Raw genomic sequence first — 72,089 nt, forward strand, 5'->3', positions numbered from 1 at the left:
TTGATCACATATGAAATGACGTGCAATGCACGTGAAGAACTTGAGAACCACCTTCCAAAGAACAGGAAGGATTTGGGACATAGAACATTTGAAGACTACTCGAGCATAAGCTCAAGTGATGGTGAACTTAAACTACAAATGAAACAAAAATTAAAAAGTAAAAAGAACGGAACTACTTGCTTTGAACGCAAGAAGAAGAACAAAAACTGGGATGAATCGAGCTCCTCCGAAGACGAGGAGAAAATCAACAAAGGCGAGGTGGCAAACTATGCCTTTACGCCTTTCGACGCTGAGGTAATAAAAATGCCTTTAATTTACTTTGAAATTACATGATGCTTAAAGCATTTTTCTTTTTTATTTAATTTTCTTAAAAATTACATGGTTAATAATTTTATAATGAAAATACAAACAATTAGGAATCATGCTTATCATTCTAGTAATTTTGAAAATAATCATGAAAATTGTATGTTTATGATAAACAAAATGATTGTGATTAAAAATACCTTATGAAATCATGCTATATGTGGTTGAGAAATAATAATGTGTATCATGTTGATTTCCTTTGTTATTTCTCGATTTTGAGTATATGAAATCATGCTTAATTTGAAGTTATGATTAATGAGTATATATTTTTTATGTATGATGATTCTTGATTATCGATTTTCATGATAATAACAGTGGCTTTAAAAAATTGATGTATGCTTTCATAAATGAAAAGGCATGCTAACATGAAATTGACCACTTAAAATTAAACACTTAAAAAGGGGGAAAATATATTATCAATGAAATCATGAATCTATTTATGTTATAAATTTTGTGAGCCATAAAAATGATTTTGATGATTTAAATTTGAAATGAGTTTTATCAAAATCATGATCTTGATTTTTCTCTTGAATGATTGTGACTTGTATTCCTTGTATTCATGATATGATTTTTATGCAATTCTTTGTATTCATGAAATATTTATCTCATCACCCAATTATTTCTTTTTCAATATTCCTCAAGTGATGATATGAATGCATGAGATATTCATGAATTTATTTTGATGTATGCAAATGAGAAGTTTCGATTATACATGGTAGGATGCAATGTGACAAATTAATACCATGATGATTTGAAATATTTATGATTTGGAATGATGCATATGCTTTTTATTATGATAATGTATGATATATTATGAATGCTTAAAAAAAATTAAAAAAAATAAATGTTTATATCATGTTAGATGGTTTTACATATTATGCATGATAAGCTATAGTGATGAGTGAAACAATGATTGAAATAATATAAATGATGATTTGGAATCATTCATATAATAATGAGTTTATATGTTTTGAAAATGTGCATGTTTTAATTTGAAAATATAATGATGCACAAATGAGATTGATACTAACCTTTGTCATGATTTAAAAATTGATGTAAAGGGTTTTTCCCTTCTTTTTGACAATGACAAAAGGGGAGATAGCTAGCTTGCACAATTCAAGAAGAAAGCAAATTGCACTTCTCAAAAGAGAAGAAATTGCTATCTTGAACATCACCAAGAAGTGCTATCTTGCAAATCTCAAGACACACAAATGCAATCATGCAAAATTTGTAATTTTGCACATCATTAAAATTTATGATGCTTTGGTGATTATGCATGTTCTAAAATGTTATAAAATTCACTAGCTTGCATGATGTAGAACTTAGCTATATTGAACATCACCAAGGAATGCTATCTTGCCTATCTCAAGAAGCAAAAAGTTAACTTGCACATCTAGCAAAACTTATATTTCAAGAAGCAAGAGTTGCTTTCTTGAACATCTCAAAATTGCTAGCTTGCGGGCCTTAAAATGTAGAAATTTTTTGCTAGCTTGTATTTGGTAAACTTGCTATCATACTACCATGATGATGAGCATGCCTTATCTTCATGATTATATTTGAAAAACTATGGCAAAAATATGTCCGAATGATTAAACGAGTTAAAATTATTTTTCGGACCTTTTTGATTGAATGATCAAATCACTTGATTGCAATAATGATTTTACACAATTACTTGCCATGATTACATGTTGGAAATTATGTGCTTGAATACAAAAATTTCCATGATAATAAGCATGTTTTACCTTCATGATTGTAATTGAATATCTCTAGTAAAACCCTGTCCGAATGTATGAAAGTGTCAAATTTCATTTTCGGATTTTCTTGATCCTAACAATTGGATTTTCTTGATACATTATCCTCTTCCGAACTTAACAAGCATATGTCATATCAAGTTTAATTCACATCATTGATTTTTGACATATGGAATCATCTAGCAAATGCACTTATCATGTGAAAAATATTTTTCGAGAAACATATTTGATGATTCCCTTTTATAAAAGGAAGATATACAAGGATTTGACTCACTTACATATCTTAATCCTTGCAAAAATGAAGTGTGCTTTAACATCTTATCGATTTGAACTTCACATATGGCTTTCCTCCTTCATGTAAAAAGATAACAAATAAAAAGGAAGAAGCAATAAAAGCTATCTCTATGTCATGTTTTCCTCGAAATGTTTGCATAATTGGTATCCTATCACTCACTATTGGAAAATGACATGAACCAACTTATGGCATCACACTTATATTTAAAATTTGCTTATATCGTTCTCCTTGTTGTTGATGACAAAGGGGGAGAAATATATAAATTGATACTAAGAGTGTCATATTTAAAGAATATGAATAGATGTCATGAATGCCATATTATGATGAGATATCAAAAGCAGCATTCATATGAATAGGTGCTATGAATGTCATATCATGTTAAGATATCAAGAACTTGAATCGCAATTTTACATATTAATATCTTACCATTTAATAATAGCAAACTTGCATGATGGTAACAATAGATATTATGTTTTTCATGCAATGAGTTAAACTTACATCACAAACACTTGATTGTGGTACTTCGCCTTTTTGTTGATGACAAAGGGGGAGAAGTATGTTGATGACATGACATGTTGCTTGGATTTTTGAATCCAAGAGTTTCTATCAATATGGCATATTGATAGGGGGAGGTTGTTTAAACTCTGGGAGTTAAGGTTAACTCCGTTTATGATGACATGTTGCTTTGATTTTTGAATCTAAGAGTTTCTATCAATATGGCATATTGATAGGGGGAGTTTGTTTAAACTCCGGGAGTTAAGTTTAACTCCGACATCAAGTGGTTGCCATCATCAAAAAGGGGGAGATTGTTGAATCTCGTATTTTGATGATGAAACTACTTGATATATGTTTATAATTTAATCTGCGTTTTGAGTGACGCTGGATGCCTCGATCAGGATGAGACAATTAAAGCAGCAACATCATGTTGTGCCGGAGGAACATGTCAGAAGATTGGACGTCAGGCCGGTGGATCGGTCGACGTATCGACAGAAGGCTTCGGGCCGTGGACTTGGGCATCGGGCCAAGAAGAGCGGGTATTGTGCCAAGGATATCGGAGTTGCGGAGCCAACTGGCCGATTGGGCAATAGGCCGCAGGAAAGGACGATGCGCCGAAGAATCGGACGAAGCATCGAGGGACCAATGACATGCCGGACAACTTGGTTAATCGCTTAGGATTAATTGTCTCGATCGAAGTTTTGTTTTGAGTGTGCAGGATTAACTACAATGGAAGAAAGACATGCAGCAGGAGTTGCGTCGGAGTCATGACAATGATCACGTTGGGAGTTCGAGAGCTCGACGGAAGTTCGGACAGTCGTCGGAGGTTCTGCGGGAACAAATCTGAAAAGTCCAGAAGCTTGCCAAAGGAGCTCGTCGGAACTTGCCAAGTGGATTGTTGCAGTCCAGGAGTTTGTCGGAAGTCCGCAGGGGTATCACCGAGTGTTCATCGGATGATCGACGGAAGTTCACCGGAAACTCGCCGGAAGAAGCGAGTGACGCACCGAAGCAAGCTGCAGAATATGTCTTAGGAAATAATCGTAGTTAGCACTTTGATTAAGTTAGAAATGGGAGGTGATCCCATTAGCTTAATCCTGGGGCAATTGGGCCCCTGAAGAACTCAAATTGGGTCGAATGGTTCAACCCATTCGGACCCAGGTTGCTGTGGGAGGTGCAACCGCCCAGGCAGGGAGGTAGCACCGCCCAGGCTATGTCTCCCAACGAGACTGGGTGGTGCAACCACCCCAGCCAAGAGGTGCAACCGCCCAGGGCTCAGTCTCTGAGCGAGACTGGGCGGTGCAACCTCCTCTGTTAGGAGGTAGCACCGCAAAAGCTCAAGTTTCGAGCTCTGCCAGGCGGTGCAACCTCTCCAGTCAGGCGGTGCAACCGCCTGAGCTCGGTCTTCGAGCTCTGGCAGAGAGGTGCAACTGCCCCTGACAGAGGTGGCACCGCCCAGAGGCTCAGTCTTCGAGCTCTGCCAAGCGGTGCAACCGCTCCAGTCAGGAGGTGCAATCGCCTGATCCCGGAATTTCGGGATTTGATCGTTTTGAGCTCCAAATTTGAACTGGGTTGGGGCCTATAAATACCCCACCCATTCAGCACTGAAAGCACAGAACACACACTCAAAATCTTGCTGTCTTTCTGTGTTTCTTAGAGCTCAAAACTGCTAGTTCTCCTCTTTCTATTCTTCAAGTTTGAGTTGTAAAGAGAGGAGAGAAAACTTCTGTAAGGGTTGTCTCCTAAGCCCATCAAAAGGAGTGAATCTGTAAGAGGGTAGTTGGCCTTCGCCTATTGAAGGAAGGCTTCTAGTTGACGTCGGTGACCTCGTCGGTGGAGGAAGCCAAAAGTGGAGTAGGTCAAGACTGACCGAACCACTCTAAATCTCTGGTTTGCTTTTATTTTGAGCACTTTATCATTACTGCAAACCTCCTACATAGCTACTACTCTCTGCGCTTTTACGAACAAGTTTCTAAGTTCTGATCTTTTCGAATATGCATTCAGACGTAAATCGGTGTTTTCGTACGATCCTTACATTGCAGTTTACATTTACGTTTTGATTCTATTTATAACTGCAAACTGTCATCTACGCTTTTACGAACGAGTTTCTTTGCAGTTTACGTTTACGTTTTGATTCCATTTATAACTGCAAACTGCCTTCTGCGCTTAGACGCAATCTGCGCTTAAACGCAAACTAAGCTTAGACGCAAACTGCGCTTAGACGCAATCTGAGTTTAGACGTAAACTATGCTTAGACGCAAACTGCGCTTAAACGCAATCTGAGCTTAGACGCAAACTGCGCTTAGATGCAGACTGCGCTTAGACGCAATCTGCATTTAGACGCAAACTGCAAACTGCGTAAATTGCGCTTAGACGCAAACTGTGTTTAGACATAAACTGCACTTAATCATAAGTAATCTTAGAATTGGCTTTTGCATCAAAATAGTTTTTATCGAACGAACACAGCTTTCACTTTTAATCGCTGAAAGATTTCCGTTGCACTAATTCACCCCCCCCCCCCTCTTAGTGCTCGCAATCCTAACAGCGGTTGCACCGCCTGACTGAGGCGGTTGCACCGCCTGGTAGAGCTCGAAGACTGAGCCTCTAGGCAGTGCCACCTCCTGTCAGAGCTCGAAGATCGAGCCCAGGCGGTGCCACCTCCTGGTTGGGGCAGTTGCACCGCCTAGTCTCGCTCGGAGACTGAGCCCAGGCGATGCCACCACTTGGGCGGTTCAACCGCCTGGCAGAAATCAGGGTCTGAATGGGTTGATCCATTCTGCCCAATTTGGGTTTTTCAGGGGCCCAATTGCCCCAAGATTAAGTTAATGGGATCACCTCCCATTTCCAACTTAATCATTGTGCTAACTAAGATATTTCCTAAGATATTTACTGCAACTTGGTCCGGTGCGTCAATCGCTTCTTTTGGCGAGCTTCCGGCGAACTTCCGTCGATCATCCGAGGAACCCTCGGTGATGCTCCTGCGGACTTCCGGCAAACTCCTGGACTTGCGACGATCCACTTGGCGAGTTCCGACGAGCTTCTTTTGCAAGCTCATGGACTTCTCGGATTTGTTCCCGTAGAACCTCCGATGTCTGTCCGAACTTCCGCCGAACTCTCGAACTCCCAACGTGATCATTGTCTTGACTCCGGCGCAACTCCTGCTGCATATCTTATTTTCATCGTAGTTAATCCGGCACACTTATCTCAACATATAGATTAGATAACAAATGATAATTGACTTCATCATTAAAATCTAAGATTCAACACAAGCAAGCTCCTAGACTTTATGATGATCTTCTTGGTGAGTTCGAATGAGCTTCTTTGGCAAGCTCCTGGACTTCTCGGTCAGTTCCGGTAGAACTTTCGACTTATGTCCAAACTTCCGACGAACTGTCGAACTCCCAACGAAGTCTCAATCTTGACTCCAGCACAATATTTGCTTTATGTCTTACCACTATCGTAGGTAATCCTGCACACTTTTTTCAACATATAGATTAGATCAAATAATTTATAATTGATTTCATCATCAAAATCCAAGATTCAACACATTATAGGTAGGGACCAATTCCCGACGTAGGTTGAGTTGGTCGAGTCCCTTTGTTGAATCTCGTATTTTGATGATGAAACCAATTGATAAGTGTTTATGTTTTAATATGCATTTTGAGTGACGCAGGATGCTTCGATTAGGATAAGATAATTAAAGCAGGAAGAATCATGTTATGCCAAAGAAAAATATGTCAGAAGATTGGACGTCGGGTCGAAGGATCGGTCGACATATCGACAGAAGGCTTTTGGGCCATAGATTCGGGCATCGGGCCAAGAAGAGCGAATATTGCACCAAGGATATCGGAATTACGGAGTTAACTGGCTGATTGGGCAATAGGCCACAAGAGAGAACTATGCGTTGAAGAATCGGACGAAGCATCGAGAGACCAATGACATGCCGAATAACATGATTAATGCATAGTATTACATGTCTAGATCGAAGTGTATTTTTACATGTATAGGATTAACTACGATAGTAAGGCATGAAGCAAAATGAAGTCTTGGAGTCAAGGACGCGATTTCATTGGGAGTTCAAGAGTTCGTCGGAAGTCCGGACGTTCATCGTAAGTTCTGGCGGAACCAACCAAGAAGTCTCAGAGTCTGCCAGAGAAGCTCGTTGGAACTCGCCAAGAAGATCGTTGTGAAGTCCAGGAGCTTGCCGGGAGTTCGCTGGAACATTGCCGAGAGATCGTCGGAAGTTCGCCAGAAGATCATCGGAAGCTCACCAAAAGAAACCAAGACATAGAGACCTATTTAGCTTAGCAAATGTCTTAGGAATCGTAGTTAGTACGTAATTGGGTTTGGATTTGGGCCAACCCAATTAGGGGCCAATTAGGCCTATGTAAAGACTATGTTGGGTATAATAAGAGGCCCAAACAGTGCCCAAAGAAGTCTCATCGTTGTGGCACAGTCTTCAAGACTATGTCAGGCAATGGTACCGCTAGTCTGGGTGATTGTACCACCACTAGCAGGGTGCCAGGCGGTGGTACCGCCAGTTTGGGAAGTGGTACTATAAGTTTGGGCAGTGGTACTGCCCAGCACTACCCCCCAGGTGGTGGTACCGCTAAATTGGGCGGTGGTACCTCCCAGGGTAGTGTTAGTGTCAAACTAACACTAGGCGGTGGTACCGCCCAACGTAGGCGGTGGTACCACCCGTGCTCGGGAAACCCGAGATGGGAAAGTTTTTGGCTCCAAGTTTGAATCAACTTGAAGCCTATAAATACCCCTCTTATCCCAGGTTAAAGCACACAAGCACAGAGTATTCAAAAGTGAGAAAATGCTACTGCAATCTTTTTAGAAATTCCCTCCTCTACTCCAAGTTTAAAATTCTGTAAGAGGAGTGTGAGTGCTTGGAAGGGTTGTCTCCTAAACCCATGAAAAGGAGAAGAGGGGTGTAAAAGGTTGTTGGTCTTCACCTATTGAAGGAAGACCTCTAGTGGATGCCGGTGACCTCGTCTGAGGAGGAAGTCGAAAGTGGATGTAGGTCACATTGACTGAACCACTATAAAATTGGCTTGTTCTCTGGTTTACATTTACTTCCTTCCATTTACTTACTATAAACCTCTTTAATTGCTTACTGCCTTCAATTCATTTATGAACGTGTTTCAAGTTAAGTTTCCGAAGAATCCGTTTTCAACGTACGAAGGTTTTTGAAGACGTGATTTTACCACTGCACTAATTCACCCCCTCTTAGTGCCGACCTCTTGATCATAACAATTGGTATCAAAGCCTTGTGATTTCTCATTTGGTTTAACACCCAAGAGAAATGACTTTTTTTAGCTTTCAAGAGAGTCACTCTCTCATTCGTCCTCCCTTTTTTAATGAGACGAACTACACTTATTGAAAAACTCGAATGAGAGTTTTCTTGCTTTCTTTGGATTTGAACTTATGGAACATTGTCGAATCCGGTTTTAAAAGGTCTTCTCTTCCAATGAAAGGTTGGAATGATTTGGGGAAGAAGACGGTTTCTTTAAATACTAGAGTTATGAATGCTCTATTTTATGCCTTAAATAAAAATGAATTCAATCGGGTTTCATTGTGCGAAACGGCTTTCGATATTTGGCACATTCTTGAAACTACACACAAGGCACAAGTAGTGTTAAAGATTCAAAAATTAACTTTTTGATGCATGATTTTAAACTTTTTCAAATGAAACTAAGTGAGACTTTTGGAGACATGTACACCCGTTTTACGGATGTCGTTAATAGTCTAAAAGGACTTGGTAAAAGTTTCTCGGATTTTAAACTGTAAGATTTTAAGATCCCTTCCAAAGAGTTGAGATCCAAAAGTAATGGTAATACAAGAGACTAAAAACCTAAACAACCTACAACTTGAAGAACTAATTGGGTCTTTGATGACCTATGAAATGACTAATGTGGTATATAATGAACATGATGAATAAAATCACTTTTCAAAGAATAGGAAGGATTTGGTACTTAGAACATTTGAAGACCACTCGAGCATAAGCTCAAGTGATGGTGAACATGAACTTGAACTCACAAAGAAATTTAAAAAGTTAATGAAACAAAAATTAAATAACAAAAAGAACGCAACTACTTGCTTTGATTGCAAGAAGAAGAACACAAATTGGGATGAATCGAACTCCTCCGAAGACGAGGAGAAAATCAACAAAGGCGAGGTGGCAAACTACGCCTTAACGGCTTTCAACGATGAGGTAATCGAAACTCCCTTAATTTATTTTGAAATTACATGATGCTTTTCATGATGTATTTCCTTTTTTTTATTTAGTTTTAAAAAAATTATTTTTCTTGAAAATTGCATGTTTAATAATGTTATGAAAACGCAAAAAATTAGGAATCATGTTTATCATGCTAGTAATTTCGAAAAGAATCATGAAAAGTACATATGATAAAGGAACAAAATGTGAGACTTAAATCATGCTAGATGTTTTAATGATGTGATAAAGTGATAATGTGTATCTTGATAATCTTCGTATTTAATTGAAAATACTTTATGAAATCATGCTTGATGAAATAATGTAATGAGATCATGCTTAATGAGTTTATATTTTGAAATTATGCATGATGATTCTTGTGATTTATGGATTATCGATTTTTACCGTAATGAAAGTTGCTTTTTTGGTTTTGAAAATAATGCATGGCTTTTGTATGGAAACTAAGCATGAAAAGTTATATTCACCTAAAAAGAAAAATGCGTGATTACAACAAATAAAATGAACTTGATTGAAAATGCTTTATGTTTGATGAAATCATTTTCAATGATGTATAATGATGTAATTATGTAATGAAAATTTAAAAATTTTTGGTACCATACTTAGTGATTTTATACTATGCATGAGATTTAAAAATAATGCATGATGATTTTTGTGATTTATGCCTTATTGATCTTTGTCATAATAAATCTTGCACTTTCGGTTTTAAACATGATACATGTTTTTATTTGGCATAAATGAAATAAAATCATATGAATTAAAACAACTAAAGAGAGGAAAACATTTTTCTTGAAAATTATTTTTCTCCATCTTATTGATTTTGATGAATCCATTTGTATCATTTTTGCAAATCTTTTGGACTTTGAAAATGATTTTGATAATTTAAATTTGAATAAATTTTTATCCAAATCATGATCTTGATTCCTTGATATTTACAAATTAAGATTTATTATGAATCAAGATTTTTCATTAATTGTTCTCCTACAAGATTGAATGAATTCTATCTATATCATGATCTTCTAAAAATTCTTTTTGTTATTTATTTAAGAGGAGATTTGTTAAACTAAATCACGCTTTATCTTGAATTCTCAGAATTTTAACTTGAAAATTCTTTTTATTAATCAAGATTGTCTACTATGATTCTTTCTTTTCACTATTTTGAGGTATTAAAAAAGAATCATAATATGTCTATTGATACTCATGATTTATCTTCATGATCTTTGATATTTTATCTCTCATGATATGATTTTTATGTATAATTCCTTGTATTCATGAAATATTTATCTCATCAGCCAGTTAATTCTTCTTGATATTCTTTATGTGATGATATGAATGCATGAAATATTCATGAATTTATTTTGATACATACAAATGATAAAAGAGGGAAAAGTTATGATCATGCATGGTAGGATGAAATTTGACAAATTGATACCATCATGATATGAAATATTTATGATTTGGAATGATGCATGCAATACTTATGCTTTTTATTATAATGATGTATGTAATGTATTGTATATAATGTGTATTATGAATGCTCTAAATGATGAATGTTTGGTATCATGATCAAAATATTGATAAATGCTCAAAAATTTTAATGTTTTAGTATCATGTATGATATGCTCATAATGATGATTGATTTATATTTCGATATCGTACATGAAAAATGAAATGTAAAGTTTTAAAATTATGCATGTTGTAAATTGAAACTATAATGATGCACAAACATATTGAAATAAGGTTGATACTTAACCCTTGTCATGATTTGAAGATTATAGTAAAGGGAAATGGATTACACTATTGTATTGTTATTCCCTTCTTTTTGACAACGACAAAGGGGGAGCAAAACTTGCTAGAAAGCAAATTTGCTAGCTTGCATCTTTCAAGAAGAAGCAAAATGCTTGCTCATCAAAAAAATATGCAAAAAATCTTGCCAACTTTCATGTGTAAAATTTGCTAGCTCACAAATTGCAAGGAGAAAAACTTTCTAGGAAGCAAAGTTGCTAGCTTATTCAAAAATGATGCATTGAATACTTATGAGTTTATTATGATAATGTATTTGATGCATTGCATATCATGTATGAGAATCATGATTAAAATTACATTGACTTGAATTAAATTTAAATTCAAGATTTATCTTAATTATGACATATTGCAATAAGAATGATACTTTATTTTTATCGTAATTATGAAAAAATTTCTAGCATACACATCACGAAAAGAGGCAAACTTGCTAGCTTGCAATCTCAAGTAGCAAAAAGTTGCTATCTCAACAAAAGCAAGAAATGCTATCTTACGATCTCAAGCAAAAGTGCTATCTTGCCTATCTCAAGAAGCAAAACATGCTAACTTGCACATCTAGCAAAATTGATAAATTTGCATATTTCAAGAAGCAAGAGTTGCTTTCTTGAACATCTCAAAACTGCTAGCTTGCATGTTCTAAAATGTTATAAAATTTGCTAGCTTGTATATTGTAGAACTTGCTATCTTACTACCTTACATATCTATGATGATAGCAAGATTGCATGATGATAAAACTGGAGATTATATTTATCAGGCAATGAGTTGAACTTGTATTTCCGAACATTTGATAGTTGGTACTTCTCCTTTTTGTTGATGACAAAGGGGGAGAAGTATGATCATGTTATGCATGATTACGTATTGCAAATATTCAAGATGAAATTTGCAATGACTTGAATTCAGCTTGAATTCAAGGTTCTATCAATATGGCATATTGATATGGGGAGTTTGTTTAAACTCCAGGAGTTAAGGTTAACTCCGTCGTCGATTAGTTGTCATAATAAAAAAATGGGGAGATTGTTGAATCTCATACTTTGATGATGAAACCAATTGATAAGTGTTTATGTTTTCATATGTGTTTTGAGTGATGCAGGATGCTTCGATCAGGATGAGATAATTAAAGCAGGAAGAATCATATTGTGCTCGAGGAAAACATGTCAGAAGATTGGATGTCGGGCTGGAGGATCGGTCGATGTATCAACAGAAGGCTTCGGGCCATGGATTCGGGCATCGGGCCAAGAAGAGTGGATATTGTGCCAAGGATATCAGAGTTGCAGAGTCAACTGGCCGATTGGGCAATAGGCCACAAGAGAGGATGATGCACCAAATAATCGAACGAAGCGTCGAGGGACCAATGACATATCGGACAACATGATTATTGCTTCGTATTAATTGTCTAGATTGAAGTGTGATTTTACATATGCAGGATTAACTACAATAGCAAGGCATGAAGCAAAATGAAGTCCTAGAGTCAAGGACGTGATTTCGTTAGGAGTTCGAGAGATCGTCGGAAGTCCGGACGTTCTGTCACGAACGGTCGTCGTGCACCCGCAACAACTCCGTTCAACGAACCGTTCGTCACTCTCATCTATATGTACAGAAGCTTGTAAAAATGTAAGTTCGAATAAGTTGCAGCGCTACAAAGTGATCGCTCACCGAACCAAGCAAAACAGCCACAAAACAGCCCAAAACAGCTCCGATTTCGTGTGCCACGAGCTGTTTTCTGTAGTCCGCTTCCGCTCACCAAAACGTCAACCATCATAGACCCTTGGAACCCCCCAGGTGGCACAAGGCTGGATGGGGCTTCGGTATATTTCGGGCGTTGAACAACCTTTCACAAGTTCGCATGTTACCTTGAAGGGAACTTGTTGTCGCGCCCGACACCCGGTGAGCAGCTGTTTGTAGACTTGCAGCTATTCATTCAACCCTCTAAAGTCCTTATTTTCCCCCTCTTCCTCTTTTCTCTTGTGTATGCAAGGTGCTTGCTGAATTGCTTGTAAAGCTTCTCCTCTTTTCGCGAGACATTGGGACTTGTCCGTCGCTCGTTCTTTTGAACTAATCAACTTTCTCTTTTATAGGTCCTTCGGGACCTGTGAGAGGTTGCAAGTGGGTTGATCTTTGCGGAGCAATATCGCAAGGGTGAAGCACTACTTAGGCAACGCAAGCTAAGTTTGCATCTTTGCCGCAAGGGTGCCTCGCGACTTAGACAACGTAAGCTAAGTTCACGTCTTGGTCGCAAGGGTGCCTCACGCCTTAGACAATTCCAGCTAAGGTCTGACATTATGGTATCAGAGCAGGCAAGTACTTCAAGTGAGCAGTGAAGGAACTTCGCAACTTTGCCATGGCAAAGCATTGTGGCAAATCAAGCAAGACGGGGCAAGCCGGACCCTTGCCCCAAGCAGCCGCAGGTGGGCTGTATATGCACACTCACTCTCATGCTGTTGGAGCCACTCAAGAGGAGTGCGATAGCAAACATGATGAGCGAGAAGTTGGCTACTCTTCGCGAGCGGAGGAGGCACAATCTGGAGTGCCAATTGGGAAAAAGAGTCATAAGGAGAGACTCACAACGGCGGAAACCCGCTTGGATATTCTTGAAGTGAGCATGGAGGAACTCTCTCATGGCCAACAAAGGCTTGTTGGGGTAGAGAGCTCGCAAGAGGAAGCGAAGTTTAGGATCGATAAGGTTGAGGCCCTAGTCGACCAACTATCAGATGACACCAAAGACTCTGTGCAACACCTACAGGAAGTTGTGGCGGAACTCACTTCAAGGGTGGCCATGCTCATAAGAGCACTAAATGCGGGAGGAAGCAACACCCGTGTTGCACCACCACAAAACTTGAGGGCACCCAAGCCTCATGGTTATGGACGGGCCAGAGATGCCAAAGAGCTCGAGAATTTTCTATTCGACATGGAACAATACTTTCGAGCTATGAGGCCAGATTCTGAAGATACCAATGTTTCTATAGCAATAATGTATCTGAACGGGGATGCGAAACTTTGGTAGCGAACCTGTTGGGAGGAGATCCAACAAGGTCGGTGTCAGGTTGACACATGGGAGGACTTGAAGCGGAAGTTGAGAACTCAGTTCCTACTAGAGAACACAGAGTTCGTCGCAAGAAGGAAGTTGAGACAACTTCACCAGAGTACTTCCATCCGAGACTACGTGAAATAATTTTCTACGCTAATGCTAGACATACATGACATGTCCGAGAAGGAAAAGTTGTTCAACTTCCCCGATGGTTTGAAGCCATAGGCTCAATAAGAACTAAATCGAAGGAATGTCACCGATGTGGTCGGGGCAATTGCTGCTGTAGAAAGGCTCACTGACTTTGTTTCCTTCGAAGACCTAGGAAGAAGAAAACAATCTTCAAGCAATCGCCATCCAAAATATTCTTAAGGAGAGGAGCTCGGGAGCGAACAAAGGAAGAAAAGTTCCCACAAAGGGCCAAGCTCGAAAGGCAAGGCCCCGAAACCTGGCGGATGCTTCTTGTGCGGAGGGCCGCATATGGTGAGGGAGTGCCCATAAAAATAAGCACTCAATGCTTTAACAGCTTCCATTCACCCCCTAAATCGAACAAAGGCAAGGCTGTCACTCTTAGTTCGAGCAGTTTTGAATCCAGCAGCGACGACGAGGACTCGCAAGGACCCCAAATGGGAGCAATGTATTTGTTGAATGCCATGTGGGGTCAAGTGGGGGAGAGCATGAAGACAAGGCTACAAAAAGTGGGAAGTGGTGAGCTGATGTATGTAGACATCAAGCTAAATAGTCAAACGACCCGTGCAATAGTGGACACGGGTGCTACCCACAACTTTATTGTCGATCGAGAAGCAAAGTGACTTGGGTTGATCTTGGAGAAGAGCCCAAGTCGAATGAAGGCAGTGAACTCGGAGGCCAGGCAAATCTTCAGGTTGGCGAAGGGAGTTCCCATCAAGATCGGAACATGGAGTGGGAACACTAACATGATGATGGTGCCACTGGACGACTTCCAAGTGATTCTTGGAATGGAGTTCATGCACATAGCGAAGTTGGTGCCTATGCTATTCCTAAACTCCTTGTGTATGATGGGAGGTGATGACCTCTGTGTGGTTCCTGTCTCTCGGAGAGGAACCAAGGAACCCCAACATATATCGGCATTGCAATTGAAGAAAGGGGTGCGAAAAGGTGAATTAACCTTCGTGGCTACTATGAAGCTAGAGCCACTCGACGAGAAGGCCATTCAAGAACCTGTTGTGGTGGCGAATGTCCTGAAAGAGTTCACTGATGTTATGCCACCCGAGTTGCCGAAGACTCTTCCACCACGCAAAGGCATGGACCACAACATCGAGCTGGAGCTAGGAGTGAGGCCTCCAGCGAGACCACCCTACTACATGCCCCTACCAGAGTTAGCTGAACTCAGAAAGTAATTAGGTGAACTGCTAAGCGGTGGTCTCATCCGTAGCTCTAAAGAACCATTCGGAGCTCAAGTTCTCTTCCAGAAGAAACAAGATGGGAGCCTCCGACTATGCGTCGATTACCGAGCCCTCAACAAAGTGATAGTGAAGAACAAGTATCCCATCTCGCTCATCGTGGACTTGTTCGACCAGTTGGGCAAAGCCAAGTATTTCTTAAAACTCGACCTTCGGTCGGGGTATTGGCAGGTGCACATTGCTGAAGGCGATGAAGCGAAGACTACCTACGTGACCAGGTATGGAGTGTTTGAGTTCTTGGTGATGCCTTTAGGCTTAACCAATGCTCCGGCCACGTTCTGCACTCTCATGAATCAGCTATTCAATGAGTATTTAGATAAGTTCATGATCGTCTACTTAGATGATATCGTCGTCTACAATCAAACGCTCGAGGAGCATGTCAAGCACCTTCGGACAAATTTCAAGATTCTCAGGGAGAACACTTTGTTCGTGAAAAGGGAGAAATGCTACTTTGCCCAAACGGAGATCTTATTCTTGGGGCATCGAATCAGTGATGGCTCCATTCACATGGACAAATCAAAAGTGCAAGCAGTTGTGGAATGGTGAACTCCAAAGAAGGTGCCAGAGTTTAGATCCTTCCTTGGTTTCGTCAACTACTATCGACGCTTCATAACGGGGTACTCGAAGCGTGAAACTCCACTAACGGAGTTGCTGAAGAAAGAGCAGCCTTGGAAGTGGTCTGACAAATGTGAAATAGCATTCCAAGATCTGAAGGTTGTTGTTCTGGAAGAACCGGTGCTCAAATTGCCAAACTATGGGGGGCCTTTTAAAGTCCATACAGATGCTTTAGACCTCGTTATTGGGGGAGTACTCATGCAGGAGGGTCATCCGGTGGCCTACGAGAGCTGCAATCTCAACAAGACCGAGCGACGGTATCTAGTGCACGAGAAGAAGATGACAGCGGTGATCTATTGTCTATGAGTTTGGTGACACTACCTTCTCAATTCATAATTTGTGCTAAAGACAGACAACATTGCTCTGAGCTATTTCCAAACATAGAAGAAACTTTCTCCAAAGCAAGCACGATGGTAGGACTTCCTGACTGAATTTGATATAGCAATAGAGTGCAAGCCTGGAAAGGCAAATGTCGTGGCCGATGCATTGAGTCGAAAAGTGGAGCACGTGAATGCTGTACAATTGGAGGGCGGAGGCCAAGCAAGTTAGTTGCACTCCAACTTCCTTTCCAGGATCAGGGATGGACTGTATAGTGACCCCCAAGCAGTTATCCTGATGAACTCATCAAAGAAGGCAAGGCATGACGATTTTGGGTCCAGGAGGGACTCGTGTACACAAAAAAGAATAGAGTTTATGTCCCTTGAGTGGACAATTTGAGGCGTGAACTCTTAAGAGAGTGTCATAATTCCCTTTGGGCTGGACACCCAAGTATTCACCGAACATTGGCTCTCATGGAGAGGGCCTTCTACTGGCCGAAGATGGGGACTGATTTGGAGGAATATATTTGAACGTGCCTCACTTGCCAACAAGATAAGACGGAGCAGCGGAAGTCAGTGAGACTTTTGGAGCCGTTGCCCATACCAGAAATGCCATGGGAGAGCATTTCCTTAGACTTCATATCAAGCTTGCCACTAGTAGGGAGACTCGGATCGATACTCGTGGTAGTCGATCGATTTTCTAAGTATGCAACTTTTATTGCTGCTCCCCTACACTATTCAGCAAAGGAGGTAGCCAAGCTGATGATGAAGGATATGGTGAAGTATTGGGGAGTCCCGCACAATATCATCAGTGTCGAGATGCTCGATTCCTGATACGATTCTGGATCGAGCTATTCAAATTGTTGGGATCTAAGTTATACTTCTTCACAAGTCTCCACCCCTAGACGGATGGCCAAACTGAGAGGATAAACTCGCTCTTGGAGCAATATCTTCGGTACTACGTGAGTGCCAACCAACGAGATTGGGTGAAGCTATTGGATATTGCCCAATTCTCCTACAACTTGCAACGGAGTTCTGCATCCAACAAGAGCCCCTTTGAGATCATTACAGGACAACAACCGTCAACTCCTTATACCATGGCAATTGGGTATACTGGGAGTAGTCCGTCAGCCTACCACTTCACAAAGGAGTGGCACCGAAATGCAGATATTACGCAGGCTTACTTGGAGAAGGCAGCAAAAAGGATGAAGAAGTGGGCAGATTTGGGAAGGCGATCGCAAGAGTTTAAGGTTGGCGATTTGGTGTTGGTAAAGCTCCAACCAACATCACTCCAATTCTTTAGGAAAAAAGTCCACAAAGGATTGGTGCGTAAGTATGAAGGGCCCTTCCCAATTATCAGCAAGGTAGGCAACGTCTCCTACAAGTTGCAACTGCCGGCATGGTTCAAAATTCACAACGTTCTTCACGCTAGCAACCTAAAAGCCTACAACTCAGATCCGCAAGGTGCTTCCCAAAGTGTTCCAACTTGGCTACCCCCCATCACAACCTCCTACGAGAAGCGAGTTGAAACCATTCTGGTAGACCATAAGATAAAGCTACCCAATGGAGCTAAGCAGATAGAGTACTTGGTGAAGTGGCGAAAGCTTCCTCAAACTGAAGCTAGTTGGGAGCTTGAAGATGCCTTATGACATGAAGAAGCAATCATCAATAACTACTAAAAAGCGTCGACAAGGGCGTCGATAGTTTAAGTGGGGGAGAATGTCAAGAACGGTTGTCGCACACCCGCAACAACTCCGTTCAACGAACCATTCGTCACTCTCATCTACATGTATAGTAGCTTGGCAGCATGTTTTGCCTTGATTTTGAGTCATTTTGCTTGTAAAAATATAAGTTCGAACAAGTTGCAGCGCTACAAAGCAATCGCTCACTGAACCGAGTAAAATAGCCCCAAAACAGCTTCGTTTTCGTGTGCCATGGGCTGTTTTCTGTAGTCCACTTTCGCTCACCAAAACGTCAATCATCTCAGCCCCTTGGAACCCCTTGGGTGGCACAAGGCTGGATGGGGCTTCGATATAGTGTCGGGCGTTGAACAACCTTTCGCAAGTTTGCACATTACCTTAACAGGAACTTGTTGTCGCGCCCGGAACCCAGTGAGCAACTGTTTGTGGACTTGCAGCTATTCGTTCAACCCTCTAAAGTCCTTGTTTTCCCCCTCTCCCTCTTTTCTCTTGTGCACATAAGGTGCTTGCTAAATTGCTTGTAAAGCTTCCCCTCTTTTCGTGAGACGTCGAGACTTGTCCGTCGCTCGTTCTTTCGAACTAATCAACTTTCTCTTTTACAAGTCCTTTAGGACCTGCGAGAGGTTGCAAGTGGGCTGATCTTTGCGGAGCAATATCGCAAGGGCGAAGCGCGACTTAGCCAATGCAAGCTAAGTTCACATCTTTGCAGCAAGGGTGCCTCGCGACTTAGGTAACATAAGCTAAGTTCGCATCTTGGCCGCAAAGGTGCCTCACGCCTTAAGCAATTCTAGCTAAGGTCTGACAGTTCGTCGGAAGTTCTGGCGGAACCAGCCGAGAAGTCTCGGAGCTTTCTAGAGAAGCTAATCAGAACTCGCCAAGAAGATCATCGTGAAGTCCAAGAGCTTGCTAGGAGTCCGCCGAAACATTGCCGAGAGATCATCGGAAGTTCGCTGGAAGATTGCTAGAAGAAACCAAGACATAGGGACTTATTTAGCTTAGCAAATGTCTTAGGAATCGTAGTTAACACGTAATTAAGTTTGGATTTGGGCCAATCCAATTAGGGGCCAGCTAAGCCCATGTAAAGACTGTGTTGGGCCGAATAAAAGGCCCAAACAGTGCCCCAAGAAGTCTCACCGTCATGGCACAGTCTTCGAGATTGTATCAAGCAGTGGTACCGCTAGTCTAGGCGGTTGTACCGGCCCTAGCAGAGTGCCAAGCGATGGTACCGCCGGTCTTGGCGATGGTATCGCCCAGCACTGCCCCCCAAGCGATGGTACCACTAGACTGAGCGGTGGTATCGCTCGGGACAGGGCCAGTGTCAGACTGACATTGAGCGGTGGAACTGCCGAGCATAAGCAGTGGTACCGCCCATGCCCGGGAAACCCGGGATGAAAAAATTTTAGGCTTCAAGTTTGAATTAACTTGAAGCCTATAAATACCCCTCTCATCCTTGGTTAAAGAACACAAGCACAAGAATTCAAAAGTGAGAAAACACTACTGCAATCTCTTTAGAAATTCCCTCCTCCACTCTAAGTTTAGAATTCTATAAGACGAGTGTGAGTGCTTGTAAGGGGTGTAAAAGGTGGTTGGTCTTCGCCTATTGAAGGAAGACCTCTAATGGACGCCGATGACCTCGTCAGAGGAGGAAGCCGAAAGTGGATGTAGGTCACATTGACCGAACCACTATAAAATTGGTGTGTTCTCTGGTTTGCATTTACTTCCTGCCATTTACTTACTACAAACCTCTTTAATTTTTTATTGCCTTCAATTCATTTACGAACATGTTTCAAGTTAAGTTTCCGAAGAATTGGTTTTCAACGTATGAAGGTTTTTGAAGACGTGATTTTACCGCTGCACTAATTCACCCCCCCTCTTAGTGCCGACCTCTTGATCCTAACACACTTGTATCGTGATTCGCTATTTTTCCTATGCCATAGAGATGTCACTAGTGACCTAAGTGTTGAATCTCAGATTTTGATGATGAAACCAATTGATTGTGTTCATTATCTTATCTACGTTTTGAGTGACGTAGGAAGCTTCGATTAGGGAGAGACAATTAAAGTAGAAAGAATCATGTTGGGCTGGAGTGGAACATGTCAGAAGCCGGAGGATCGATCAACGTATCGGCAGAAGGCTTCAAGCCTTGGGTTCAGGCATCAGGCCAAGAAGAGCAAAAATTATGCTAAGGAAATCATAGTTACGGAGGTCGACTAGCTCATTGGACACTAGGCCACAAGAAAGGACGATGTGCCGAAGAATCGGACGAAGTGTTGATGAACCAATGACATGCTGGACAATATTTGATTCAAGCTTTGTAATAATTGTCTAGATCGAAGTAGGTTTTAGGTGTAATTGGGTTGGAATTGGGCTAACTTAATTAGGGGCCAATTGGGCCCAAGTTTGGGCTGTGTTGGGCCAAGTGAAAGGCCTAAACAGTGACCTAACAGGTGGAACTATCGTGGCACAATCTCCGAGACTATGTCAGGCGATGGCAACACTAGTCTGGGCAGTGGTACTACCCAGACACAAACCATCGCCCAAACACAGTCTCTGAGATTATGTCAGGCAACAGTACCACCAAACTAGGCGATGGTACCACCCTGTGTTAGTGCTATAGGTGGTGGTACCGCCCAGCACTGGCGGTGGTACCGCTAGTACCTGGAAGACCTAGGATGAGACTAGTTTTGGCTCCAAGTTTAAATCCATTTGAAGCCTATAAATACCCCTCTCATCCCTGGTTAACACACATAAGTATAGAGAACTTAAAAGTGGGAAAATGCTATAGCAATCACTTAAGAGATCCGCTCCTCTAGTTCTATAGTTTAGAATTTTGTTTAGGGAGGAGTGAGTGCTTATAAAAGGTTGTCTTCTAAACCTGTGAAAAGGAGAATAGGGGTGTAAAAGGATAGCTGATCTTCACCCATTAAAGGAAGATCAGTAGTTGAAGCCGGTGGCCTCGAGTGAAGAGGAATCGAGAGTGGATGTAGGTCACGATATACTAAACCACTATAAAAATTTGGTTTGTATTTCTATTTTGCTCTTTACTGAATTATTACTTTCACTACCTTACGAATATGCTTTCAAGTTAACATCTTTCTAAAGCAGTTTTTCATTGTATGAAGATTTTTGACTCGACGTGATTTTTATCCGCTACACGAATTCACCCTCCCTCTTTGTGTCGACTCGATCCTAACAATTAGTATCAGAGCCATATTTTTTTCTCGTTTGGTTTAACAACTAAGAGAAATAGCTCTTTTCGGCTTTCAAGAGGGTCATTCTATCATTCGTCCTCCTATGTTTAATGGGACAGACTACATATATTGGAAAACTCGAATGAGAGTTTTCTTGATTTCTTTAGATTTCAATATATGGAATATCATTGAAAATGGTTTTCAAATGTCTTCTAATCCAATGAATGAATGGAATGATTTGGAGAAGAAAACTTTTTCCTTGAATACTAGAGTTATGAATGCTCTATTTTGTGCCTTAGACAAAAATAAATTTAATCATGTTTCTATTTGCGAAACCGCTTTTGATATTTGGCACACTCTTGAAACCACACACGAAGGCACTAGTAGAGTAAAACATTCTAATATAAATCTTTTGATGCATGATTTTGAATTGTTTCGTATGAAACCAAGCAAACCCATTGGAGACATGTACACCTATTTTATGGATATCGTCAATATTTTAAAAGCACTTGGTAAAAGTTTTTTGAATCTTAAACTTGTTAATAAAGTTTTATGATCTCTTTCTAAAAATTGAGATTCGAAAGTAATGATAATACAAGAATCAAAGGATTTGAACTATTTTCCGATTGAAGAACTTATCGGGTCTTTGATGACCTATGAAATGACTTGTATTGAATATGAGAATTACCTTCTAAAGAATAGGAAGGATTTGACACTTCGAACAATAGAATACCACTTGAGTAATGACTCAAGTGATGATGATGATGACCTTGAACTCCTCACAATAAAGCTTAAAAAATTCTTAAAACAAGAATCAAAGAACAAAAATGAACCTAAAAAGAAGAAGCTACAAAAGAAGAAGAAAACACTCAAGGTGGCTTGGGACGAATCAAGTTCATCCGAAGATAAAGAACAAACCAACAAAGGTGAGATGGCAAATTACACCTTAACGGCTTTCTACGATAAGGTAACTATGCTTATCCTTCTAGTAATTTTGAAAATGATCATGAAAATTATATGTTTTATGATAAAGGAACAAAATGTTAGACTTAAATCTAATGCTTAAGATAAATCCTATATATGTTTTTAAGAAGAAATAATGTTTGTCTTGATGATTTAATGATGCATAGTGATTTGAAATCATGCTTAATGAGTTTATATTTCAAAATTATGTATGATAATTTTTGTGATCTTTGCTGTAATGAAAGTTCTTTTTCGATGTTAAATGTTGATGCATATTTTTATTTGGTATAAAAAACTTGGGATGCTTGTATGAAATCAATCGTATGAATTGAAGCAACTAAAAAGGGAATGCATTTTGAAAATTTCTCTATCTCTATCTTATCATTTTTTTCAACAAGAAAATGATAAATCTATGTATATCATTTTGAATCTCTTGAAAGTAATTTTGATGATTTGATGATTTGAATGAGTTTTATCTATATCTTGATCGATCTTGAATTCTTGGAATCAAAATTTGATAGTTTCTTTATATGAATCAAGATCCCTCACTTTTTATTCTTGAATGATTTCTTGCATTTTATTAAAGAGAATATTTATCAAAATTAATCATGTCTTTTAGTATTCATATAATCTTATCTTTCATGATAAAATTTTTACTATGCAAGTATATCTCATCACTAAACTTTTCTTGTTATCCCTTATGTGATGATTTAAAAATTGATGTAAAGGGAAATGAATTACACTATTATATAGTTATTCCCCTTTTTCTGCCAATGACAAAGGGGGAGAAAGAATTGCTAGTGTGCACATCTCAAAAGAGAACCTAATTTTGCTAGCTAGCATAATTCAAGAAGAAGCAAATCATGCTAGCGTACACATCGCAAAGAGAGGCAAACTTGCTAGCTTGCTAATCTCAAAAGAGAAGCAATAAGTGCTATCTTGCAAATCTCAAGAGAAACAATGTTTGCTAAGTTACACATTTTAAGAAGATGCAAAAATATAGTATCTTGTACATTTCAAAAATTGTTAGCTCAAGAAGTGATGTAACCCTTTCTTTAAATGAATCAATCAATCAATCAAATGTTATTCCATTCTGTGGGCAAACCCTAGGAGGTCGATCCCCTCGAAGTGATCAAGGAGGCCAATCCCCTCGAAGTGATCAAGGAGGGCCAATCCCCTCGAAGCGATCAAGGAGGCCGATCCCCTCGAAGCGATCATTATCATTCCTTTTCCTCCCCTTTCTTCCACCATAAGACCTTATCAATTGGTATCAGAGCGACGATAAGACTTTAGGGTCTTATCATTTGATATCAGAGTGACGATAAGACTTTAGGGTCTTATTAATTGGTGTCAAAGCAACGATAAGACTTTAGGGTTCTATCACCCTGCCCACATTAAAAGACACAAGCCTAATAAGTTGGAATCCAGGACAGAGCGGTACAAGTTCGTGGGATACCCCAAGGAAACTTATGGGTATTATTTCTATCATCCTGAGGACAGAAAGATCTCTATAGCCAAGACAATGGTCTTCATAAAGAGGGAACATATTCTTGGCGGAGACAATGGGAGCGTGATAGAGTTGAGCAAGGTTGGAGAACCTAGCTCAAGCACCACTCCATAGCCTGAGTTTGTTCAGGTACCTAGCACACAAGTTCTGACTTTACGTAGGTCCAATAGAGTATTCCATCCTCATGAGAGTTATGTGAGATATATTAGAGCAAAGGATGTTGAGGATATTGATCCTTAGACCTATGAGGAGGCTATTATGAGTATAGATCCCAAGAAGTGGCAAGAAGCTATAAATTCTAAGATGGATTCCATGTACTCTAACAGGGTTTGGAACCTAGTTGAAGCACCCGGGGGTATTGTATCCATCAGTTTCAAGCGGATCTTCAAGAAGAAGATCGGTATAAATGGAAAAGTAGAGACCTATAAAGTAGGGCTAGTGGCTAAAGGGTATCATCAAAGGTAATGTGTTGACTATGACGAAACCTTCTCACCCTTAGCCATGCTTAAATCTATCCGAATTCTATTGGCTATTGCAGCACACTATGATTATGAGATCTGACAAATAGATATGAAAACTACATTCCTCAATGGCAACGTCGAGGAGGAAGTATATATGATACAACTAGAGGGATTCATATCCATGGACTACCCAAATAGGGTGTGTAGGTTGCTTAGGTCCATTTATGGACTGAAGCAAGCTTCCCGAAGTTGGAACATAAGATTTGATTAGGCGATTAGATCGTATGACTTCATTAAGAACAAAGATAACCTTATGTGTACAAGAAGGTAAGTGGGAGCGCTATCACCTTCTTGGTGTTATATGTGGATGACATCCTGATCATTGGGAATGATGTAGGAATGCTATCCATTATAAAAGCTTAGTTATCTAGACACTTATCCATAAAGAACTTAGGGGAAGCATCCTATATCTTAGGGATTCAGATTAATATAAATAGATCCAAGAGGATGCATAGCTTAGTCTAATCCAAGTACATAGACACGATTGTCAAAAGTTTTGGTATAGAAAATTCCAAGAGACGTCTCATACCAATGAAACATGGGATATTGCTTTCTAGGAGTATATCCCCAAAGACTCCTGAAGAAAGGGCGAATATGGATAGAATACCCTATGCCTCAGTGATAGGGTCTATCATATATGTCATGCTATGTACTAGGCATGATATTACACATGCTCTGAGTGTCTGGAGCAGGTATCAAGCAGATCGAAGCTTAGAGCACTGGAAAGCAGAAAAATGTATCCTTAAGTACTTGCAAAGGACTAAGGATCTTTTACTAGTATATGGAGGTAGTAGCCTTAGGGTTGAAGGCTACATAGACTCGAGTTTCTAGTCTGATGTCAATAATAGTAAGTCAAATTTGGGGTATATGTACACCCTGAATGGAGGAGCAGTATGCTAGAAGAGTTCCAAGCAAAAACTATTGCTGACTGACCACAAAGGCGGAGTACATTGCTGCAGTAGAGGTAGGAAAGGAGAGAGTTTGGATGAAGAAGTTCATCACAGATCTGGGAGTCATGCCGGATAGCGAGGAGTCAATTCCATTATATTGCGATAACAACGGGGTGATTGCTCAAGTGAAGGAGCCCAAGTCTCATTAGAAGTATTCTGAGGAGGTTCCACTTGATCAAAGAGATCATGACCCGAGGAGATATAGTAGTGGAAAGAGTTCTATCTGAAGATAACATCGCATATCCACTAACAAAGTCATTGTCTCAAATTATCTTTGAGCATCATAGGGGTCTAATGGAGTTCAAACACATAGGTGATTAGCTTTAGATCAAGTGGGAGATTGCTAGTCATAGGTGCCCTACAAGCCAATCACGTGAGTGATGATATGTGTGACATGATACGCATTCTTTTTACTCATTATATTATTTGACATTTTATCACTTTATATTACTTGTTGCATATATATATATATATATAAAGTGATATATATATATATATATATATATATATATATATATATATATATATATATATATATATATATATATATATATATATATATATATATATATATTGTGATGTCAATGGATCTATGCAATGGGAATCAGATCGTGATGAGATCATGATAATGAGACCGATTCACCTTTAAACACAAACCCTAAATAATCCCGGTCATAGGTTACTTGAGAGGGACATCGAGATAACCAGATAGACTAATGTACTATATACTCATACATATGATGGAAGCAGGTTCTCATTAGAGAATGAGTTTATTGATTGATCCGCTCACGGAATGTTGGATGGTTAATGATACCTCATTGTTAGATAATGATTCTGTTTTCCCAATAGTGTACTAGGTCCTTAGACTTGAAACACCAAGGATGTCCTATATAAGTACTCCACTATTTGATATCAGACTTATAGGTTTGGAAGTTCCAGATCTAGCATAGTCCGCCATCGAGAGTGGCAGCCAACCTTCCGAGGACTATTGAGTATCAATAGAGGATCATCCACTCTTGGTATCATAAGAGGAATATTCCAAGTATTCTTGCTCAAACAAATCCCTGGCTAAGGTCATTCGAATTGAGAGAAAAAGAGTTCTCTGAGAGAATTTGATTAGAGCGAGACTCGAGTAAAAATCGTATGGGTCTGACAGCACCATGTCCGGTATATAATCTTTGGAAAATTAGATGGATGAGGGACTATAGATACGCGATAATTGAGGACAGATAGGTCCAATGGATTGGATTCTTCTGTATCGTCTAAGGACTGCGACATAGTGGCCTAGTACATCCGTAGTCGATGAGTCGAGTGAATTATTATGAAGATAATAATTCACTGAGCCAGAAGGAGTTCTCATAGGTATGTCTCACGGCCAGCTCGATATTGGGCCTAGAGAGTCACACACATATGGTAGGCATTACGATGAACAGAGGTTCAGTTATGAGATATCCCCCGAAGCCCCTATCTTATTGGATATCCAATAAGCCCCTGAATTATTGGATCCTATGGATGAGATCTAATAAGAGCCAACGAGAGATTATTGGATAGAGATCCACTAATTTATGATGCTTGGGTAGTTGGATAGAGATCCAATACCTAATAGGGCAGGATCCATTAAGGATAAGTTGATAAGAGGCCTCTATAAATAGGAGGGAACCAATAGCTCATAGGCTAGAGCTTCTCTTAATTGACATCTCATATTCTCCTCTCCCCTTCTCCACCTTATATAGCAGGCCTAGAGATTTGAGGACCATCATTACAGCCCTGTTGTGTGGATCACCGCTAGAGAGGAGGATGCTTGACCCCCTTTATCCTCTCTTATAGATCTGTAGAGATTCAGTGATATATGATCTCCCTAGGTAAAACACAATCTTTCATAAACGCAGTTTTTTATTTTGCATATTTTGCGAACTAATCTTCGTACAACGATGAACACATCATTGGAAAATTTGGTAAATTTTATTTTCTGTTTTTCTACTACGCATGTGATGTCGCCCCCTAGACTTCCCTACAAAAAGGGGCTAAGGAGGTGGAGAATACGGAGGCAAACTCTAAGTACTAAGACAAAGCTAAAGGGCAAAGGCCAGTGAGCTTCGTAAAACCGGTGTAAACGAGCTTCTTATCAAGATAGTCAAAAGTGAAGGACTTCGTATTGATACAAGAGTGCTCGACCAAGGAACGAAATAGGTAATACGCAATGCTATACCTTTATGACTCAAAGGAGTATGCAACAAAGATGGTGGAGAAGATGGTACAATCCTAGAGATGACTAAAATTATTAGAGACTTGCTCCAAGTTGGGGTGAAAACTTCTTGCATTTCAGAAGTTCGATGGCATTGAGAAGATGAATCATAGTAGCTAACTCAACGCAAGGAGTGCAAACACTTCGAGTACTTCAGAAGTGTGAGCAAAGAGCGGGCGAAGGCTAGTAACCAGCTCGATGCATGGAGCACAACCCTCGAGGAGGCGAGCAAAGTCAAGTAACCTTTGCTGGCTCATCTCTTAAGAGAATGGGTGAAACCATGTACTCCAATTCTCTTATCTATCCAGTAGAGGAGCCTTACATAGGTTCATAGACTCTTCAAAGAATCCGAATAGAAGATAATAGTTGTCAAATCCTCCCCATTGATGATCAATGCTACTGAGAGTAGATTATCCTATTCATTTCCCAATAAAATATCAATCGAAAGAGGAAGTAATGCGAACCTACTTAGAAGTGATGACTAAGTGGAAGAAAAATCGATGGGCAAATTTTACGGAGGAAGGACCCAAAATCTTTAAAGTCCATGAAGCAATGCTCATTAAAGCTCTAACAAACATCCACCTAGTTCAAGCGGCACAAAGCATTTGAGAGACTAGTATATACTAAGGATGGTCTTTTCCTTTATCTAAGAGATCCATAGGAAACAATAGGGATCAACATAACTCGGTCGATCCCACACCAGATTCAGAGTCATTGGCAAGTTGAAGCAATATGGTGAATTAAAGTTCGACTACTCAACAATAGTAGCAGAGTCTAGTTGGGAGCTGAGAGGCGCATTGTAACTAGAAGAATAGATTGAAGACTCAGCAAAGGTGAGGCGATGCAGCATTTACAAAGGCTTCGACAAGGATGTTGAAGGAATAAGTAGGGTAGAATGTCATGAACAAAACTATAAATGAGGTGTTTGATGTAATGCTCATGTATGTTTGTATCTTTTAGTTTTGTTCATGCTTTGCACAATATGTAAAGGGCTAGCAGTAGGCTTAGCAGCCCATTTTCTTTGGTTTTGGTTGTTGAATATCGAATTTTGATGATGAAACCAATCAATATGTGTTTATGTTTTAATCTGCGTTTTGAGTGACGCAGGATGCTTCGATCAGGATGAGACAATTAAAGCAAGAAAAATCATATTGGGCCGGAGGAACATGTTAGAAGATTAGACGTCGGACCGGTGGATCGGTCGACGAATCAACATAAGGCTTCGGGCCGTGGATTCGGGCATCGGGCCAAGAAGAGTGGAGATTGCACCAAGAATATCGGAGTTGCAGAGTCAACTGGTCGATTGGGCAATAGACCGCATGAGAGGATGATGCGCCAAAGAATCGGACGAAGCGTCGAGGGACCAATGACAAGCCGGATAACTTGATTAGATGCTTAGGATTAATTGTCTAGATCGAAGTATGTTTTACATGTGCAGGATTAACTACGATAGCAAGACATGAAGCAAAATGAAGTCTCAAAGTCAAGATCGAGATCTCATTGGGAGTTCGAGAGTTCGTCGGAAGTCTGGATGTTCGTCGGAAGTTCTACGGGAACCAGCCGAGAAGTCACGGAGCTTGCCAGAGAAGCTCATCGGAACTTGCCAAGAAGATTGTCATGAAGTCTAGGAGCTTGCTGGGAGTCCGCTAGAACATTGCCGAGAGTTCGTCGGAGGTTCGCCGGAAGATCGCCAGAAGAATTGACATAAGGATTTGTTTAGCTTAGAATATGTCTTAGGAATCGTAGTTAGCATGTAATTGGGATTAGATTTGGGCCAACCCAATTAGGGTCTAGCTAGGCCCATGTAATCACTATGTTGGGCCCAATAAGAAGCCCAAACAATGCCCCAAGAAGACTCACCATCATGGCACAATCTTCAAGGCAATGTTAGGCAGTGGTGCTGCCAGTCTAGGCGATTGTACCACCCCGGACAGGGTTCCAGGCGATGGTACCGCTAGTCTAGGCGGTGGTATAGCCCAACACTCTACCCTAGGTGGTGGTACCGACTAGGACAGTGTCAGTCAAACTGACACTGGGAGGTGGTACAGCCCGTGCCCAGGGAACCCAGGATGAGATGTTTTTATGCTCTAAGTTTGAATCAACTTGAAGCCTATAAATACCCCTCCCATCCCTGATTAAAGAACACAAGCACAGAGAGATTAAAAGAGAGAAAACGCTGCTGTAATCTCTAGAATTTCCCTCCTCTAAATTCTAAGTGTTAGAATTCTGTTTAAAGAGGAGAGTGAGTGCTTGTAAGGGTTGTCTCCTAAACTCGGTACAAGGAGAAGAGGGGTGTAAGAAGGAGGTTGATCTTTGCCTAGTAAAGGAAGATCATTAGTGGATGCCGGTGGCCTCGACGGAAGAGGAATCAGAGGAGTGGATGTAGGTCACGATTGACCGAACCACTATAAACTCTCGTCTTCTTTTGTTTGCATTTTATTTCCTGCTATTACCTTACTACAAACCCCTTCAATAGCTTATTGCCTTGAATACATTTGCATATGCTTTCAAGTTAAGTTTTCAAAATTGTTTTTATGTCGGAAACGGTTTTTATCGTACGAGAGATTTAACGAAGTTGCCGTTTTTATCCGCTGCACTAATTCACCCCCCCCCCCCTCTTAGTGCCAACCCTGATCCTAACAATTGGTATCAGAGCCCGATATTTCTTATTTCGGATTTACACCCGAGAGAAATGGCTCTTCATAGCTTTCAAGAGGGCTTATCGGTTGTTCGTCTACCGTTATTTAACAGATTGGACTACACTTATTGGAAAACTCGAATGAGAGTTTTCTTGATTTCTATGAATTTGGATTTATAGAATATTGTTGAAAATGGTTTTCAACATCCCTCTAAACCGAAGAATGAATGGTCGGATTTGGAGAAGAAGTATTTTTCTTTAAACGCAAAGGCTATGAATGCCTTATTTTGCGCATTGGACAAAAATGAGTTCAATCGGGTTTCTTTGTGCGAAACGGCTTTCGACATATGGCACACTCTTGAAATCACACACGAAGGCACTTATACAGTTAAAGATTCAAAAATAAAGTTTTTAATGCATGATTTCAAGCTTTTTCGAATGAAGCCTAGCGAAACCATTGTTTACATGTAAACCCGTTTTACGGATGTCATCAATAGTTTAAAAGCTCTTGGAAAATGTTTCTCGAATTTTGAACTTTTAGTAAAGTTTTATGATCTCTTTCTAAAGCTTGGGAATCAAAAGTAATGGAAATACAAGAAACAAAAGATTTAAATATTTTTCCACTTGAAGAACTTATCGGTTCATTGATGACATATGAAATGGTGCACAATGCACATGATGAACATGATGAACAAAACAACCTTCCAAAGAACAGGAAGGATTTGGGACATAGAATATTTGTAGACCACTCGAGCATAAGCTCAAGTGATGGTGGACAAGAACTACGCACTAAGAAATTTAAAAAAATTAAAGAAACAAAAATTAAGAACAAAAAGAACGGAACTACTTGCTTTGAACGCGAGAAGAAGAACATAAAGTGGGATGAATCGAGCTCCTCCGAAGATGAGGAGAAAATCAAGAAAGGCGATGTGGCAAACTACGCCTTAACGGCATTCAACGATGAGGTAATCGAAACCCCCTTAATTTATTTGGAAATTACTTGATATTTTTTATGATGCATTTACTTTTTTAGAATAATTATTTTTCTTAAAAATTGCATATTTAAAAAATTAAAAATGAAAAATATGATCATGCTCGTAATTTTAAAAATAATCATGAAAAATATATATTTTATGATAAACAAACAAAATGATTTTGATTGAAAATATGAAATCATGCTATATGTGGTTAAGAAGTAATAATGTGTATCATGTTGATTTCCATTGTTATTTCTCGATTTTGATTAAATAAAATCATGTTTGAAGAAATGCATAATGATGTAATATTAAACATTTTGATACCATGATTGACAATTTTATGCATGAGATTTTAAGTTATACATGATGATAAGCATATGTAATATTCATGAGTGTATTTGAAAAACATATGGCATAACCATGTCCGAATGCATGAAAGTGTTAAATTTCATTTTCAGATTCTCTTGATTTTTGTGATTTATTGATCTTTATGGTTTTATGACGAAATTCATTTTTCGATCCTAAACGTTAATGCATGTTTTTTTTTTATTTAACATAAATGAAAAAGCAAGCTAACATGAAATCAATCACTTAAAATGAAATACTTAAAAAAGGGAAAATATTTTATCAAAGAAATCATGAATCTACTTATGTTATGAATTTTGTGAACCATAAAAATAATTTTGGTGATTTGAATTTGAGATGAGTTTTATCGAAATCATGATCTTGATTTCTTGGAATAACATGAGATTTCCCTTGATGATCATCTCGATTATTTAAAAGGAGATTTGTCGAAATGATTCATGGAATTTTCAATTCATGACTTGATCCTTCATTTGTTTATGAGATGGTTGAAATCTTTGTACCTTTGAATTCTTCCCTTCTCCTTTCGATTTTTGAATTTATGCATGTTATATGTTGAAGATTTGAAACCATGTTTTTATATCATACATACCCAAGAAATGTTAATTTGACAAAATGAATGATGATTTTTCTCTTGCATATAACTTGTGATATGTTTTTTTTATGAATCATCATCTTGATTTCTCGATATTTGATACATGAAATTTTATTATGAATCAAGAATTTTTGTTTAATCGATCTCCTAAGATTTTCTTTCAATTATTTATGAGGACGTTTTTCAAAAAGAAATCATGTCTTTTGGTATTCACATGTTCAAATATTTCATGATATGATCTTTATGCAATTCCTTGTATTCATGAAATGTTTATCTCATCACACAACTAATTCTTCTTGATATTCTTTATCTGATGATATGAATGCATGAAAAATTTATAAATTTATAATGATGCATGCAATACTTATGATAATGATGTACATGGTGTATTGCATATGATGGGTATCATGAATGCTTTAAATGATGAATGTTTGATATCATGATCCATATATTGATAAATGCTTAAAAATTTTAATGCTTGAATATCATGTATGATATGCTCATAATGATGATTGATTTATTTGTATCATGCATGAAAAATGAAATGTATGGTTTTGAAAATGTGCATGTTTTAATTTGAAAATATAATGATGCATAAATAAAATTGATACTTACCTTTATCATGATTTAGAAATTGATGCAAAGGGTCTTCCCTTTTTTTTGACATTGGCAAAGGGGGAGAAATATCGCTAGCTCATCTTGCAAAATTTAGTAACATGCTCTTTGCAAAGGAAGCAAAATTGCTAGCTCAAACAAAGGAAGCAAATATTTGCTAGCTTACATATTGCATGGAGAAGAACTTGACATCTTGAACATCACAAAAATTTGCTACCTTGCATGATGTAAAATTTGCTAGAATTACTAGCTTATGATCTAAAGAGAAGCAAAAAGTTGTTATCTCAAAAGAAGCAAATGTGCTATCTTGCATATCTCAAGAAGCAAAAATGCTAACTTGCACATCTAGCAAAACTAGACAAATTTGCAAATTTCAAGAAGCAAGAGTTGCTTTCATGAACATCTCAAAACTACTAGATTACATATTCTAAAATATTATAAAATTTGCTAGCTTGATGTTGAAGAACTTGCTATCTTACTACCTTGCATATCTATGATGATAGCAAAATTGCATGATGATAAAACTGGAGATTATGTTTATTAAGCAACAATTTGAACTCCTACTGCTAAACACATGAGAGTTGTACTTCTCCTTTTTGTTGATGATAAAGGGGGAGAAGTATGTTGTTGGTATGTCATGATTTGATCATGACATGTTGCTTGAATTTTTGAATCCAAGAGTTTCTATCAATATGGCATATTGATAGAGGGATTTTGTTTAAACTCCGGGAGTTAAGGTTAACTCCGTCGTCGATTGGTTGTCATCATCAAAAAGGGGAAGATTGTTGAATCTCAAATTTTGATGATGAAATGAATCAATATGTATTTATGTTTTAATCTACGTTTTGAGTGACGCAGGATGCTTCAATCAGGATATGACAATTAAAGCAAGAAAAATCATATTGGGCCGAAGGAACATGTCAGAAGATTAGACGTCGGACCGGTGGATCGGTCGATGTATTGATAGAAGGCTTTGAGCCGTGGATTCAGGCATCGAGCCAAGAAGATCGGAGATTGCGCTAAGGATATCGGAGTTGCGGAGTCAACTGGCTGTTTTGATAAAAGGCCGCAAGAGAGGACAATGCATCGAAGAATCGGATGAAGCGTCGAGGGACTAGTGACATGCTGGACAACTTGATTAGATGCTTAGGATTAATTGTCTAGATCAAAGTATGTTTTACATGTGCAGGATTAACTATGATAGCAAGACATGAAGCAAAATGAAGTCTCGAAGTCAAGATCGAGGTCACGTTGGGAGTTCGAGAGTTCGTCAGAAGTTCTACGGGAACCAGCCGAGAAGTCACGGAGCTTGCCAGAGAAGCTCATCGGCACTCGCCAAGAAGATCATCGTGAAGTCCAGGAGCTTGCTGGGAGTCTGCTAGAACATTGCCGAGAGTTCGTCGGAGGTCGCCGGAAGCTTGCTGGAAGAATTGACAAAGGGATTCGTTTAGCTTAGAATATGTCTTAGGAATCATAGTTAGCATGTAATTGGGATTGGATTAGGGCCAACCCAATTAGGGTCCATCTAGGCCCATGTAATCACTGTGTTGGGCCCAATAAGAAGCCCAAACAATGCCCCAAGAACACTCACCGTCATGGTACAAACTTCGAGGTTGTGTCAGGCGATAGTATAGCCAGTCTGGGCAGTTGTACCGCCCATGATAGGGTGCCTGGCGATAGTACCACCCAGCACTCTGCCCCAAGTGATGGTACCACCAGACCTGGGCGGTGGTACCGCCCAGCGCAGGCGGTGGTACCACCCGTGCTCGGAGAACCCGGGATGAGATGTTTTTAGGCTCCAAGTTTGAATCAACTTGAAGCCTATAAATACCCCTCCCATCCCTAGTTAAAGAACACAAGCACAGAGATATTAAATGAGAGAAAACGCTGTTGCAATCTCTAGAATTTCCCTCATCTAAATTCTAAGTGTTAGAATTCTGTTTAGAGAGGAGAGTGAGTGCTTGTAAGGGTTATCTCCTAAACCTGGTAAAAGGAGAAGAGGGGTGTAAGAAGGAGGTTGATCTTCGCTTAGTAAAGGAAGATCGTTAGTGGATGCCGGTGGCCTTGACGGAAGAGGAATCAGAGGAGTGGATGTAGGTTACGATTGATCGAACCACTATAAACTCCCGTCTTCTCTGGTTTGCATTTTATTTCCTGCTATTACCTTACTGCAAACCCTTTCAATAGCTTACTGCCTTCAATACATTTATGTTTGCTTTCAATTTAAGTTTCCAAAATCGATTTTACGTCGGAAACAGTTTTTATCGTACGAGAGATTTGACGAAGTTGACGATTTTATCCACTGCACTAATTCACCCTCCCCTCTTTGTGCCAACCCTATTCCTAACAATTGGTATCAGAGCCCGATATTTCTCATTTCGGATGTACACCCAATAGAAATGGCTCTTCATGGCTTTTAAGAGGGCTTATCGGTTGTTCGTCCACCGTTGTTTAACGGATTGGACTACACTTATTGGAAAACTTAAATAAGAGTTTTCTTGATTTCTATGAATTTAGATTTATGAAATATTGAGGAAAACGGTTTTCAACTTCCCTCTAAACCGATGAATGAATGATCGAATTTGGAGAAGAAGTATCTTTCTTTAAACGCAAAGGCTATGAATGCCTTATTTTGCGCTTTGGACAAAAATGAGTTCAATCGGGTTTTTTTATACGAAACGGCTTTCGACATATGGCACACTCTTGAAATCACACACGAAGGCACTTCTAGAGTTAAAGATTCGAAAATAAACTTTTTAATGTATGATTTCGAGCTTTTTCGAATGAAGCCGAGCGAAACCATAGTTGACAAGTACACCCGTTTTATGGATATCGTCAATGGTTTAAAAGCTCTTGGAAAATGTTTCTCGAATTTTGAACTTGTTAGTAAAGTTTTACGATCTCTTTCTAAAGCTTGGGAATGAAAAGTAATGGCAATACAAGAAACAAAAGATTTAAATATTTTTTCACTTGATGAACTTATCGGTTCATTGATGACATATGAAATGGTGCACAATGCACATGTTGAACATGATGAACAAAACAATATTCCAAAGAAGAGGAAGGATTTGGGACATAGAACATTGGAAGACCACTCGAGCATAAGTTCAAGTGATGGTGAACAAGAACTACTCACTAAGAAATTTAAAAAAATTAAAGAAACAAAAATTAAGAACAAAAAGAATGGAACTACTTACTTTGAACGCAAGAAGAACACAAAGTGGGATGAATCGAGCTCCTCCGAAGATGAGGAGAAAATCAAGAAAGGCGAGGTGGCAAATTGTGCCTTGACGGCATTCAACGATGAGGTAATCGAAACCCCCTTAATTTATTTTGAAATTACTTGATATTTTTCATAATGCATTTACTTTTTTAGAATAATTATTTTTCTTAAAAATTATATATTTAAAAAATTAAAAATGCAAAAATATGATCATGCTCATAATTTTAAAATTAATCATAAAAATTATATATTTTTTTATTAACAAACAAAATGATTTTGATTGAAAATATGAAATCATGCTATATATGGTTAAGAAGTAATAATGTATATCAAGTTGATTTCCATTGTTATTTCTCGATTTTGATTAAATAAAATCATGTTTGAAGAAATGCATAATGATGTAATATTAAACATTTTGATACCATGATTGACAATTTTATTCATGAGATTTTAAGTTATACATGATGATAAGCATGTATTATTTTCTTGAATGTATTTGAAAAACATATGGCATAACCATGTCCGAATGCATGAAAGTGTTAAATTTCATTTTCGGATTCTCTTGATTTTTGTGATTTATTGATCTTGATGGTTTTATGACGAAATTCATTTTTTGATCCTAAACGTTGATACATATTTTTTTTTATTTAACATAAATGAAAAAGCATGCTAACATGAAATCAATCACTTAAAATGAAATACTTAAGAAAGGGAAAATATATTATCAATGAAATCATGAATCTACTTATGTTATGAATTTTGTGAACCATAAAAATGATTTTGGTGATTTGAATTTGATATGAGTTTTATCAAAATCATGATCTTGATTTCTTGGAATAACATGAGATTTCCCTTGATGATCATCTCGATTATTTAAAATGAGATTTGTCGAAATGATTCATGGAATTTACGATTCATGACTTGATCCTTCATTCCTCTATGTGTTTTAATATGTCACACTATTGATCATGATGATTTTTTGTGATGATGCTTGTTTTTCGAGTTTAAACGATAATGCATGGTTTTGGCGTAGAAAACAATGGCATGCTTGTATGAAATTAATCACATCTAGAAATGCATTATTTTCTTAAAAATGACTCTATCCCTAAAATCTTATTAAATTTTTTAATAAGAAATTGATAAATCTATTTATGTCAATTTGAATCTCTTGAAAGTGATTTTGATGATTTGATAATTTGAATTTGAATGAGTTTTATCTATATCATGATCTTGAATTCTTGGAATTATAACTTGAGATTTTCTTTTATGAATCAAGATCTCTTACTCTTTATTCTCATATGATTCTTGGATTTTATTTAAGCAGAGATTTCTATATGAATCATGAAATTTTTTATGCATGAATCAAGATATTTTTGTTAGGATCAAGAGCACTAAGAGAGGGGGCGGGGGTGAATTAGTGCAGCGGAAAACTTTTGACGATTAAAACTATGTTCGTACGTTGAAATCCGATTCCGACGTAAAAGTCGTTTCATGCAGATAATAACTTTGAAAGCTTATGGAAATGTATTTGAAGAAAAGTAAGGAAGGCAGTTTGCAGTTAACATAGAAATCAGAATGTAAGTGCAAACTGAAATATGATGTTCGTACGATAAAACCAATTTCCATCTTAATGCCGATTTGGAAAATACTTAACTATGAAACATGTTCATAAATGAGCAGAAGGCAGTAAGTTATTGAGGAGGTTTGCAGTAAAGATAAGATGTTCAAAGTAAATGCAAACCGAGATTTAGAGTGGTTCGGTCAATCTTGACCTACATCAACTTTTGGCTTCCTCCACTAACGAGGTCACCGACGTCCACTAGAGGCCTTCCTTCAATAGGCAAAGGCCAACCACCCTTTTACAGTTTCATTCCTTTTGATGGGCTTAGGAGACAACCCTTAAAAACTTTTCTCTCCTCTCTTGAAAGATCAAAACTTGGAAAAAGAGGGAGGAGAACTTCTAGCCTTTACAACACTTTTGAACTCTAAAAATCACAGAGTAAGATTGGATTTTCGGTGCCCTTTCATGCAGGAAAGGGTGGGGTATAAATAGGACCCAAACTAGTTTGAATTTGGAGCTCAAAAATATCTTTTCCCGGATCTTCGGGGTCCTGGCAGTACCACCTCCTAACTGGGGCGGTACAACCGCCTGGCAGCTCGGAGACTAAGCCTCTGGGCGGTGCCACCGCCTGACAGGGGTGGTTGTACCGCCCAGTCTCGCTCGGAGACTGAGCCCTGGCGGTGCCACCGCCTGACTGGGGCGGTTGCACCGCTTGGCAGAGCTCGGAGATCGAGCTCAAGTGGTTCCACCGCTTGTCAGGGGCGGTTACACCGCCCAGTCTCGCTTGGAGACTGAGCCCAAGCGGTACCACTGCCTGCCTAGGGCGGTTGCACCATCCAGCTTTCTTGGGAGACCCTCTCTTGGGCGGTGCCACCGCGGACCCTGGCGGTGCCACCGCCTAGTAGGAATTATGGTCCGAATGGGTTGATCCATTCGGCCCAATTTGGGTCTGTCAAGAGCCCAATTGCCCCCAGATTAAGTTAATGAGATGATCTCCCATTCCTTATTTAATCTACATGCTAACTACGACATTTCTGAAGACATTTACTACAACTTGCTACGGTGTGTCAATCGCTTCTTCCGGCGAGCTTCCGGCGAACTTCCGGCGAACATCCGATGAACCTTCGGTGATGCTCAGACGGACTTTCGGCAAACTCCTGGACTTGCGACGATCCACTTGGTGAGTTCCGACGAGCTTCTTTTGGCAAGCTCCTGGACTTCTTGGATTTGTTCCCGCAGAACCTCCGACGACCGTTCGGACTTCCATCGAACTCTCGAACTCCCAACGTGATCATAGTCTTGACTCCGACGCAACTCCTACTGCATGTCTTACTTTCATCGTAGTTAATCCTACACACTTATCTCAACATATGGATTAGATAACAAATGACAATTGACTTCATCATCAAAATCTGAGATTCAACAAATTTACCATTCTATTCTCGTATATTCCTTTTTGTTATTTACAAAAGAAGAGATTTGTCAAAATGAATCATGTCTTTTGGAATTCAAATTATCTATGTTATTATATCTTTCATGTCATGATTTATTTATGATACTCTCTTGTTTTCATAAATTGTATACCTCATCACATTTGATTTAAATTTATCTTTGTCATAAAGTGAAAATTGATGTAAAGGGAAAAGAATTATAAAATTGTATTCTTCCCTTCTTTTTTATAATGAAAAAGGGGGAGATAAAGTTGCTAGCTTGCATGTTCTAAAATGATGTAAAACTTGTTAGCTTATACATTTCAAGGAGAAAACTTGCTAGCTTGCACATTTCGAGAAGAATTTGCTAGCTTGCACATCTCAAGAGAAGCAAAAGTACAAACTTACACATCTCAAGAAGCAAAATTTACAAACTTGTACAACTCAAAATTGTTGCTAGCTCCTATGTTGTAAAACTTGTATATCTCAAAAACTTGCTAAATGCACTTCTTCTTTTTGTTGATGGCAATGGGGGAGAAGATATAATGATGAGTTGAATCATGCATGGTAGGATGTACTTTTATATTTTAAAAAATTATATAATTTTTTGAATTTAAAGATTCTATCAATATGGCATATTGATAAAGGGAGTTTAGTTAAACTCCCTCATCAATTGGTTGTCATCATGAAAAAGGGGGAGATTGTTGAATCTCAGATTTTTATGATGAAATCAATTGATAAGTTTATGATCTAATATGCATTTTGAGTGATATAGAACTAGCTTCAATCATGGAGATATAATTTAATTAAAGCAGGAAGAATCAATGTTGGATCGAAGCGGAACATATCAAAAGATTGGACATCGAGCCGAAGGATTGGTCGATGTGTCGGCAAAAGGCTTCATGCCATGAGTTCGGGCATCAAGCTAAGAAGATCGGATATTGTGCCAAGGAGATCAGATGTTGTGGGAAGACAATATGCCAATTGGGTAATATGTCGAAGGAGAGGACGATGCGCTAAAGGGTCGGATGAAGCGCCGGATGAACCAATGATATGTCGGACAACATGTGATTAATGCTTTGTAATAATTGTCTAGATCGAAGTAGTTTTAGTTATAATTGGGTTAGTTTAGAATGTAATTAGGCCAACTCAATTAGGGACCAACTAGGCTCAAATTGGGGCTCTTTTGGGCCAAGTGGAAGGCTCGTTCAAGTATCATTAGTTCAAGTAATGGCACCACTGATTAAAGTAATGGAACCACCAGTGGCTCAATCTCTAAGATATAGTCTCCGAGATTGTGTCAAGCGGTGGTACAGCCAAACTAAGTAGTGGTACTGCCTAGTGTCAAAGAGTATTAGTGGTGGTATCGCCTAGTACTAGCGATGGTATCGCTAGTACTGGCGATGGTACCGCTAGTACCTCAAAAACTTGGGATGAGATTGTTTTGGCTTCAAATTTGAATCCATTTGGGGCCTATAAAAACTCCACTCATCCTTGCTCATTGAACACATGAACTGAGAATATAAATTGGAGAAAACGCTATTGTAATCTTGAGAGTTCCCCTCCTCTTCTCTAAAAGTGTAATTTCTGTTTAAGGGAGGGTTGAGTGTTGTAAAGGTTATCTCCTAAACATATGAAAAGGAGAAAAGGGTTGTAAGAGGGTAGTTGGTCTTCGCCCATTGAAGGAAGACCGTTAGTGGATGTAGGTCACGACAACCGAACCACTATAAACCCGGTGTACTCGGTTTACATTTTTGTTCTGCTTTCCATCCTCATATTGTAAATTGATTTACTTGCTTACTATTCTCACTACGCTTACGAACGTGCTTTTCATCCTCATTTTTGTTCTGCTTTTCATCCTTCCAATATCAGTTTTCATCGAATGAGAATTTTCAAACCATCATTTATATCATAAACACTAATTCAACTCCCTCTAAGTGCCGATTCATGATCCTAATACTTTTAGGTACCTATTTAACTTTGGATCCCTCATAAATAGATCTACCTATCATTGAGTGATTTATTATTCCTTTAGAAACCCAAACTAATTTGTGCGGACTATACCTTTTAAATGAACATTTGTAAGTAAAATGACCATATTTTTCACAAAAATTATATTTTTCTCTAGATGAAATATGTAATCTAGGTCCTTTAACGAAGATAGTTAGCTTTTGTTGAGTGTTACAAATAAAGTCAATTTCTTTCTTTCTATGAACATGACCCTTATTAGCAAGGAACATATTTAGAGATTTATTATCTATTTTAAATATTTTTAATATTTCTTGTAGTAAAATATTTTCTTTCTTAAGTAAATCTATCTCTTCACACTTAGTGCAAGAAGCTAACATACTATCATCATGCTTATTTTTTAATTTATCAAATTTATTAACAAGATAAGCATAATCTTTTTTTAATAATTTATATTTTTTACCAACTAATTTACATTCATCAAACAAATCATGAAATACACTTAATAATTCATTAAAAGAAAAATGAGCTTCGATCGAGTCACTTACCACGTCGCCAAATGCTATTAATGCGTAGTTGGCAACTTCTTCTTTGTTGGTTAGCTCCTCATCTTCGGATGAACTTGAGTCATCCCAAGTAGTTTTGAGTGCTTTCTTTTTCTTTGGTAGCTTCTTCTCTATTTTGGGATATTCATTTTTGAAGTACCCCGGCTTCTTACATTCATAGTATATTATTTGATTATTTTTTAGTTCACTTTTGTTCTTAGTGCCTTGTTTTGTTTTGTTCCTTTTTAAGAATTTTTTAAACCTTCTTGTAAGAAGTACCGAGTCATCATCATCATCATCGTCACTTGAGTTTTCACCCAAGTGGCCTTCTTTGGTTCTAAGTATCATATCCTTCCTATTTTTTGAAAGGTTGTTCTCAAGTTCATCATATGTTATGCATGTCTTTCATAGGTCATCAAAGACCTGATAAGTTCTTCAAGTAGAAAGTTATCGAGATCTTTTACGTCTTGTATTGCCATTACTTTAGGATCCCAACTTTCTAGAAGGGATCTTAATATCTTATTAACAAGCTAAAAATCAAAAAAACTTTTATCAAGTGCTTTTAGACCATTGACGACATTCGTAAAACAGGTGTGCATGTCTCTAATGGTCTCGCTTGGTTTCATACGAAACAACTCATAGCAATGAATCAAAAGATTAATTTTTGACTCTTTAACCCTACTTGGGCCTTTGTGTGTGACTTCGAGTGTGTACCAAATATCATATGCAGTTTCACATATAGAAACCCAATTAAATTTGTTTTCATCGAGAGCACAAAACAAAGCATTCATCGCTTTAGCATTCAAAGAGAAAGTCTTCTTTTCCAAATCATTCCATTCATTCATTAGTTTGAAAGACTTCTTAAAACTATTTTCCACAATGTTCCTGTTAGAACCCTTATAGATTCTAAACTTGGGGTTGATCTCTTTAGGGGATCAGCCTCCTTGGAACTCTATAGGGGTTCCTCCCTCCAAGTTGCTGCTCAAAGGCTGCATAAAAGATTCATCTATTGCTTATCAAAAGAGGATGAATACATGGCTATTTATAGGGTTTCTAAACCCTAACTCCTAATAGGACTCCTACTCAAGACTCCTACTCAATTAAGACTCCTACTCAAGACTCCTACTCAATTAAGACTCCTACTCAAGACTCCTAATAGGACTCCTACTCAAGACTCCTATTCCTTTACAACTCCTAATTCTTCTCTAAGAAATAACCTTCAAACCCTAGCCAGCCCCTTCACCTCTTTAATAGGGGTTGGCTAAGGTAGGTTTTACATGAATGCCCCTCTCAATTAGGATTCTCTTAGCTAGAGTCCTAACAGTTCCATGATTTGAAATCCATATAAAGCAAGAAAATTCTCATTCTAGTTTTCCAAAAAGTGTAGTACATCCCATTGAACATAGGAAGACTAGTGATAGAAAGACCCCCTTGATTGTCTACAAAAGCCATCTCTCTTAGGTTTTAAACCAAATAGAGAGTAACCTTGCTCTGATACCAATTGTAAGGATCAAGTTGGCCCTAAGAGAGGGATGAATTAGTGCTTACGATAAAAATTTTATCGATTTGGAAAACTTCAATGATTTTGGAAAGCTTAATTCGATGAAACCCAAATCGGAATTGATACCGAAAGTGTGTTTCACTTGAAGTAAATGTAATAAGCAATTAAAAATAGAGAACAATAGTAATGAAGAGCAAAAAGAGAGTGCACACCAAATTTATAGTGGTTCAGTCGTCATGAGCAACATCCACTCCTGATTCCTCCTCCGTTGAGGCGATCGACATCCACTAACGGTATTCCTTCAATGGGCGAAGACCAACTACACTCTTACAACTCTTTCTCCATTTTATAAGTTTAGGAGACAACCTTTTATAAGCCTCACACCTCTTTTAGATTGATCACAAAGCTAAAGAAAGAGGACACTTAGCACTTTTTTAACACTTTTACAACCAAAATCTCAATACTTTTGTTCACACTTTTTCTGCTCTTTCATGCAGAAAAGAGTGGGTATTTATAGGACCTAATGGCTTCAAAAATGGAGCCAAAAAGTATCTCATCCTGGGTTTCTAGGGTACTGGTGGTACCATCACCAGTACTGGGTGGTACCACCACCTGGAATTGACACTGGGCGGTACCATCGCCCAAACCACCTGGGAGGCTAAGCTTCAAGTGGTACCACTGCTTAGTATGAGCAATGCCACCGACAAACGTGGCTCCAAGTAACTGAATGGCCCATCCAAGCGGCCCAATTCAACCCTATTTTAGACTCAATTGGTCCTTAATTGAGTTAGTAGGATTTCTCCTAAACTAACTCAAATTAAAGTCTTAACTACGATAGTTAAGGTTAAAATAATTTATGATACAAAGAATCTATGTTGTCTAGCATGTTAATTATTCAACTGAACTCTCAGTGAACTTCTGATGAACTCCCGACGAGCTTTCGGTAAACTCCCAGCAAACTTCCGATGAGCTTTCGGTGAACTCCCTATGAAGTGGTGAGCTTTCACTACATCGTCCGATCCTTCAATGTATCCCCCCCGATTTATCTAGGCTAATGCCCAATCATTGACTCTAGCCCAACTTCGATTCTTCTTTAATTGTTTTGCCTTTTTCACGATTGTAGTTAGTCCTGCATCACTTATCTCAACACATGGATTAGATTATTAATTCATCAATTGATTTCATAATCAAAATCCGAGATTAAATATGCAAAACCAGCTAAGTACATGACAACATGTCCAATCTAATATCAAATTTAAAAATAATAAATGATAATAAAAATTCAAAAGGTAAATGCTTTTCAATTTATATTTGTAAAAGATCCTATAATTTTTTTTTACTTAAATTTATCAAAACCTTTACATCTGAGAAAATAATTGATGCTTAATAGGATTTTTAAATAGTAAAACTAGACACATAACCATAAGTATTCATAACAATATAAGGCAAAAGCGAAAAAAAATAATCAATCATTAATCATAAGGAAACCATACAATAAGTAGTAAATATATTCTTATATATTTTTTAAAATTATCCTATTCTTAATTATAGATAAAAATAATATTCCAAAGCGAAAGGTAACAAAATAATATGTTAAATTGTAATAGAGATTATATCAAACTTTATTCATGTATAATCTATTTTAAATTTATAACGAAATTATATGAATAATTTTTTTATGCCCGACATGAATAAGATACGATAGAATTAAAAAAAGGCCACAAGACTCATATAATTAACTTAATTAATTTTTTTTGAAGTATTAGATATAAATCTAATATGTTCATCTTCATGAATAACTAAATCAATTGATATTTATTCATTATAAATATATCTCTAAAAAAAATAATACATTCTATAATCAAATTAGCAACTCTTTGTTGAATCTTGGATTTTGATGATGAAACCAATTGATGAGTGTTTATGATTTAATCTACATTTTGAGTGACGTAGGATGCTTCGATCAGGGAGAGATAATTAAAGTAGGAAAAATCATGTTGGGCCGGAGGAAAACATGTCAGAAGATTGGACGTCAGGCCAAAGGATCGATCGACGTATCGACAAAAGGCTTTAGACCATAGATTCGGGCATTGGGCTAAGAAGAGCGAATATGGCACAAAGGATATCGAAGGTACAGAGTCAACTAGCCAATTGGGCAATAGACCGCAAGAGAGGACGATGCGCCAAAAAATTGTTAGGATCAAGAGCACTAAGAGGGGGGGGGGTGTGAATTAGTGCAGCGGAAAACTTTCGACGATTAAAACTGCATTCGTATGATAAAGACGATTTCAGTAAGAAAGCCGATTTGGAGGTTTGCTCTAGTGCGTCAATCGCTTCTTCCGACGAACTTCCGGCGAACATCCGATGAATCTTCGGCGATGCTCCGGTGGACTTCCGACAAACTCCTGGACTTGCAACGATCCACTTGGCGAGTTCTGATGAGCTTCTTTAGCAAGCTCCTGGACTTCTCGGATTTGTTCCTGCAGAACCTCCGAAGACCGTCCGGACTTCTGTCGAACTCTCGAACCCCCAATGCAATCATACTGTCGAACCTCCGTAGACCGTCTTGACTCTCGCGCAACTCCTACTTCATGTCTTACTTCCATCGTAGTTAATCCTACATATGTAAAACAAAACTTTGATCAAGACAATTAATCATAAGTAATTAACCAAGTTGTCCGGCATGTCATTGGTCCCTCGATGCTTCGTCCGATTCTTCTGCGCATCATCCTCTCCTACGGCCTATTGCCCAATCGGCTAGTGTTGAATCTCGGATTTTGATGATGAAACTAATTAATTGTGTTTATATGTTTAACTGCATTTTGAGTGATGCAGGTATACTTGATCAGGATTAGATAGTTAATGCAGGAGGAATTGACGTTGCGCTAGAGGAGATCACGTTAGGATATTGGATGGCAGAAGGCTTCGGACGTCGGGCATCGGGCCAAGAGCGGAATTGTGCCAAGGATATCAGGGTTGCGAAGGTCAACCGCCGATTGGGCAACAAGCCGCAAGAGAGGATTATGCACTGAAGAATCGGACCAAGCGCCAACCAATGACGTGTCAGGCGACAGAATGTCAATTCATGTTATAATAATTGTCTAGATCGGAGTAGAGTTTTGGCTTATGTGTGTAGGATTAACTATGATAACGATGAAGACATAAAGCGAAACAAAGTGTCGGAGTCAAGCACGAAGGATTTGTTGCGAGTTTGAGAGTTCGACGGAAGTCCGAAGGTTCGTCGGGAATGCTGCCGGAACTAGCAGAGAACGAGTAGGGAGCTTGCCGAAGGGTTTTTTGGAAGCTCACCGGAAGGTTCGTTGGAAGTTCGCGGAGCTCGCCAAGAAAGATCGGAGCTTGCCAAAGAAGCTCGTTGGAACTCGCCAAGATCAAATCGTGAAGTCTAGGAGCTTGCTGGGAGTCCGCAGAATGGTTTCCGAGAGTTTATTGGAAGACCGCCAAAAGTTTGCCGGAAGCTCGCCGGAAGAAGTCTTGACTTGCGGACTTTGTAATAGCTTAAGAAATGTTTTTAAATTCATAGTTAGCACATTAATTAAGGTTTGGATTAGGTGTTAATCCTATAACCCAAGTAGGGGCCAACTGGGCTCAATATTAGACTTGGTTTGGGCTGGACTAAAAGCCCAACAAGTGAACCGAAGTGTTTGGCGGTGGCACCGCCCAGCACCCGAGAGCCAGGCAGTGGCACCGCTTGGCTGGGCAGTGGCACCGTTAGTACAATGTCAGTGTCAGACACTGACAAGCAGTGGCACCGCCAGCATCAGGAACCAAAGAGAATTCAAATTTTGGAGCCCAAATTTGTATCCTCTTGAGGCCTATAAATACCCCTCAATTCTCAACTGAGACTACAACTTTTTGAGAAGCAATTGATTGAGAGAAAGGTCTTAGAAAAGTCTTAGCAAGTCTTGTTTTCAATTTGCTAGAGTGTTCACCTCCTTCTTTTTTGCTAAAAATTTGTAAGAGTGTGAACAGCTTGTAAAAGGTTGTAAGAGGGGTATTTGCCCTTCCCCTTCAAGAGATTTGCTAAGGAAGGTGGGAGCCTCATTGAAGAGGGCCTCACAAGTGGATGTAGGTCATTTGACTGAACCACTTTAAAATCGGCGTGATCTCTGGTTTGTATTTTCTTATAGCTATTTACATTAGTACAAACCTTCTTACATGCTTTATTTCCTCATTACCTTTGCTGCACACCTTTACGAACACATGTTCAAGTTAAGCTTTTCAAGTTCGGTTTTTATCGTACAAAAGATTTGTCGAAACCAACGTTTTAATCCGCTGCACTAATTCACCCCCCCCCCCCCCCCCCCCACTCTTAGTGCCACTCTGATCCTAACCGCCAGTTGACTCTGTAACTCTGATATCCTTGGCACAATACCTGCTCTTCTTGGCCCGATGCCCGAGTCTACGGCCCGATGCCCGAGTCTACGGCCCGAAGCCTTCTGTCGATACGTCGACCGATCCACCGGCACGACGTCCAATCTTCTGACATGTTCCTCCGGCACAACATGATTTTTCCTGCTTTAATTATCTCATCCTAATCGAAGCATCCTGCATCACTCAAAACACGGATTAAAACGTAAACACAATTGTCAATTAGTTTCATTATCAAAATATGAGATTCAATAATCTCTCCCTTTTTTATGATGACAACCAATTGATGTCGGAGTTAAACTTAACTCCCGGAGTTTAAACAAACTCCCCCTATCAATATGCCATATTGATAGAACCTAGAATTCAAACTGAATTCAAGTCATTGCAATATTCATCATGAATACTTGCAACACGTCATCATGAACTTATGCATAAACTTATGTATAACATCATACTTCTCCCCCTTTATCATCAACAAAAAGGAGAAGTCCAACTTTAATGTGTTTGTAGTATTAATTCAACTTATAGCATGATAAACATAATATCAAGTTTTCTCATCATGCAGTTTTGAAGCTAAAAAATTTAGCAAGTGTTACATCATGCTTAGAACATTCAAGCTATTAAGTTTTAGATATGCAAATTTTACAACATACAAGATAGCACTTTTGCTTCTTTTGAGATAGCAACTTCTACATCATGCAAGCTAGCAAATTAGAGATGTTCAAGAAGGCAACTCTTGCTTCTTGAAATATGTAAATTTTGTCAATTTTGCTAGATGCGCAAGTTAGCATGTTTTGCTTCTTGAGATAGGCAAGATAGTACTTTTGTAATTTTTGTTTCTTAAGATGTTCAAGATAGCAAGCTCTACATCTTGCAAGCTAGCAATGTTACAACATTTTAGAACATGCAAGCTAGCAATTTAGAAATGTTCAAGAAAGCAACTCTTGCCTCTTGAAATATGCAAGTTTGCTAGATGTGCGCGTTAGCATGTTTTGCTTCTTCTTTAGATTTCAAACTAGCAATTATCGGTAATGTTCAAGATAGCAATTTCTTCTCTTTTGAGAAGTGCAATTTTTGCTTTCGTCTTGAATTATGCAAGCTAGCTAGTTTGCCTCTTTTCATGATGTCCATGCTAGAAATTCTTGCTTCCCCTTTGTCATTGTAAAAAAGAAGGGAAGATCCTTATATCAATTTTCAGATTATGACAAAAGTAAGTGTCAATCTTATTTGTGCATCATTATATATTCAAATTAAAACATATATAATTTCAAAAACCTTATTTTTCATGCACGATACCGAAAAATAAATCAATCATCATTAATGAGCATATCATGCATGATACTCAAACATTAAAATTTTTAAGTATTTATCAACATGTTGATCATGATACCAAACATTCATCATTTAAAGCATTCATGATACACATCATATGCAATACATCATGTACATCATTGTCATAAGTATTGCATGCATCATTTCAAATTCATGAATATTTCATCATTGTATGCATCATACCAAATCATAAAATATAAAATCATCATTAATGCATGATTCCAAATCATCATTTATTTCACATCATGATGGTACCAATTTTGTCAAATTACATCCTACCATGCATAATCGAAACTTCTTATTTGTATACATCAAAACAAATTAATGAACATTTCATGTATTCATGTCATCACAAAAGGAATATCAAGAAGAATTATTAGGTGATGAGATGTATTTCATTCATTCAAAGAATTTTACATAAAAAAATTCAAGTCATAAGCCTTAAAAAATATCATGAGAGAACATATAAACAATCTTGATTTATAAAATGATACTCAAGTTATAATTTCAAAAAATAAAAAAAAAAAACCGTGATTCATTTTAACAAATCTCCTCTTAAATAAATAATATAAAGAATTCTTAGGAGATCATGAAAAAGATAGAATTCATTCAATCTTGTAAGAGAACAAGATATTAATTCATGCATATAAAATCTTGATTTAAGCATAAGAAATCTCAATTTATAAATTTTAAAAAATCAAGATAAAGCTCATTTAAATCATCAAATCAAGATCAATAGATTTTCAAAAATGAGTTGTTAGGATCAAGAAAATCAAAAAATGATATTTAACAATTTCATGTATTCGGACATGGTTTTGCTATAGATTTTCAAACACAATCATAAAGATAAAACATGCTCATGATCATGAAAATTTTTGTATCCAAAACACATAGTTTCCAACATGTTATTAAGGCATGTAATAGTATAAAATTCTCATTATAGCAATTATATCCTACCATGCATGATCAAAATTTCTCCTCATTTTATCATATTGAACATGATTCATATTTAAAATGTATCTCATGTCATAAGTATGAATCAAGCATTTGTGAAATCCAAAATCATCCTCAAAGTCACATTCAATAAATTCATACATCACAAGCATAGATTTATTGAAAAGTCGATAAGATAGAGGATTGCATTTCGTTTTTATCAATTTCTATTCATGTGATTTGCTTCTTATAAGCATGCCTTTACCTTTAATCAAACAAGTGTCAACATTTAAGACAGAAAGGTAAATTTTATAAAACAAATCATCAAGCATGATTCCATGATAACATCCTTTTAATATCTTGATATTCATTATCAAGTATGATTTCAAAAAGTATGTTCAAGAGAAATCATTAACACCAAATGCATGATACACACATTTATTTTCAAAATATTCATCATGTTTATTTTCATGAGATTCACAAGATTGATAAAATAAATTCATTAATTTCCTTTTTGGAAAAATCAATAAAGTTAGAAAAATAAATTTTTCAAGAAGAAACCTTTCCACTTTTTAGTTGTTTTAATTCATGTGATTTATTTAATATATGCATGTTCTTTTCTTTTATGTCAAATAAAAACATGCATCAACGTTTAGGATCGAAAAATGAATTTCATCATAAAAACCATCAAGACCAAATCATCATGTATAACTTTTAAAATCTCATGCATAAAATCATCAATCATGGTATCAAAAACATCATTATGCATTACTTCAAATCAAGCATGATTTCATTTAATCAAAATCGAGAAATTAGTTTATCAAATATGATACCATTCAACAATGTTAATCAAACATGATACACATTATTACTCCTTAACCACATATAGCATGATTTCATAAGGCATTTTTAATCATTTTGTTTATCATAAACATGTAATTTTCATGATTATTTTTAAAATTACTAGAATGATAAGCATGATTCCTAATTTTTATTTTTTCATTATGAAACTTGTAATTTTCAAGAAAATTAATTCTAAACAAAAAAAAAGAAAATGCATCATGAAAAATATCAAGTAATTTCAAAATAAATTAAGGGGATTTTGATTACCTCATCGTTGAATGTGGTTCAGGCATAGTTTGCCATCTCGTCTTTGTTGATTTTCTCCTTGTCTTCGGAGGAGCCGATTCATCCCAAGTTGTATTCTTTTTCTTGCGTTCAAAGCAAGTAGTTCCATTCTTTTTGCTTTTTAATTTTTTTTTATGAACATTTTAGATTTCATTTGTAGTTCTTGTTCACCATCACTTGAGCTTATGCTCGAGTGGTCTTCAAATGTTCTATGTCCCAAATCCTTCCTGTTCTTTGGAAGGTTGTTTTGTTCATCATGTGTATTGTCACTATTTCATATGTCATCAACGAACCAATTAGTTCTTCAAGTGGAAAAATATTTAAATCTTTTGTTTCTTGTATTTGTTGAATCTCGTATTTTGATGATGAAACCACTTGATATGTGTTTATAATTTAAACTGCATTTTGAGTGATGCAGGTCTACTCGATCAGGATTAGATAGTTAACGCAGGAGAAATTGACGTTGCGCCGGAGGAGATCACGTTAGGATGGCAGAAGACTTCAGATGTCGGGCATCGGGCCAAGGAGAGCGGAATTGCGCCAAGGATATCGAGGTTGCGGAGGTCAACCGCCGATTGGGCAACAAGCCGCAAGAGAGGACGATGCGCTAAAGAATCGGACGAAGCGCCAACCAATGACGTGCCGAGCAATAGAATGTCAATTCGCATTGTAATCATTGTCTAGATCGGAGTAGAGTTTTAGCTTGTGTGTGCAGGATTAACTACGATAACGATGAAGACATAAAGCAAAACAAAGTGTCAGAGTCAAGCACGAAGGATTTGTTGCGAGTTCGAGAGTTCGACGGAAGTTTGAAGGTTCGTCGGGAATGCTGTCGGAACTAGCCAAGAATAAGTAGGGAGCTTGCCGAAGGGTTTTTCAGAAGCTCACCGGATGGTTCGTTGGAAGTTCACGGAGCTCGCCGAGAAAGATCGGAGCTGGCCGAAGAAGCTCATTGGAACTCGCCAAGATCAAATCGTGAAGTCTAGGAGCTTGTCGGGAGTCCGCAGAATGGTTTCCGAGAGTTTATCGGAAGACCGTCGGAAGTTCGCCGGAAGCTCGCCGGAAGAAGTCTTGACTTACGAACTTTGTAATCGCTTAGAAAATATCTTTAAATTCATAGTTAGCATGTTAATTAGGGTTAGGATTATGTGTTAATCCTATAACCCAAGTAGGGGCCAATTGGGCCCGATTTCGGACTGGTTTGGGCCAAGTTTGGAGCCCAACCAGTGAGCTGAATTGGCCTAGGCGGTGGCACCGCCCAGCACCCGAGACCTGGGCGGTGGCACCGCTTGACTGGGTGGTGGCACCGCTAGTCCACTATCAGTGTCAAACACTGACAGGCGGTGGCACCGTCGGCCTCGGAAACCAAAAAGAATTCAAATTTTGGAGCCCAAATTTGAATCCTCTTGAGGCCTATAAATACCCCTCATTTCTCAGCAGAGAGAACAACCTTTTGGAGAAGCTAGAGGTTGAGAAAAGCTTTAGGAAAAGTCTTGTTTTCAATAGCTTGAGTGTTCACCTCATTTCTTTTCATTGAAATCTTTGTAAAAGGGTGAACCACTTGTAAGAGGTTGTAAGAGGGGTGTAAGAAGGAGATTGATCTTCGCCTAGTAAAGGAAGATCATTAGTGGATGCCGGTGGCCTCGACGGAAGAGGAATCGGAGGAGTGGATGTAGGTCATGATTGACCGAACCACTATAAACTACTGTCTTCTCTGGTTTGCATTTATCTTTTTGTCATTTATATTACTGCAAACCATCTTCATTTTGATGCTCTACTTCTTTGTCTCCTTCTTACATATGCCTTCAAGTTAAAATGCAATCGAAACGGTTTCAAACAAAACGTTGCTTTTATCGTACGAAGTTTCCATAAGTGTTTAAATCGCCGAAAGTTTATCATACTTTACCGTTGCACTAATTCACCCCCCCCCCCCCCACCTCTTAGTGCCGCTCCAGTCCTAACAATTGGTATCAGAGCCCGGTATTTCTCATTTCGGATTTACACCCGAGAGAAATGGCTCTTCATGGCTTTCAAGAGGGCTTTTCGGTTGTTCGTGTTGAATCTCAGATTTTGATGATAAAATTAATTAATGAGTTAATTGATCTAATCCATATTATTGAGTTATATGTGCAGGATTAACTACGATAACTAGAAAACACAAAGCAAGTATATCGGAGTCGAGTTCGATGGATGTTTAAGAGTCCGAAGAATCGTCGGAGATGTTGCCGGAACCATCCGAGAAGAAATCGGGAACCTGTCGGAATTTTCGGAAGTTCGCCGAAGAGATCGTCGGAGGTTTACGGAGATCACCAAGAAGGCTCGGCTACTCGTTAAAGTCATCACAAGTTCGGGAGCTTGCTGGGAGTCCGTCGGAAGAAGTTCGTCGGAAAGCTCGCAGGAACAAGACTCGACGTTCGCGGTTGAAAACTTGTTTAGGATGTTTTTGTGTTATGTAGTTCACTTGTAATTAGGATTAGGATTAAGAGATAATCCTATATCCAGGCTAGGGGCCAACTCGGCCCAAAATTAGACTTGGTTTGGGCCAAATTTGAAGCCCAACAAGTGAACCGAAGGGTCTAGCGGTGGCACCGCCAGACTGGGCGGTTGCACCGCCCAGCACCCGAGAGCTGGGCGGTGGCACCGCCTAGCACTGTCTGTCTGACAGTGACAGGCGGTGGCACCACCACTGACAGGCGGTGGCACCACCAGCATCGGGAACCCAAAGAGAATTCAAATTTTAGAGCCCAAATTTGAATCCTCTTGAGGCCTATAAATACCCCTCAAATCTCAACTGAGATTACAACTTTTTGAGCAGCTATTGTTTGATAGAAAGGCCTTAGAAAAGTCTTAGCTAGTCTTGTTTTCAATTTTCTAGTGTTCACCTCCTTCTTTCTTGCTGAAAATATGTAAGAGAGTGAACCGCTTGTAAAAAAGTTGTAAGAGGGGTATTCACCCTTCCCTTTCAAGAGATTTGCTAGTGGAAGGTGGGAGCCTCATCGAAAAGGGGCCTCGCAAGTGGATGTAGGTCACTTGACCGAACTACTTTAAAAACGGCTTAATCTCTGGTTTGCATTTCATTACTGCTATTTACATTACTGCAAACCTTCTTACTTGCTTTATTTCCTCATTACCTTTGCTGCACAACTTTGCGAATACGCTTTCAAGTTAAGTACTTCCGATTCTAATTTTTATCGTACGAAAGATTTGTCGAAACTAATGTTTTAATCCGCTATACTAATTCACCCCCCCCCCTCTTAGTGCCGCTCCGATCCTAACAATTGGTATCAGAGCGAGGCTCACTCTCATATTTGGTTTAATACCCAAGAGAGATGGCTTACTCCGGCATGCATGAGGGTCATTCTATCACACGTCCACCCTTGTTTAATGTGTCGGATTATACTTATTGGAAGACTCGGATGAGGATCTTCCTCATTTCTTTGGATTTCGAGCTTTGGACTATTGTTGAAAACGGATTTCAAAAATCTTCTCTTCCGATGAGCGAATGGAATGAATCGGAGAAGAAGGTTTTTGCTTTAAATGCAAAGGCTATGAATGCCTTGTTTTGTGCACTAGACAAAAATGAATTTAATCGTGTTTCAATTTGTGATTCGGCTTTTGATATTTGGAGAACTCTTGAGGTCACTCAAGAAGGCACTAGCCGAGTGAAAGAGTCCAAAATCAACATCCTTGTGCACTCTTACGAACTTTTCCGAATGAAACCAAGTAAGTCCATCGGAGACATGTACACCCGGTTTACGGATGTCATCAATGGACTCAAAGCTCTAGGTAAAGATTTTACTAATTTTGAACTAGTAACTAAAATCTTAAGATCCCTCCCTAAAAGTTGGGATCCAAAAGTTACGGCCATTCAAGAGGCCAAAGACCTTAAAACATTCCCTCTTGAAGAACTTATTGGGTCTCTAATGACCTACGAAATGACATGTCAAGCTCATTACGAGCTCGAGAACCCCCTTCCAAAGAACAGGAAGGATATGGCACTCAAATCACAAGAAGACCACTTGAAAGGAACATCAAGTGATGAAGACAGTGACAATGACATTGCACTTTTGACTCAAAAATTTAAAAAATATTTAAAAAAGAACAAATTTAAAAATAATACAAAAAATAAATTTGAACAAAAGAAGGACCAAGTGATTTGCTATGAATGCAAAAAACCGGGACACTACAAGAACGATTGTCCTCAAGCCAAAAAGAGAACATCAAAGAAAAAAGCGTTCAAGGCAACATGGGATGATTCAAGCGCGTCCGAAGAAGAGGAGTCCAACACCGAGCAAGTTGCTCATTACGCCCTAATGGCCATCGGAGATGAGGTAACGGATTTAATTGATGCAGATTTACCTTATCATGAATTGTTAAATGCTTTCCATGAGTTATTTGATGAATGTAAGACAATTAGTAGAAAATATAAATTGCTAAAAAAGGAGCATGATAGTCTCATTTGTGATATCGATAAATTAAAAACTGAATATCATGATAGTTTAGCTCCATGTATAAAATGGCATGATCTAGAATCTCTCCAAAAGGAGAACTTGCTACTTAAGGACACCTTGAAGAAATTCGAGGTTGGTAGCAAATCTTTGAACATGATCCTTACAAATAAGGGTCATGTTCCTAAAAGAAGTGGAATCGGATTTGTGAGAAGTCCTCACCAAAATCCAACCACCTTCATTAAAGACCCTGTCTTATATGTTCGGCACCAAAGCAATTGCAACTTTTGTTGCAAATATGGACATAAAACTTATAAATGTCCATTCAAGAAAATTAGTCCGAACAAACTAATTTGGGTTCCTAAAGGAACCATGATCAATTCTATGAAATATGATGAATAAGTTTTTAAGGCACCCAAAAGAAAATGGGTACCTAAAAATAATCCCTTCTTGTAGAAACATACACCATCACAAGCTAGGAGCAAGAGATGGTATCTAGATAGTGGATGCTCAAGACATATGACTGGAGATCCATCTCATTTCTCTATGCTCACTAGCAAAGAAGAAGGGTACGTCACCTTCGAAGACAAAAACCAAGGCAAAATCATTGGCAAGGGAACCATAGGTAACAAATTAAAATTTTCTATTGATGATGTCTTACTAGTTGATGGATTGAAACATAATCTCTTGAGTGTTAGTCAATTATGCGATAAAGGTTATATCGTTAGATTTGAATCAAATGTGTGTATTATTGAAAAACCAAACCATAACATAACTATGATTGCATTAAAACAAAATAATGTCTACACCATCAACCTTGATGAACTAAGTAATGAAATGTGCTTCTCCGTTTTAAATGATGATGCTTGGCTTTGGCATAGGAGACTAGGCTATGCAAGCATGAAACTAATATCCAAGATCTCATCTAGAGAATTAGTGCGAGGAATTCCAAATATAAAGTTTATTAAGGACAAAGTATACGATGCATGTCAACTAGGTAAACAAATAAAAACTAGTTTCAAACCAAAAACTCAAATTAGCACCACTAGACCATTACAATTGATTCATTTGGACTTATTTGGATCAATTGACACGACAAGTCTAGGGGGAAGCAAATATGCGTTTGTAATTGTGGATGACTATACTAGATATACTTGGACCTATTTCTTAGCTCACAAAAGTGATTGCTTCAAATGTTTCTCTAAATTTTGCAAACTTACTCAAAACGAAAAAGGTTTCATGATTTCATCAATCTGGAGTGATCACGGTGGCGAATTTCAAAACCGTGACTTTCAAAATTTTTATGAAGTTAATGGATACAATCACAACTTCTCTACTCTGAGGAATTCCCAACAAAATGGAGTAGTTGAAAGCAAAAATAGAAACCTACAAGAAATGACAAGAACTATGTTAAATGAACATAGTTTACCTAAGTATTTTTGGGCCGAAGCCATAAATACAGCTTGCTACATCATGAATAGAGTCCTAATAAGACCATCCTTATCAAAAACTCCCTATGAATTATGGAATAACAAAAAACCAAATATTTCCTATTTTAAAGTTTTCGGTTGTAAATGCTTTATTTTGAATGAAAGGGATGCCTTAGGAAAATTTGATGCTAAATCCGATGACCGCATCTTTCTTGGTTACTCTTCCGTTTCTAAGGCTTTTCGGGTTTTTAACAAAAGAACCTTAGTAATAGAAGAGTCTATTCATGTAGTTTTTAATGAAATTTCTAATTTAAAGAAAAATGATTTTGATGATGATCTTGGTTTTGATAATTTGAATTTAAATGAACCCCCTCCTCAAAATAGCAACTTAGATGCACCTTCTTCTGAAATTTCCTTACCTAAGGAATGGAAGTATATAGATGCTCATCCAAATGAGCTAATTATTGGAGATACATCAAAAGGGGTTCAAACTCGTTCCTCTTTCAAGATTTTTTGTGCTAACGCCGCCTTCCTTTCTCAAATCGAACCTAAATGCATTGACGAGGCTATAAAAGATGGTTTTTGGGTTATCGCAATACAAGAGGAATTGAATCAATTTAAGAGGAATAAGGTATGGAAGCTTGTTCCGAGACCTAGTGACCATTTAGTCATTGGTACTAAATGGGTCTTTAGAAACAAGCAAGACGAAAATGGTATCGTGGTTAGAAACAAGGCTAGATTAGTGGCCAAAGGTTTCAACCAAGAAGAAGGTATCGATTACGAAGAACCCTTCACTCCCGTGGCTCGATTAGAAGCCATAAGGATGCTCCTTGCCTATGCTAGTAGTAATAATTTTAAACTATTTCAAATGGATGTCAAAAGTGCTTTCTTGAATGGTTTTATTTCCGAAGAAGTATTTGTCGAACAACCTCCCGGATTTGAAAATTCTCTTCTTCCTAATCATGTATTCAAATTGACTAAGGCTCTCTATGGCTTGAAACAAGCTCCTAGAGCTTGGTATGAAAGGCTTAGTTCCTTTCTTATTTTAAATAATTTTACCAAAGATAAGGTTGATACTACATTGTTTATTAAACATTTTAAAAATAATTTTCTTATTGTACAAATTTATGTTGACGATATTATTTTTGGCTCTTCGGATGAATCACTATGTGAATCATTTGCTAAATGTATGAGTCATGAATTTGAAATGAGTTTAATGGGTGAATTAACTTTCTTTTTGGGATTACAAATCAAACAACTTAGTGATGGTATATTTCTTAACCAATCTAAATATACATTAGAATTGTTAAAACGATTTAACATGGATAATTCAAAAGCAATAAACACCCCTATGAGTACTTCAACTAAGTTAGATATGGATGAAAATAGTGAAAATTTCGATCAAAAAACATATAGGGGAATGATAGGTAGTCTACTCTACCTCACCGCGACTAGACCGGATATTATGTTTAGTGTAGGACTTTGCGCTAGGTTTCAATCAAATCCTAAATTATCTCATCTTAAAAGTGTTAAAAGAATATTTAGGTATCTTAAAGGAACCCCAAATTTAGGATTGTGGTATCCAAAATCTGAAAAATTCGATTTAATAGCTTATGCAGATGCCGATTTTGGCGGATGCAGAATAGATAGAAAAAGTACATCCGGAACATGTCAATTTTTAGGACATACACTTGTTTCTTGGACTTCCAAGACATAAAATTCAGTTGCACTATCTACGGCGGAAGCCGAATACATTGCTGCAAGTGCATGCTGTGCACAAGTTGTTTGGATGAAAAATACATTAGAAGACTATGAAATTCACTTTAAAAATATTCCCATAAAATGTGATAATACTAGTGCCATATGTCTTACTAAAAATCCAATTCAGCACTCTAGAACTAAGCACATCGACGTGAGGCATCATTTCATACGCGATCATGTCCTTAACAATGATGTTATTCTAGAATTCATTGACACAAAGCATCAATTAGCAGATATATTTACAAAAGCTTTGAATGAAGACCAATTTGAATTCATTAGAAGGGAATTAGGTATGTTAAATTATCCCTAAGAATAAACTTGTTTGAATGGATTTTCTGTAAAGTTTTTCATTCTCTCTCCGTTCCTCGGTGAATCTGATCCTTCTCTTTCAATTCTAAATGACATGTTAAATTATCTTATCCTATCTTGAGTCAAACACCGCTCCCATCTGATCAAGATTAATGATTTAATGATATTTTGAATCTCGAAATTGATTTTGATGGCTTGATTATGAGTTTCAAGTTGACGAATTGAATTTGAATGGATTTGTATTCGAATTATGATCTTGACTTATTGGAGTTACTACTTAAAATTTTTTTCTTATCCCAATCTCTTCCTTGTACATCTACAATTTCTGTTATTTATAGAAAGAAGAGATTTGATAATATGGATGAATGCTAAATTTTCCTTTAAGATGAACTCTGCGTAAATATTTTAGCATACTTAATTTTGAACGATCAAATCTTTGTATGATTAATGCTGAATGATAAAATATTTGTATGACAAATTATGTGCTTCAAGTCTCATTCCCTTTTTGTTGATGACAAAGGGGGAGAAAAGTGATGACTTGTATCATTTTAATAGCATGACTTATATGAATTGCAAAAGCTTGTGTGATATGAATGTCTTAAATGCCTTGCAAAATCCTTGAGAATATCACAAGATTGATTGATCATATTGAAAGCATGCCTTACTTCTATATCATGAAATTCATGTTGAAAATCTTTATCTCCTGTCGTAGTAAAAATTGTCTCTTATCATTCGACTTGAAAATGATTTTCATCGAAGTTTCGCATTTAATTATGCTTAATGAGAATAACGATAAGTTCTATGGTTAGAACTTATCGGTTTATGCTTGAATTCAATGGGATAGAATTCAAGTGTTTTTACCTTCTCATAATATGGCATATAAATAGGGGGAGTTATGTTTAACTCCGTCATCAATTGATTGTCATCATAAAAAAGGGGGAGATTGTTGAATCTCGGATTTTGATGATAAAATCAATTGATGAGTTAATTGATCTAATCCATATTATTGAGTTAAGCGTGCAGGATTAACTACGATAACCAGAAAACAAAAAGCAAGTATACCGGAGTCAAGTTCGATGGACGTTTAAGAGTCCGAAGAATCGTCGGAGATGCTGCCGGAACCATCCGAGAAGAAATCGAGAACCTGTCAGAATTTTCGAAAGTTTGCCAAAGAGATTGTCGGAGGTTCACGGAGATGACCGAGAAGGCTCGGCTACTCGTTAAAGTCATCACAAGTTCGGGAGCTTGCTGGGAGTCCGTCGGAAGAAGTTCGTCGGAAAGCTCGTAGGAACAAGACTCGACGTTCGCGGTTGAAAACTTGTTTAGGATGTTTTTGTGTTATGTAGTTCACTTGTAATTAGGATTAGGATTAAGAGATAATCCTATATCCTGGTTAGGGGCCAACTGAGCCCAAAATTAGACTTAGTTTGGGCTAAATTTGAAGCCCAACAAGTGAACCGAAGGGTCTGGCGGTGGCACCGCCCAGCACTATCAATGTCTGATAGTGACAGGCGGTGGCACCACCACTGACAGGCGGTGGCACCGCCAGCATCGGGAACCCAAAGAGAATTCAAATTTTGGAGCCCAAATTTGAATCCTCTTGAGGCCTATAAATTCCCCTCAAATCTCAACTGAGATTACAACTTTTTGAGCAGCAATTGTTTGAGAGAAAGGCCTTAGAAAAGTCTTAGCTAGTCTTGTTTTCAATTTGCTAGTGTTCACCTCCTTCTTTCTTGCTGAAAATATGTAAGAGAGTGAACCGCTTGTAAAAAAGTTGTAAGAGGGGTATTCACCCTTCCCTTTCAAGAGATTTGCTAGTGGAAGGTGGGAGCCTCATCGAAGAGGGGCCTCGCAAGTGGATGTAGGTCACTTGACCGAACCACTTTAAAAATAGCGTAATCTCTGGTTTGCATTTCATTACTGCTATTTACATTACTGCAAACCTTCTTACTTGCTTTATTTCCTCATTACCTTTGCTGCACAACTTTGCGAATACGCTTTCATGTTAAGCACTTTCGATTCCGATTTTTATCGTACGAAAGATTTGTCGAAACCAACCTTTTAATCCACTGCACTAATTCACCCCCCCCCCCCTCTTAGTGCCGCTCCGATCCTAACAGTTCATCCACCGTTGTTTAACGGATTGGACTACACTTATTGGAAAACTCGAATGAGAGTTTTCTTGATTTCTATGAATTTAGATTTATGGAATATCGTTGAAAACAGTTTTCAACATCCCTCTAAACCGATGAACGAATGGTCGGATTTGGAGAAGATGTATTTTTGTTTAAACGCAAAGGCTATGAATGTCTTATTTTGCGCTATGGACAAAAATGAGTTCAATCGGATTTCTACATGCGAAACGGCTTTTGATATTTGGCGAACATTTGAAATCACGCACGAGGGAACTAGTAGAGTCAAAGACTCGAAAGTTAACATTTTAATGCATGATTTCGATTTTTTTTTAATGAAGCTGAGCAAAACCATTGTTGACATGTACACCCATTTTACGGATGTCGTCAATGGTTTACAAGCTCTTGGCAAATGTTTCTCAAATTTTGAACTTGTTAGTAAAGTTTTACGATAACTTTCTAAAGCTTGGGAATCAAAAGTAACGGCAATACAAGAAATAAAAGATTTAAATATTTTTCCACTTGAAGAACTTATCGGCTCATTGATAACATATGAAATGGTGCACAATGCATATGATGAACACAATCAACACTTAAACCACCTTCCAAAGAATAGGAAGGATTTGGAACTTCGGACAAATGAATACCACTTGAGCGATGACTCAAGTGATGAGGACAATGACGAACTTGAACTTCGAACACTAAATCTTAATAAGTTTATTAAACAAAAATCTAAAATAGACAATGAACTTGAACGAAGGAAGATGCCAAAAAAGAGGAAGGCAACCAAAGATGAATCAAGAACTTCCAAAGGTGAAATGGCGAATTGGGCTTTGACGGGCTTCGACTACAAGGTAAGTAACTCAACTCTCTTGAATTATTTTGAAATTACTTGAAGTTTTTCATGAGTGCTTAATTTAAATAGTAGGAATAAAAAATAAAAAATTATTTTTATTTTTAGCATCTTTGAAAAATTAAAAATTTAATCATGAAAAGTATATTGCTAAGGTTTCATACATGTTATGTTTTGAAATGTTGAATGATGTATGCAACATTAGGGATGATAACTATATGATATGTAATAATACTTAGGATTAATCTATACATGTGTATCTTGATGATTTTATGTCATGCATGAGTTTTTGAAGTAAATATTGATTTGAAACTCGCATTTTAAATTAACAATTGGATTAACATGTTTTTGGTTTAATCATTTTTATGACGAATTAAGATGACATTCTCATGACATATTAAGATGACATAGTGCATGTACATCTTTGTATGAATTTCTTGATAGTCTTTTGATGATAGATGTGATATCATTTTTGATGTGTTTGGTCTTGACGGCTTAATGACGAAACTTATGTTTTGATTTTAAATGATGATACATGTTTTCACAAAAAGACTTGAATACCCTCACATGAAATCAATTGTATGAAATAGAAATGAATTTTATATCCTATTTAGATTAATGAATTTATTTTACCAATCTTGTAAATCACTTGAATTATGAATGAGTTTTTTTTTTTATATGTTAAAAGAATCACTTAAAAAGAAAATACTTTTCCCATCTTATCGAGATTAATGATTTCATGATATTGTGTGAATCTCGAAATTGATTTTGATGAAATAGTAATAATGTTATTTATGTTATGAATCTCAAAAATGATAATTTGATTATGATTTTTTTTTTAACGAAATTTTGTTTTAACTAAATCATGAACTTTCCCTTGACTTCTTGACTTAAGAAGAAATATGATGATTACTTGATATTTGATACTTGAAATTTCTTGTGAAATGTGATCTTATTGAGATTTCTTATGCATGAAACAAATTGTTCACCTTGCTACTTATTACCAAATGAATCATGATATGATTGCTATTATATCTCCTATGATTCATGTGTAGAGAAAGAATTTATAAATCATAATACAATGAGATTTCTTATGCAAAAATAAAGTGTTTTTGTGATTCTTTGCTAAAGAAAATAATTATTAAAGTCATGATCTTGATAATTATAACATGAAGTTCTTTATAAATCAAGATCGTTCATTATGCTCCCTCCATTTATCAAAAAGGAATTCTTCAAATGAAGTGTAACTTGTCTTTTGATTTCTAAGAATTCAATGAAGTGTCATATTGATATCTTGATACTTGAAATATTTTAAAATGTGATCTTGATAAGAATGTTTCAAGTTGCTCTTTGTGCTATATCTTTTCAAATGAATCATGAGCCTTGATATCATATATTTCATAATATAGAAATAATAAGATTTCTTTGCCTTGTGTGATGATTGTACATCAATTTGCTTTATTATGAATTATATGAATCTTGATCGTGAACTTGTTAAGAAGAATTTTAATGAACCATGAATCATATCTTTGGTATTCACGAATTGATCCTTATTGATATCTTTCATGAATTCTTTGCATATTTGGCTTGTTGAATGGTTGAAATTTTTAGCCATTGAGTTCTCCTTTCTTTTTGACAATGACAAAGGGGGAGATAGATTGCTAGCACAATTCAAGAAAAAGGCAAAACTTACACTTCTCAAAAGAGAAGAAATTAATATCTTGAACATCACCGAAAATTGCTAGCTTGAAATGTCAAGAAAATGTAAAAAATTATTTACTTTCCTGCACATCTAAAGAGAACATGCAAATGTAACACTTGCCAAATTGTTTGCTTGCCTCATGTAAAACATTGTCTCTTGGTAGTTTCGCATTTTGCTAAGAAAGCAAAAATGACACTTCTCAAAAGAGAAGAAAGAGCTTGCTATCTTAAACATCACAAGCTTGCCTATCTTAAGAAACAAAAAATTTGCAAATATGTTATCTTGCCTATCTCAAAATACAAAACATGCTACGGAAGCAAAATTGTTAGCTCAAACATTGCAAAGGAAGCAAAAATTTGCTAGCTTGCAACTTCCATATCATGAAAATTGCTAGCTTGTAGTCTAAAGAGAAGCAATTAGTTGTTATCTCAAGAAAAGCAAACATGCTAAACTTACACATCTTTAATTGCTAGATTGCATGACGATAAAATTTGATACTATGTTTTTCATGCAATGTATGAAACTTTTTTTCTCTAAACACATAAGAGTAGGAACTTCTCCTTTTTGTTGATGACAAAGGGGGAGAAGTATATTGATGACTTCATGCATTGAATTAAATATTTTATATATTTGCATGATGGTTTAAATGTTTTTCATAACATGTGATGAATGTTACTTGGATTTGGGATAATCCAAGTGTTCTATCAATATGCCATATTGATAGGGGGAGTTTGTTTAAACTCTGGGAGTTAAGGTTAACTTCATCATCAAGTAGTTGTCATCATCAAAAAGGGGGAGATTGTTGAATCTCGTATTTTGATGATGAAACCACTTGATATGTGTTTATAATTTAAACTGCATTTTGAGTGATGTAGGTCTACTCGATCAGGATTAGATAGTTAACGCAGGAGGAATTGATGTTGCGCCGGAGGAGATCACATTAGGATGGCAGAAGACTTCAGACGTCGGGCATCGGGCCAAGGAGAGCAAAATTGCATCAAGGATATCAGGGTTATGGAGGTCAACTGCCAATTGGGCAACAAGCCGCAAGAGAGGACGATGCGCTGAAGAATCGGACGAAGCGCCAACCAATGACGTGCCGGGCAACAAAATGCCAATTCGCAATGTAATAATTGTCTAGATCGAAGTAGAGTTTTAGCTTGTGTGTGCAGGATTAACTACGATAACGATGAAGACATAAAGCAAAATAAAGTGTCAGAGTCAAGCACGAAGGATTCGTTGCGAGTTCGAGAGTTCGACGAAAGTCTGAAGGTTCGTTGGGAATGTTGTTGGAACTAGCCAAGAATAAGTAGGGAGCTTGCCGAAGGGTTTTTCGAAAGCTCAACGGAAGGTTCGTTGGAAGTTCGCGGAGCTCGCCGAGAAAGATTGGAGCTGATCGAAGAAGCTCATTGGAACTCGCCAAGATCAAATCGTGAAGTCTAGGAGCTTACCGGGAGTCCGCAGAATGGTTTCCGAGAGTTTATCGGAAGACCGTCGGAAGTTCGCCGGAAGCTCGCCGGAAGAAGTCTTGACTTACGGACTTTGTAATAGCTTAGAAAATGTCTTTAAATTCATAGTTAGCACATTAATTAGGGTTAGGATTAGGTGTTAATCCTATAACCCAAGTAGGGGCCAATTGGGCCCGAGTTCAAACTAGTTTGGGCTAAGTTTGGAGCCCAACCAGTGAGCTGAATTGACCTAGGTGGTGGCACCGCCTAGACTGGGCGGTGGCACCGCCCAGCACCTGAGACCTGGGTGGTGGCACCGCTTGACTGGGCGGTGGCACTGCCAGTCTACTATCAGTGTTAGACATTGACAGGCGGTGGCACCGCCACTAATAGGCGATGGCACCGCCGGCCTCGGAAACCAAAAAGAATTCAAATTTTGGAGCCCAAATATGAATCCTCTTGAGGCCTATAATTACCTCTCATTTCTCAACAGAGAGAACAACCTTTTGGAGAAGCTAGAAGTTGAGAAAAGCTTTAGGAAAAGTCTTGTTTTCAATAGCTTGAGTGTTCACCTCCTTTCTTTTCATTGAAATCTTTGTAAAAGGGTGAACCACTTGTAAGAGGTTGTAAGAGGGGTGTAAGAAAGAGGTTGATCTTTGCCTAGTAAAGGAAGATCATTAGTGGATGCCGGTGGTCTCGACGGAAGAGGAATCGAAGGAGTGGATGTAGGTCACGATTGACCGAACCACTATAAACTACTGTCTTCTCTGGTTTGCATTTATCTTATTGTCATTTATATTACTGCAAACCATCTTCATTTTGATGCTCTACTTCTTTGTCTCCTTCTTACATATGCCTTAAAGTTAAAACACAATCGAAACGGTTTCAAACAAAACGTTGCTTTTATCGTACGAAGTTTTCGTAAGTGTTTAAATCGCCAAAAGTTTATCATACTTTACCGTTGCACTAATTCACCCCCCCCCCTCTTATTGCCGCTCCGGTCCTAACAGTATTGCCGTTACTTTTGATTCCCAAGCTTTAGAAAGTGATCGTAAAATTTTACTAACAATTTCAAAATTCAAGAAACATTTGCCAAGAGCTTTCAAACCATTGACGACATCCATAAAACGGGTGTACATGTCAATAATGGTTTTGCTTGGCTTCATTCGAAAAAGCTCGAAATCATGCATTAAAAAATTTACTTTAGAATCATTTACACTACTTGTGCCTTCGTGTGTGATTTCACGAGTGCACCAAATATCAAAAGCCATTTTGCACGTAGAAATCCGATTGAACTCATTTTTGTCCAAAGTGCAAAATAAGACATTCATAGCCTCTGCGTTTAAAGAAAAATACTTCTTATCCAAATCTGACCATTCGTTCATCGGTTTAGAGGGAAGTTGAAAACCGTTTTCAACAATATTCCATAAATCCAAATTCATAGAAATCAAGAAAACTCTCATTCGAGTTTTCCAATAAGTGTAGTCCAATATGTTAAACAACGGTGGACGAACAACCGTTAAGCCCTCTTAAAAGCAATGAAGAGTTATTTCTCTCGGGTGTAAATCCGAAATAAAAAATACTGGGCTCTAATACCAATTGTTAGGATCAAGAGCACTAAGAGGGGGGGGGGGAGGGGGGGGTGAATTAGTGCATTAGTGCAGCGGAAAACTTTCGACGATTAAAACTGCATTCGTACGATAAAGACGATTTCAGTAAGAAAGCCGATTCGGAAATCACTTTAATTTGAAACACGTTCGTAAATGAGTAGAAGGTAGTAAGCCACTAAGGAGTTTTGCAGTAAAGATAAGATGCTCAAAGTTAATGCAAACTGAGATTTAGAGTGGTTCGGTCAATCTTGACTTATATCCACTTTTGGCTTCCTCCACCGATGAGGTCACCGACGTCCACTAGAGGCCTTCCTTCAATAGGCGAAGGCCAACCACCCTTTTATAGTTTCACTCCCTTTGACGGGCTTAGGAGACAACCCTTACAGAATTTTCTTTCCTCTCTTGATAGATCAAAACTTGGAAGAAAAGAGGAAGGATAACTTTTAACTCATATAACACTTTTGAGCTCTAAAAATCATAGAGAAAGATTGGATTTTCGGTGCCTTTTTGTTGCCTTTTCATGCAGGAAAGTGTGGAGTTTATATAGGCCCCAAACTAATTTGAATTTGGAGCTCAAAAGTATCTTTTCCTGGATTTCTGGGGTCCTGGCGGTACTACCTCCTAACTGGGGCGGTACAACCGCCTGGCAGCTCGGAGACTGAGCCTTTAGGCGATTCCACCGCCTGACAGGGGCGGTTGCACCGCCCAGTCTCGCTCGGAGATTGAGCCCAAGCTGTCCCACCACCTGACTTGGGCGGTTGCACCACCCAGCTTTCCTGGGAGACCATCTCCTGGGAGGTGCCACCGCCTAGCAGGAATTCTGGTCCGAATGGGTTGATCCATTCGGCCCAATTTGGGTCTATCAAGGGCCCAATTGCCCCCAAATTAAGTTAATGAGATCACCTCCTATTCCTAACTTAATCTACATGCTAACTACGATATTTCTTAAGACATTTACTATAACTTGCTCTGGTGCGTCAATCGCTTCTTCCGGCGAGCTTCCGGCGAACATCCGACGAACCTTCGATGATGCTCCGGTAGACTTCTGGCAAACTCCTAGACTTACAATGATCCACTTGGCGAGTTTCGATGAGCTTCTTTGGCAAGCTCCTGGACTTCTCGGATTTATTCCCGCAGAACCTTCGACAACCGTCCGGACTTCCGTCGAACTCTCGAACCCCCAACGTGATCATAGTCTTGACTCCGGTGCAACTCCTGCTGCATGTCTTACTTCCATCGTAGTTAATCCTACACATGTAAAACAAAACTTCAATCGAAACAATTAATCCTAAGCAATTAACCAAGTTGTCCGGCATGTCATTAGTCCCTCAACGCTTCGTCCGATTCTTCGGTGCATCGTCTTCTCCTGCGACCTATTTCCCAATCGGCCAATTGACTCTGCAACTTTGATATCCTTGGCACAATACTCGCTCTTCTTGGCCCGATGCCCGAGTCCACGGCCCGAAGCCTTCTGTCGATACGTCGACCGATCCACTGGCTCGACGTCCAATCTTCTAACATGTTCCTTTGGCACAACATGATTTTTTCTGCTTTAATTGTCTCATCCTGATCGAAGCACCCTACTATCACGGACAAACTTCTAAACAGGATGTTTGATGTAATGCTTATGTATGTCCATGTCTTTTGGTATGTTAATACTTTGTACAGCATGTAAAGGGACGGCCGAAGGCTTAATAGTCCCATTTTAGTTAGGTTGGTGGCCGCTTTAGGCTTGTAAATAAAGATTGTGTCATGTGGATACGTGTGAGAGATTTTCGATTTATAATGGACCATTTTACCCTTTATTGTGCAACTGTTCAGAGCTTGTAAAGTCTGTTTGTAATTTGCATTGTCTATGAAGTGTTTTCGGAGATGTTTCCTTGTGGATCCCGAGTGAGGCATTTTCTCTATCACGTTCTCTCTTTTGTGAGTCCTAAGGGACCAAGGGAGGCTTCAGGGAGGTTGACCTTTGCGGACGGACACGCAAGAGTGCCGCACGACTTAGGCAAAACCTGCTAAGTCCGTGACAGATGGTATAAGAGTCGGACAAGCACTTATAGCAACACTTAGCATGCAAACGTGGGGGACCTAACGGGGCTGCGTTGAGGGCAGTCAGCACACGCGCGTCCGTTTGGGGGAAAACGGGCATGGAGATGTAGGGAAAAGGAGTCGCTCGGAGGAGCGGGCATTTGAGATTGGCATTCAGAGGAATGGCCAACCCTTCATGCAAGAGGCACCATGAGAATAGATAAGCTTGGAAGAATGCAGAGCGCACAAAGGTTGGGATGGTTGAGTTTGAGCTACGGTTCAATGTTGACAACCATACTTGATGGTGCTCAAGGCAAGCGAGGCGCTTGGTAAAGGATGAGACCATCCAAGGTGGAATGAGTTGCTCAGCGACCGAAAGAGTTATGCAAAGCTCACAGAGGTGAGGGGAATTGCTAACTCAAAGAATTCGGTACTCATGCATGGGCTTGTATGCAGACGATGGAATGTTCGCAGCCACCCCAAGGCGACCGAAACTCGATGCCATGGAGTATTGAAACTTTCTCTTCGGCATGTGAAGGATACGTCCGTAAGAGGCTGAAGTGTGCAACGAGTTCATCATGTTGCTAGGCCTTGAGTGGTGCAGCGGGGGCTGTATTGACGTGGAGTCGCAATCTAGCAAGTGTGTTTGTAGTACGCAGAACAATGCACAGTTTGTTCAGCAGATCGGAGTAGTCCAAGGGGATGGTGGTCTCCGAAACGAAGAGAGATGTTGCTCCAATTGGACAGTTATCCAGGATGGATATGTCCCGGCTCTCTAGAGGGAGAATCATGTGGGACGGACCTCACAAGTTGAGGAGGAGTACCTCAACAAACAATAACTCCACGAAGCTCAATGGACTGAGTAAAGCGGCGATGAGTCGTCGCATGATCTCGCTTAAGAAAATGCATTAGTGGATGCATTGCGAGATCAAGTGGGGGAGCGACCCAAAGCAATACAAATGAAGGCACACTTGGAGTCGATATGGAGATAGGACTCAAGAGAGGGCTGACCCGTGAATGGTGGGTGCGAGGGCCACTATCAACTCAATGCAAAAACGAGGAGCGGAGCAACTTGGGTGTAACTTGGCAAAGTACCCAAGCCGCATGAAGGGAGCTAGTATAGAATATGGAACATGGAGCGGAGGCATAGTGCTTTCCTTGGACAGAGGTCAAGGACATGAACTCTTGCAAAGGCAAGAGCAAGATCATGTTGTTCCATGGGTCATTCATTTTGACGGAGCGGACTCATCTTGCATGGTGCCAAAGATGAAGGGAGCTTCTGGGCACATGCACCTTATCTCGGAGGAGCATTTGATGGAGGAACTAAGGCAACTCAATTTGCAAAAGCGAAGTTGGGTTCAGAAGGCCTTAGCATGGGATAAGAGGACGCAGAGGCGGGTACTCTTGAAGAATATGCCACAGTGTTGTCATTCAAGTTGCTATAAAGGAAGCGGTGCACAGCGAAGATTGTGCTGGTAGGGGTAGAGGCCCAGGATCCAGACAATTGTGCACTAATTGCAGCGAAGTCGGGGGACTTCGGCAGCTACTAGGCGACGGACTATCCTAGAGTGGTGCTTCATCTAGGTGTGACCCAAGAGTGGGTGGATGAAGGTCGATTGCCAAAGGAGCGAACAAAATCGAAGGTGGAAGAGACCCTGCGATGTATTGGCAGAGGCCACACATGAAGGGTTCACAATTCAAGTTCATCCCACAAGGATCAGAATGTAATAGAGATATCACCAGGAGGCGACATGATGCAGCGGATCGTGATGGAACAATTCGTGGCAATGCAATACACACAATCTAGTCCCATGAGGGACTAGATCATACGGAGGTATGATCGGGAGCTACTGGAAGCTCCATTTCGGTGAACAACATGATGGCAAGAAAGGCTATAGATTCAAGGAGTGAAGGCCATGGTACCACAGAGGCGGGTCTTCTGTGCGTGCATCGAATTTTGCATCGGATGAAAACCTTGGTCATCAGCATATGGGGGCTGGGTTCCACCAAGGGAAAAGTTCGAATGCAAGTACTAGTGAGTCCCATGGGAGGGACTTGATCATGCAGAGGTATGATCGAAGCAGTTGGAGAGTTGGATTGCTCCAGAGCCCATATTTGCTTAAGGGTGCCCGACAAGTCAGAGGACAAGGTCGAGTAAGCGAACGTTGCTACCAAGGAAGCTAAGGAGAATAGAATCGGTGCAAACCCTACAACGTGATGGCAGAGACCATGCATGGGAGTTGTAGTATGTCTTTCCATCGACCAAAGGGAGCTGTTTGGAGAAAACAAAGGTGTTGAAGCAAGGGGTCGAAAGGGGCGAGGAAGCGACAACGAGTCCAGAGAGACTTAGCTACCCAAAATCAAACATCAGTTAGAATGGAGGTGGACTCGGAGGAGTGCCACAGAGGCATATCTACTGATTGTGAAGAAAAGGGATGCAGATGCGAGGTGACGGATAGTAGTGCCATGGGCATGGCAGCACCATGGTACCGCAGAGGTAGGACTTCCGTGAAAGTCATTGATCCCTTGCTCTCATGGAGGGAGAGCGCTTGGCCATGAAAGGGGCTGAGGAGGCGGAGCATGCAGAGGCAAACTCCAAGTACCGAGACAAAGCTGAAGGGCAGAGGCCAAGGAATTTCGTAAGACCGATGTCAATGAGTTTCTCATCAAGTTAGCCGAAAGTGAAGGACTTTGGGTCATGCAAGAGGGCACGACCAAGGAATGAAGCAAGCAGTACGTGGTGATGTACCTTCGCTACTCAAGGGAGTAGGCGACAGGGTTGATGGAGAAGATGGTACAATCCCAGAGGCGACCAAATCTATTAGAGAATCACTCCAAGTTGGGTGAAAACTTCCTGCATTCCAAAAGTTCGATGGCATTGAGAAGGTGAATCACAGTAACTTACCCAACACAAGGAGTGCAAACACTTCAAGTGCTTTAGAAGTGTGAGCAAAGAGCAGGCGAAGGCCAATAACCAGCTCGATGCATGGAGTACAACCTCGAGGAGGCGGGCGAAGTCAAGTAACCTTTGCCTTCTCAATCCTTAAGAGAATGGGTGAAACCGAGTACCCCAATTCTCTTATCTATCCAGCAGAGGAACTCTGCACAAGTTTAAAGACTCTTCAAAAATAATGGAAGATAATAGTTGTCAAATCCTCACCAACGGTGATCAGTACTACTGAGAGTAGATTGTCCGCTTCATTTCCCAACAAAATGCCAATCGAAAGTGGGAGTGATGCAAACCTACTTGGAAGTGACAATAAAGTGAAAGAAGAGTCAATTGGCAAATTTTGTGGGGGAAGGACCCAAAACTTCAGAAATTTGCGAGACGATGCTCGTTAAAAGCTCCGACAAGCATTCACCCAATTCAAACAGCATGAGGCATTTGAGAGACTAGCACAGTAAGGATGGTCTTTTCCTTCATTTGGAAGATCCATAGGAATCAACAAGGATTAACACAACTCAGCCAACCCCACACCAGAGTCAGATTCATTGGTGAGTTGAAGCAGCATGGCGGATCAAAGGTTCAACTACTCAAAAACAGCAGCGGAGAGTAGTTGGGAGCCAAGAGGCGCATTGTAGCTGGAGCAGAAGATTGAAGACTCAGCAAAGGCAAGGAGTTGCAGTGTCGGCAAAGGCTTCAACGAGGACGTTGAAGGAAAAAGTGGGAGAGAATGTCACGGACAAACTTCTAAATAGGATGTTTGATGTAATGCTTATGTATGTCCGTGTCTTTTCGTATATTCATGCTTTGT

This window comes from Musa acuminata, chromosome BXJ3-9 (genome assembly GCF_036884655.1).
Source record: "Musa acuminata AAA Group cultivar baxijiao chromosome BXJ3-9, Cavendish_Baxijiao_AAA, whole genome shotgun sequence".
NCBI classification, from domain to species: domain Eukaryota; kingdom Viridiplantae; phylum Streptophyta; class Magnoliopsida; order Zingiberales; family Musaceae; genus Musa; species Musa acuminata.